Genomic DNA, 72,089 nt, shown 5'->3' on the forward strand with positions numbered 1-72,089 from the left:
GTCTGAAAAGCACGGTCAGGCCTGCCCGAAGATCAAGTACGTTCCCACACAGCATCTCTGCCTGCAGGCCACTTGACTGCCTTCTCCGCCACCACCAGCAGGGTCCAGGACTCCAGGTGAATTCCTGAATTTTTAAAGAGACTCTGTAACAAATTTTTCAGCCTTAGTTCTTCTATCCTATAAGTTCCTATGCCTGTTCTAATGTGCTCTGGCTTACTGCAGCCTTTCCTAATTGCACTGTCTCTAATAAATCTTATCTCCTTTCCTCTGTCGTGTCTGTCGGGCTAAGGCTTGAATGTGTGGAATGTGCAGGGCTGCTTGTGATTGGATAGAAGCGATACACACCCTCTGCAGCCCCCCTGCACACTCTGTATGACTCACACACTCTGTTTATGTGAGCCTATCACAAGCTGGTTAGTTTGTTTGTAAACACTGCCTAAAAATGTTAATTACAAGCCAGGATTGCAGCAGAGAGTGGCAGAAACAGCACAGAGGGGCACATGAGAAAATAAGGAATAGGAATATGGTATGCTTTTTAGTGTAAGAATATTAGAGTACAGATTCTCTTTAAGGCCGCTGCTAGCAGCAGCTGCTAACAAAAACAATAACATTTTTTCTGCTGCGTGTACATGCCTGCCTAATTTTTTGGGCTGCACTGCGGCTGCAACAACAAAACAAAAGGCATGTACATGTGTCAATTCCCTTTTGTAATCGTTAGCTTGCCACGGTGAAGGGGCTTGTGTATCACAATGAAGCAACGACCGGTATATGGGTGTGTTGAGGGGCACACCTGACCCAAGATAATAAGGTTGTTGCGCCATTGTGGACGGATCAAATTCGATCAGCTGGACAGTCACTGTTGTTCTGTCATTGAGCTACCTCAGCCTGGCGACCATATGGGCTTGAAAACTGCCATGGCCTGCACTCTCGCCATGGTGCGCACCAGTCCAGCACGGCCGTCACTACGCAAACATCGTTTGCAGTGCATTACACAGTGAGTTTGGTGTGTCAGTGTGAAACAGTACACTAATTACACTACCTGATTGATGTATACACATGCAAGATGTTTTAAAGCACTTTATGCCTCCAATTTAGCAATGCAATGTGATTTCTGCCCTTAAAACCCTGCTGTGCATCAAACCGTAATTTTCCCCGGGACTTTTGGCGTGTATCCTACTCCGCCATGCCCCCTCCAGGTGTTAGACCCCTCGAAACATCTTTCCCATCACTTTTGTGGCCAGAATTAATGTTTGAAGTTTTGAAAGTTCATCTGCCCATTGAAGTCTATTGCGATTTGCAAAGTTCACATGAAGCCGAACTTTTGCGGAAGTTTGTGTTCGAGGTTCACCAACCTAAAATCGGAGGTTCAAGCCATCTCTACCAATCATTATTTAACTATCTAAAAACCCAAAATAATACAAAGGAAGGCTGTAATTGACTGTCCTTTGTAGGCTGTACTACCATGTGTGGTGCCTCCCTGCAAAAGAGACTCTTAGGTCCACAGTACCCCCCAGGACCAGGCAGGCAGCTAGTAAGCATTTCCACCACCCCCTCCCACCATGTAGCGTAGCACAGGGAACATTACATTTACCTGCTTTCAGCACCATTGGTCTCCATGCATCACAGCAGCAGCATTCTCTGCTGCCCTTTTCTAAGCTCCCGATCACATAATTCACTTTGGTCATGTGACAGGGTGCCGGTGAATAGCAGCAGAGAGAGTGTGCTGTGATGCATGGAGGAGACCCAAAGCTCTGAAAGCCGGCAGTAATATTACATGCGCTACCTGTTCCAGTGCTGCGGGTCTCCTCTAGGCATCTCAGCACACGCTCTCTGCTGCCATCCACTGGCTCCCAGTCACATGACCAATGTGAGTCATGTGATTGGGAGCTCGGCAAGGGGCATCACAGAGTGCTGCTGCTGGGATGCATGGTGATCCATGGCGCTGGATGCCAGTAAATATAACGTTCCCTGTGCTACTCTGCATGTTTCGGGGGGTGTTGTTATGCTCATGATCCTGTGTGCAGCCCGTGACGGGAGAGGATGAGGAGTGATTCACAGAGTGATAGACACAAGCCTCAGCTCCAGAGTCAAGACTGTAGTAGCTTTGTAAGGGAAAACAATGTTTTGTAGACAGGAGGAATTTTGGCATTGCTTCGCTTTGCTGTTGCTATTAGAGCACAAAGGACATTGATTCACTAAACCGTGCCCATGAAAATTCATGATTGCGCGCAAAACGCCAGCGCGGACATGCTATGAGTTATCACGGTTTAGTGAATCAAGCCCATCAGGTGATAAGGTGATTGCCTTGTCACAGTCACAGACCAGTGCACCAACCAATCAGGATATGGCAAAGTTTTGCCATACAATTTTTCCCCCCTATGTTTACCTGTTATCTTTAGTTAGTTGTGCCCCTCCTCCCCCCGTAGTACTAAAACACATTTTAATAACGTTGCACATTCCTATTACTTGTCATGTCATACCGAATTTTCCGGGCTATAAGACTCTCGTGAGAGTTGTGACCGAAGGATGCACCTAGGTATAGAGGACACAAACCGGGGGAAACACATATACAGTGGTGTGAAAAACGATTTGCCCCCTTCCTGATTTCTTATTCTTTTGCATGTTTGTCACACTTAAATGTTTCTGCTCATCAAAAACCGTTAACTATTAGTCAAAGATAACATAATTGAACACAAAATGCAGTTTTAAATTATGTTTTTTTATTATTTAGTGAGAAAAAAATCTCAAAACCTACATGGCCCTGTGTGAAAAAGAAATTGCCCCCTGAACCTAATAACTGGTTGGGCCACCCTTAGCAGCAATAACTGCAATCAAGCATTTGCTATAACTTGCAACGAGTCTTTTACAGCGCTCTGGAGGAATTTTGGCCCACTCATCTTTGCAGAATTGTTGTAATTCAGCTTTATTTGAGGGTTTTCTAGCATGAACCGCCTTTTTAAGGTCATGCCACAACATCTCAATAGAATTCAGGTCAAGACTTTGACTAGACCACTCCAAAGTCTTCATTTTGTTTTTCTTCAGCCATTCAGAGGTGGATTTGCTGGTGTGTTTTGGGTCATTGTCCTGCTGCAGCACCCAAGATCGCTTCAGCTTGAGTTGACGAACAGATGGCCGGACATTCTCCTTCAGGATTTTTTGGTAGAGAGTAGAATTCATGGTTCCATCTATCACAGCAAGCCTTCTGGGTCCTGAAGCAGCAAAACAACCCCAGACCATTACACTACCACCACCATATTTTACTGTTGGTATGATGTTATTTTGCTGAAATGCTGTGTTATTTCTATGCCAGATGTAACGGGACATGCACCTTCCAAAAAGTTCAACTTTTGTCTCGTCGGTCCACAAGGTATTTTCCCAAAAGTCTTGGCAATTATTGAGATGTTTTTTTTAGCAAAATTGAGACGAGCCTTAATGTTCTTTTTGCTTAAAAGTGGTTTGCACCTTGGATATCTTCCATGCAGGCCTTTTTTGCCCAGTCTCTTTCTTATGGTGGAGTCGTGAACACTGACCTTAATTGAGGCAAGTGAGGCCTGCAGTTCTTTAAATGTTGTCCTGGGGTATTTTGTGGCCTCTCGGATGAGTTTTCTCGGCGCTCTTGGGGTAATTTTGGTCGGCCGGCCACTCCTGGGAAGGTTCATCACTGTTCCATGTTTTTGCCATTTTTGTATAATGGCTCTCACTGTGGTTTGCTGGAGCCCCAAAGCTTTAGAAATGGCTTTATAACCTTTACCAGACTGATAGATCTCAATTACAGTACTTTTGTTCTCATTTGTTCCTGAATTTCTTTGGATCTTGGCATGTTGTCTAGCTTTTGAGGTGCTTTTGGTCTACTTATCTGTGTCAGATAGCTCCTATTTAAGGGATTTCTTGATTGAAACAGGTGTGGCAGTAATCAGGCCTGGGGGTGACTACAGAAATTGAACTCAGGTGTGATAAACCACAGTTAAATTATTTTTTTTAAGGGGGGCAATCACTTTTTCACACAGGGCCATGTAGATTTGGAGTTTTTTTTCTCACTAAATAATAAAAACCATCATTTAAAACTGCATTTTGTGTTCAATTATGTTATCTTTGACTAATAGTTAACGGTTTTTGATGAGCAGAAACATTTAAGTGTGATAAACATGCAAAAGAATAAGAAATCAGGAAGGGGGCAAAAAGTTTTTCATACCACTGTATACTAAACCTGGTGCATCCGTGGTGAAGGGGCATCTTGTGGATTATGCCAGCTTTGTGCCTCATGCCCCAGTGTACCTCTTGTGTCTCCCTGAGTCCTGCTCTGTCCCCCTTGTGTCCTCTTGTGTCTCTCGTTTTTGCCTCTCTTATAAGGAATCAGACATAAAACTTAACTATGGTCAGAAAAAAAAAACATTTACAGCTCTTTTCTACTCTGTTTTGCTTTTTGCATTTTGCGATCTAATTCCAATTGTTCCACCTCCCTCAATGTTAACACAAATTACATTCAACTGGTATAAACAAAGCTATTTTTTCCCACACGCTATGCTGAGAGACCTCTGAAAAGCATTTTATTGTTGCTGGGCATGTGGGGTTTACAGAAAAACAGTTTCTTTGATCATTGTTCTTTAAGGTACAGACAATACGGGTATATGAATGGGTTGGCGTGAGAGTTTGCTACTGTAGTGACCCAATTTTTAAAGAGACTCTGACCTCTACTGAAAATAAAAAGTTTCACTTACCTTGGGCCTCCTCCAGTGGCAAGGTCCTCCTGGCTCCTCTCCGTGTGCGTCTGCCGGGGTGTCGGGACGGCTCTTCCTGGCCCAAGGTAAGTGAAACTTTTTATTTTTAGTAGAGCTCAGAGTCCCTTTAAGTGTTTAGGGTCTATTTTTGGACAACCTGCACCATAGACACACCAGGTTTCATATTTTTTTCCCCAGGTTTTTGCCTTGTAAACCTAAATGTGTCTTATGGTCCGAAAAATACAGTGTCTAACTTTTTTGTTCCTTGTTTGCTTCTGGTTTGCTCATCAGCCATAACCTTAAGCTCTCAGTTCAAAGTTGTACTTTTCAATACTTATTGACATGTATGTTGCCATAAACTTTTGGGCCCTAGTTGTAATTAGTAATGACCAGTGACACTGCTCCTCCACATCAGTTATGAGAGAATATAACGTTAAACTCGAATTTAGAGCGAAAATGCCATTGGAAGTCAATTTGTAATAAGTTGTGATTTTTTTGCATTTTGTTTTGCAAATTTTTGTGCTAAAAATAAACATTTTATGCATTTTTGCGGTAAAAATAACAAAACAATTTCTCAAAAAGAAAATTCAATTTTCATGAAAGATTTGCGATCAACACTGCTACACATGAATGCACTAATGATATCCCACATGCAATTTAGGGAAGTCTCTTAAAATCACGGTTCAGTACATTACTCTCTCTACCTCCTTGCACAACCCAACCAGACACTCTAGCCAAATACAGTACTTCAGCTGTTTTGTTTAGTAAACCACTTAAGCCTATCTGGATGAACATTCTTGTCCAGATAGGATGAGCGCGCTCCTGCCGGCCGTTAGCCTAGCATCAATGAATGGGATTATAGATCCCATTCATTGATCAAAGTCCCCTGCAGAAAAGCCGACAGCCTCTTATTAGAGGTTGCAGTTTTTCTAAGTAAAAAAAAGTTTCTCGTCTTCATGCTTGTTCCAGGAAGTGAGATCAATTGCTCCCAGGACTTTTTGACTGTGGCCATTGTGTGGCCAAATAGTAAAACTACATCCATTTTTATTAAATAAATACAGTATTTTACATTTAAAATAAGCTGTTTACCTCCCACACCAAAAATGACCCAAATACATTTTGTAATATATTTTTTTTTTAAATTACAATAAAAAAAAAAAACATAAATAGTTACCTTAGGGTTTTAACTTTTTTAAATATGCATGTCAAAGGAGTATATTAATATAATTTTTTAAATTATAGATTTGTAAATAGTGATGGACGCAAATTGAAAAAATTCACCTTTATTTCCAAATAAAATATCGGCACCATACTGTAACGATCGGTGTAACACAGAGAGGATCTGATTACCGGTGATCTGCAGTATCACCGAGAATACAGATATATACCTGATTATTGATGATCTGCAGTATCACCGATAATCAGATATATCTCTAACCTCTGGACACCTGAGTAATATGAGTGTTTGGTGCAACAGTAATACTTTGAGGAGAGCACCCTATAGAGGGTGCTGGGCAGTACGAGATACTGCTCAGAGACAGGTTCCTTCCAAAGGCCTGAAGCTCCCCAATGGGAGGAGTCAAGCTGAGAGTGGGAAGGACCAGAGTGTGAGTGACACCAGTGGAGGGATGTCACAAACAGTCTGTGAACTATCTCTAGCTGGGGAGATAGTTCTCGAGGTCGGGCAGGCCAGGTCGTCAACACACAGACAGATAAAGTACAGAGACAGGAGACAGATGCGGAATCCTAAGACTAGCAGAGTTTGGCAACAGAGTATCAGAAATGGCGAAGTACCTAGTCAGAGATCAGAAGAGTAGTCAGAAAAGCAGAAGGTCATAACAAATAATCAACAATGCCTAGACTTGGGTGTGAGCTCCAAGATCCTCAACACCCCGGAACTGGTCTAGATGATACACAGATGTTAACAGGATTCCTAGACTAAGGTGTGAGCTCCTTGGTCATCAACACCTTGGAAACTAGTCTAGAGAATAACTCAGATAATAACACAGATAATAACACAGATAATAACAGGATTCCTAGACTAAGGTGTGAGCTCCTTGATCATCAACACCTTGGAAACTGTCTAAATAATAACACAGATAATAACAAAGATACTGACAGAAGGTCTGAGTGCTACCACATAGTGATCGCAACGCCAGACAGCAGAGAAATGACCAGCACCCAGTATATATACCTCAGCGCTCTCCAGCGCCACCCCTAAGTGCTGGACCAATGAAAACTGCTGGAATTGTCAGCTGACCGGCTTGGTCAGCTGACACCCTTCTGATTGTCATAAAGGCTCTGCCTCTCCGCGCGCGCGTCCTCCTGACCCTGTGTGGACTATCAGTCCCAGCCACACCAGACATGTGTTGTAATGTTTCTGCTGTGTTGGATGCGGAACCCGCCACCCCGCTGTCCAAGCAAGCCGCGGTTCCTCCGTGTTCAGCAGTACTGTCAGAAATATGCTTAAGCGTGCAAACATCCGCGTCTGACGCGGAATCCGCCGCCTTGTTCATAAGGCATGCGACGGTTTCATCACGCTCCGTCATGCCAGTGGATGCAGACCCACGATCGCAACCTGCCGCGTTGGAAGCGGAATCAGCCGCCTTGCTCTGAGTACCCGCGGCGGCTTTTCCGCGTTTTCTCACACATACATTGTGATAGGCACATAATTTAAATGGTGTAATAAGCAGGACAAATTGGCAAATAAGATACAAAGGTTTTAATTACGGTAGCATGTATTAAATAATGATTTTTTTTCCATTTCTTTCTTAATACTCCTGTTCAAATTGATTTAGAATAAAATAATTCTTAGCAAAATGTACCACCCAAAGAAAGCCTAATTGATGGTGGAAAAAACAAGATATAGATCAATTCATTTTGATGAGTAGTGATAAAGTTATTGGCAAATGAAGGGAGGTGAAAGTTGCTCAGATGCATAAAATGAACAACTCTGTGGGCTGAAGTGGTTAAAGTACCATTATTTGGCTAAATGTACAGTATTTAGCATTTAAGAAGCACGTTTAAGCTTAAACCCTTTTATAGCTTAAATGGTGATCAGATAAATATAAATTCAACAACCATTATGTCTTCATAATGAATTTCGATCTTCAGCTGGTCTACTCGAGATTTTTATAGATAACAGATAAGAAAATGTATTCCAACAATAACATTCTTTTTGCATGCATCATAGATCAGCTATGAAATCAGTCATCTTCTCTCAAGAGATAACAATGTTTATAAATCCTTTTTTAACACTGGGCCAAATATTCACTTACGATTGGAAGCCATTATTTTCTGCCTGAAACACTTTCATTGGAATTGGGTTGGAATCATTGTCACGTACGATGACCGCGCAGAATGGGAAATGGAAAAACTGACGAGAGTTGACCAGAAATGAAATCTGTATTGCATATACTTTTAGATTCTACTCTGACTTCAACTTAAGCAGATATGTAAATGAAATTCTCTATAACTTATATAAGTATAATTCTGATGTGGTCATAGTGTGTGGCAAATATGACCATGAGTTTGTTTTGTTTTCAAGATATAGACCTGGCAATAAAAACACGATATTCATCCTCCCTGAGTCATTTGTAGATGGCTCACGTGCCACCATGGAGCTGGAAGGTGTGATTAACTGTAGTTTGGTTTTTGTTAATGAGGAGAAAGAAATTCCAGGCCTAAAAGAGGTTTTTCGCAACGTTAACCAGTTTAATAACTCCGGAGATCCTTTACTCGAAGACATTTACTTTTTCTTTTTTCAATGTCATAATCAGGATTTCACCAGGAAAAAAAAGTGGTATCCATACGATACGATTGACTGCCCTGGCCTTATATCTCCACTCACTATTGCACAGTTTGATATTAATTATAGTTATGGAAGTTTCTACTCTATCTACTTTGCAGTGGCTTCTCTGGCATATGCCGTGCAGGAGATGCAGAGGGTGGATGGATCCAGAGGTCATGGCTACAGAGCAAAGGTAAGTAGCAGAGCTGTTATAGTTGTGAGGAAGAACGTCTATTTAGGGATGAGCAAAACTGGCCAAACAAATTTGGATGAAATTCCATCGATTTTCACAAAATTGTAACTATTTTGGTGTCCCCTGGTATAGGTAGTCAGGCATAGTTGCCCACATTATCGGTTAGCTAGGTAGGTGCCCCCAGTATAGGTTAGGTAGGTAGGTGCCCTCAGTATAGGTTATATAGATAGGTGCCTCCAATATAGGTAGTCAGTATGGTTGCCCCCAGTAAAGGTAGTTTGTATGGTTGCCCCAGTATAGGTTAGATAGGTAGGTGCCTCCAGTATAGGTTAGATAGGTAGTTGCCTCCTGTATGGGTTCGATAGGTAGGTTCCCTCAGTATAGGTTAGATAAGATAGGTAGGTGCCCATAATATAGGTTAGCTAGGTAGGTGCCCTGTGTATAGGTTAGATGGGTAGATGCCCCAAGTATAGGATAGATAGGTAGGTCCCCCAAGTATAGGTTAGATAGGTAGGTGCCACGAGTATAGGTCAGATAGGTAGGTGCCCCGAGTATAGGCACAGTGGCGGGGGGAGCGGGCATAGTGTATTTACAACTCAAATTCTGCTGGTGATCCCCTGCAGACTCTATCTCCTTTCTGTCCCAGCATCTGTCCCATTGGTAACAGCACCCCCTGAGATGACATGCAGTCACGTCATCACAGGGGGCGCCAATACCAACGTGACGAATGCCTGGGAGAGGAAGCAGATAGAGGCTGCGAATGATTGGCGGCAGAAGGTGAGTGGTAAATACACTATGCCTGCTCCCCTCGCTGCTGCGCCCCCCCTTCTGCCACTCAATCTGGTGCCCTGGGCGATTGCACTATTTGCACACCCATAGAAACGGGGCTAGAAAGATGATACATGATCTTCCAGGCACTGTGTGGTCTTGCCAATATAGGCAAGGCTACATGGGCACTTCCACATGCAAACTACATAAGATGAGTCACACGTATACAAAACCTACACCTGATAAATGATTCCCAAGGAGGGTTAGGTAAACCTGTCCCCTCTAATAACACTGTTGCACGTATGACAGCTGAAGCAGGGGTATATGCCTCTTCATGCACCCACTGCCTAAGACAATTTCTTACAAGAAACTTTCTCTCTAACTCTGGGGCCCTCCTAAAGGATGTAATGGGGGGCATAATGGAATCCCGGCACAGAAGAAAAAACATCACTCAAAATGCTTCAGTGCATGTGAATGATGTCAGCACTTTCATCACACACTATACGATTCATTCATAACAATTGGTTATGAAGAATCCTATGCTTATCACTAGCTGGATAAAAACTCCTATATTAGAGCATGGAGTTCCTGTCTGTTTCTTTGATACAATCCCATGGTCCTGTAGAGCTCTCTTTGACCTCCCTGGAGGTCAATTAAAACCACCAGGGGGCAGCGCAGCACTATTTTTAATTTATTTTTTTAAATCATGAAACGAGCCTAGGGCTCGCTACATGATAGCCGCTGTAGCCCGTCCAGAAATCCCGTTCTGAACAGGATTTCCATCAGGGCTTCCCCCGTCGCCATGGCGATGGGCGGGATGACATCACCGACGTCAGACGTCGTGATGTCAAGGGGAGTCCCGATCCACCCCTCAGCGCTGCCTGGCACTGATTGGCCAGGCAGCGCATGGGGTCTGGGGGGAGGCAGCGTGGCGCGGGGGGTAGCGGCAAATCAGTGCGGAGTGGCGGGGACCGGGAAGTACATGCAGTTAGCAAAGTGCTAGCTGCGTGTACAAAAAAAATATGCAAATCGGCCCAGCGGGGCCTGAGAAATCCCATAGCCCATGCTGAGCACGGGCTTACCGTCAGGGAGGTTAAGAACGTATCATTCTTTTTACTTTTTACAAGCACACTGTAAAGGATCCTGGACACTGATGCCGAATGACTCCTAATCGGCAGAAACCCAGAAAACACCAAGAGGTAGAAAGCTTTTTACTTTACTTACTGGTACAGGAGGTAACAAAGATAAAAATACCAGGAGCCCAAAAGTTCTGTACCCAAGGAATAAGTAAGTAACTCAGTCCCTGGTGGTTAACATTGCTTACTATGTACTTCCTGCTGATAAAACCAGGCTTCTCAACCTTGGCTTGTCATTTGCCCCACCAGTCTTCCTGATTTTTTCCTATTACCAGGAAATATATAGCTTTTTTTGTTCAGTCAAGCATACACATTCCTTCCTTAATCTGCTGTCCTCTCCAGCACCCCACATGGGGATGGGTTTTTATAGACTCAAGACCTGTGGCCTGCCTGAGTAACCCTAGCCCTTTTATTCCACCTAGTCAACCCACCATGGATGATGTTGTGTCTTGAATGCAGTCAGACTTCAAATAACTGGAAGAAAGTTTCAAGAAGGGTGATTTTTTTAACCCGTGCAGAGAGGGATGCTTTGAAGTTGTTACACCAGAATATTTCCAATACCATTTGCCCTGCTGATAAAGGACCGTGTATGAAGCAGAAATTGAATGGCAACTGTCTGATCAACAGGAGTATGAACTTGTGTCTCAGAATCCTTTACCATGTGTTTGTAAAAAAAAATGATACAGTCTTGGAGAGGGCCCTACAGGACCATATGGTTGATCAGGGTTTATTCAAAGACATACAGCCCTCCCAAGTTCCTTAAGACATTGAAAAGGCCTTTACGTAGACCTATTGTATCTGGTGTGGCGTCAATTTTGTTTCTTTAGCAATTTTCATTGATGAGGTTCTCCAACCTTTGGTTAAGGCTGTTTCTTCATGTATCTGTGATGCTAGCATGTTTTTGGAGAGCTTGCACTTTTTAAAAGTATCCTTTAAGGGTTGTCTTTTGATCACATTGGATATTATGAGTCTCTACATTTTCATTCCACATGATGGGGGTGCAGAGGTTGTAGACTGGTACTTGATGATATGTGCAGACTTGAAGATCAGAGGTTGATACTGTTGGACATTGTGGTTTATTGAAGTGCAATTACTTCTCCTATGGGGGCTTATTATGTGCAGTGCCATAGCACGGCAATAGGTCCTAATATTCTCCTGTGTAAATTTGTGCATAGGTATCTTTGAAGAGGTTTTCATTTATACTAATACTCTATTTCACCAGCTTGCTTTTTGCTAGGGGCATTTTTAGATGACATTTTTTTGCATACGGAAGGTGCCACAGGATTCCTCACGTAAGTTCATGTCCCAGTTGCATGCAACTTGTCCATACATCAAACTTACAGCTCACTGTGATACCACCAAGACTGCTCTGTTGAACACTATATTGGAGAGGAGAGGTGACTGTATGGTCACTGACTTGTATGTCAAAGAGACAGACAGGAACTCCAACCTTTAAAGAGGAACTCCAGTGAAAATAATGTAATAAAAAAGTGCTTCATTTTTACAATAATTGTGTATAAATGATTTAGTCAGTGTTTGCCCATTGTAAACTCTTTTAAATCCCTGATTTACATTCTGACATTTATGACATGGTGCCATTTTTACTGCTGGCAGGTGATGTAGATGCTGCTTGCTTTTTTTGGCAGTTGGAAACAGCTGTAAACAGCTATTTCCCACAATGCAACAAGGTTCACAGACAGGAAACTGTCAGGAGTATCACGGTCAGTGCTGCTCATCAGGATTCCAGATATCCGAACTTTTTAGGCCTATCCGACTGGATCCGGATCTGGATTCCGGATAGCTGGCCCAAATCCGGAATGCAATCTGCGGATAGTTGGTCGCATGCCCAGATATCCGCGGATATCATGATCCGGATACTGTTACCATGGAGATGACGGACGTAATTCAGCCAATCAGAGGGCTCCCAGACTAAGCCCAAGCAACCAATCACAGGGGAACCTTGGTCAGTCCCTCCTGTATATAAGGAGGGGGCCATGATGAGAGTTTTGTTCTTGCTGTGTGACAGCCACTGAGAGACAACTCCAGTGTGTTTGGCTGAAGCAAGTGCATTATCTGAGTGATAAACACCTTCTGTACACTATTGTTTTACTGTGTTGTAGTGTGCTAGTCTGTGTATAGTTTGTTAGCGTCAGTCTGTCAGTCAGTCTTTCGGCTGCAGCAGCTGCCTGTGCCTGCTAGTTAGGTCCTGTGTCTTTGTCTGTGTGCTGCTACTGTGTGTGCACACCGTCCAGGCTCCTTGTTGCTGGCTGGCCTGCTATTAGCCCTAGTAGTTAGGTAGTTAGTATTACTGTGTTATATATATTGTGTAGTGAGTGCAGTGCTATTAGTTGGTAGAGAGTGAGAGTAGTACTGTGTTAGCTGCTACTACAGATTATTGCAGTGCTGCTGTGCTGCTGGCTGAGCAGTGTCAGTGTGTCTTGTTGTACTCTGCTGTCTGTCACTCCGTGCTGATTCACAGTCCAAGCCCGCCGCCGCTAATAAAGTACAAGTACCCCGCACATCATCTGTGATGTCATCATCAACAGTCTTGTACTATGTCTGGCACTGGCAGCCGGTGGAGGGGCAGCAAGGCCAAGAGGAGAGTGAGCAACATTGCGACCTCCAGCAGTTCTGCCGCATCAGTCTCCATTCCTCCGCTACCCACTGGCCGTCCAGCTGGTAGGAGGAGTCACGCTGCAGAGACGCAGCAGCGTGTTGTGGACGTTTTCAAGCAGGGTCAGCGGCGCAAATTGGAGGAGAAAGACGCCACGCCTGTGATGCAGCTGATGGTGGATGACGAGCAGGCCAGTGAGGCCACCACCAGCCTTAGAGAAAACATTCTGAGCAAAATTGGCTTTGTGGAACAGTCTAAGATGCTGACAGTAATTGTTGGGGGGGGGGGGGGGGAGCCTGTCCATGATGTGTCAACACAAGAGGAGTTTGAGGCGGGCTCATCATCCCAGTAGTTGTTTGAGGAGGGGGAGTTTGATGTTGATGATGAGGTGAAGGACCCGGACTACCAGCGACCGGAGGGGGATGTCAGCTCTGACTCTGAGGAGGAGGAGGAGTCAGTGGGTCTGGCATGCAGGATCAATATTGCAGAGATTGGCAGGAGCAGCAGTGGGCATGGAATGCATGACCCACAGCCTGCTGCTCCATCTGCCAGTGGCACTAATACCACCAGCCCCAGGCCCCAACCACCACCGGGAGAAAATCAGCATCAACATCCCATTCTGAGCGACGTAAGGGCAAACTGCAATCCCTAATATGGCAGTTTTTCCATCTGCCCTCACTTGATAGCAAGTTTGTAACTTGCAAATTATGCCATGTGAAGCTGAGCAGAGGGTCTAACCCCTCCACTTATGGCACCTCCAGCTTCATCAACCATCTGGCCAATAAACACCAAACGGAGCATTTGGAGTTCAAGAGGCTGAAGGAAGCTGGCGCTGGCCCTTGCAGTCAGAGCACCATAACCCCCTTTGCCACTCCTGCTGACACTGAGGCCTGTTCAGGCATCCAGTCCTCCTCAGTGATCTCCTTTGCTCCCTCCTCAGCTTCCCATGCAAGCCTAAAATGCCACCACCACCAGACCCTGCTGAGTGAGTCGTTCATGGTCAGGGCTCAGCCTCCCGGCAGCCATCGCATACGCCATCTAAACGGCTTGCTTACACGGGCCATGTCCTCCCAGCTCCTCCCGTACTCGTTTGTGCAGGAGGGGAGCCAGGTGCGTGCGCTCCTGCAGTGCGCAGTGCGCAGTGCCGGATTGGCCAATCCCCAGCCGGCACGACTTCGCACGCACGGCCATCCCAGCACTGCACCGTTTTATGAAGGTCAACGTGGAGCGTGGGCTGGATCATGCGGTGGGTGCGCGTGTCCATGTGACCATGGACTCATGGTCAAGCCGGTTTGGGACAGGCTGGTACCTCTCTTTCACCGCGCACTGGGTCAGTTTGGTGGAAGGGGGTGAGGAGGGGACAGCAGCATCATCACCCCAGTAGGTGTTGCCACCCCGCAGCAGGGTCAGGGGAAGTGCAGCAGGTACCAGCTCTGATCCAGTTCCATCCGCCGCCAAACACCCCTGCCTCAGCAGCAGCGTGAAGGCCCACCACTGCCAAGCGCTGCTGCAGGTGGTCACCCTGGGGAAGAACAAGCTTATGGCAGACCACATCCTGGCCAAGCTCCGAGAGCAGGAGAGGAGTTTGCTGACCCCCAGAGGCCCCAGAGTCGGAGAGGTGGTGGCCGACAATGGGGCAAACCTAGTTGCCGCCATCCACCGGGGAAACCTCACCCACATCCCCTGTCTGGCCCAAGTCCTGAACCTGGTGGTGCAGAAATTCCTGCGCAACTACCAGGGGATGGACACTCTGTTGGGAGCGGCAAGGAAAACCGTGGGTCATTTTTGCCACTCGGGTGGTGCCACAGCATCCCTGGAAGCGGTGCAGCTGGAGCTGAACCTCCCACAGCACCGGCTCATTATAGACATTCCAACATGCTGGAATTCCACCCTGGCAATGTGTGAACGTCTGGTTGAACAGAGGCGGGCTGTCAACCTTTACCTGGTGGCCAAAGCCACCTTGGAGGCCAACTTGTCCGGGTCCGGCACCACTTACCTCACGGACATCATCCTCAGTGCTGATTGGGGAAAAATGCAGCTGGTGTGCTTGGTGCTGGCACCCTTCCTGGAGACCACCAACATGGTCAGCTGGGACCATGCGTCGCTGTGTAAGTGGGTGACCGTGGTGTGCATGCTGGAAAAGGCCCTCGATGCTCTGCTGGAAGTGGGAGAGGAAGCCTTGATCCAGCAGGAGCAGCAGCAGCCACCTGCACAGTCCACCTCTGTGCGGCAGGAGGAGGAGTTGGAGGATTTGGAGGAGTAGGAGGTCCCTGACCTTTAAGGGGGCACAGCGGAGTGCCCCCTTAAAATTAGGTTTTCAGTGGTGCGGGGGTGTAGAGAGCAGGAGGAGGTGCAGGAATCAGAGGAGGAGGACAGCACTGTCAGCAGGCCAGAAGATGATGGGTCAGCAGAGATGGCAGCCCTCTTCCCCATGGCAGCGCACATGCTGCAGTGGCTGCGCAAAGTTCCAAGGGTGAAGCAGATGCGTGCTCAGGACGACATCAGGATCACCCTGATGCTGGACCCACGGCTGAAGGGGAAGCTGGCTCAGCTCCTGCCTGTAGGAGACCCTGTGCACCAAATGAGAGACTTGCAGCGGATTCTGGTTCAGCGCTTGGAGGAAGCCTTCCCCTAGATTTCCCACCCCCTGCTGTCACAGTCCAGCCAGCACATCAGCAGGTGCCTGCATCCAGCAGCAGCAGGTGCCCAACAAACCTGCTGTCTCTGACAAAGGCGCTCTACGCCACGCCAGTACTGCTGCCTACAGAGGAGGTGCCTACAGCAGCATCCGCTCCTCAAATCCAGAACTAGCACCTGACCCGGATGGTGGCCGACTATAAGGGGTCCTACAGCGGGCTTGACACCGACACCCCTGTGGACCCCTTGGAGTACTGGGTCAAGCACCTGGATATCTGGAGCGTGCTGTCCTGCCCGCCTTCCAGCGTTATGTTGGAAAGGTGCTTCAATGCGGCCGGTGGCGTGGTCAGTGAGAAGCGCTCTTGTCTGTCCGGCCAGTCTGTGGACAGACTGACTTTTTTCAAAATGAACCAGGCTTGGGCAGTTGGTGAGTTTCTGGCCCCTGTTGTTGGCAAGAGGGGGAAATGAAGTGGCTGAGTGGGAATCACTATGCCTGCTTCACCACCCTTTACCACCACAACCTCCTGACTCCATCTTGATTAAAGAGACTCCGTAACAAAAATTGCATCCTGTTTTTTATCATCCTACAAGTTCCAAAAGCTATTCTAATGTGTTCTGGCTTACTGCAGCACTTTGTACTATCACAGTCACTGTAATAAATCAACTTATCTCTCTCTTGTCAGACTTGTCAGCCTGTGTCTGGAAGGCTGCCAAGTTCTTCAGTGTTGTGGTTCTGCTATGAACTCCCCCTTCCAGGCCCCTCTCTGCACACTGCCTGTGTGTTATTTAGATTAGAGCAGCTTCTCTCTTCTCTTTTACAAGCTGGATAAATCGTCCTCTGAGCTGGCTGGGCTTTCACATAGTGAGGAATTACAGACAAGGGCAAAGCTGTTTGCAGGAAGAAAAGAGCAGCCTGAAACTTCAGTGCATGAGAACTGCAGGGGGAAAGACACACACAAATGATCTCTTGAGATTCAAAAGGAAGGTTGTATACAGCCTGCTTGTGTATGGATGTATTTTCTATGTGTGGACATACTGTACATCAACCTACTTCCTGTTTTGGTGACCATTTTGTTTGTTTATAAACAAACTTTTTAAAACTGTTTTTAACCACTTTTAATGCGGCGGGGAGCGGCGAAATTGTGACAGAGGGTAATAGGAGATGTCCCCTAACGCACTGGTATGTTTACTTTTGTGCGATTTTAACAATACAGAATCTCTTTAAGCCAGGTTAAAAAATGTTCACAGCCGTGGTACCAACACACTAAGTGCCATGGTCAACTATGTAAACACAATAGCTGTGTAATTTTTTGGGAGGTGTCTGTGCTGTCCAAGTTGTGGGGAGGCCCGAACTGCGGCAGTACGACCGCTTCCTGGAACCTAGTCCTGATGTTAATTGACAGCCATTTTTTTTCTTTTTGGGGGGATTTTAAGTCCCCACATTATCAATTAGTGTTCTCCTTTACAAAATAATGAAGCTACATGCCTCATATACCTTTAAAAGCATTTTTAAAGCAATTTAAAGGCCACTTCCGGTTTCCCATCCGGATAGCCGAATCCGGACGCATACTGGGGTCGGATATCCGACCCGGATTCGTATCAGAAAATGTTTGATCCAGATATCCGACCCGGATCGGATAGAGGGGTATCCGGATCCGAATTAGTTCCAGATAGTGAAAACTGGTATCCAAGCAGCTCTAATCACGGTCCTCAGAGTTTCTTGTGGGAGGGGTTTCACCACAATATCAGTCATACAGCGCCCCCTGATGGTCTGTTTATGAAAAGGAATAGATTTCTCATGTAAAAGGGTGTATCAGCTACTGATTGGGATAAAGTTCAATTCTTGGCCGGAGTTTCTCTTTAAGTGTACCCGGGGCAATATGTGACATGATGAGATAAACACTTGTATGCACAGTGATAAACATATTAATAACCAGGCTGTTTATATTGCTGCTTAAAAAAGTTAATTTTTAGGCATGGAATTGACAACTTCTGTCTTGTAGGTACCTTGTCGGGAATATAGTAACCTCACCGATGAGAAAATTACAAACACAAAAGTTTTCCTGACGGAATGCAACTTCTCAGAGCAGAGGGAGATAGGAAAAGGTCAATAGTTCATGTATTTTTATTTAAGAACACTTAATAGAGGCAACAACACATTCAAACTACTTTGTAAATGTTTAAATATAAAATAAAACCATGGGATATTAAAAAAAAACGTTTTTAGGAGTAGGGTGATAAACACAATTGTTTATCTCATCTGTTTATTTTCACGCCGGGTTCACCCCCGGAATATGATAGTGAATGATGATAATGTACAGGTTACTACGGAGGGGTTGAGATCATTAAGTTTACAGCTTATGGGTAGCCAGAATTATGTTTTGAGCAGAAGAGAAGAGTAAGTAGGAGTGGTGTTGGCCCCAGGATTCCCTTCCTCTTAGCGCTCAGTGTCTGCGGTGATGCAGTTGCTCGCATCATTTTCAGGCACTGCCGTATTTTGAGTGATGGCTTCCCCTGAAGTCAGATATACAATATATACAATATTATAGAATACAATAACTTTTTTAAAGCGCTTTCCTAGCATAGAATTTAACCACTTCAGCCACCTTATGGACGAGAGGGATTTTCACATTTCAGCGCTCCTCCCTTTCATTCCTCAATAACTTTATCACTACGTATCACAACAAAATGATCTATACATTGTTTTTTTCAACACAAATTAGGTTTTCTTTGGGTGGTACCTTTTTCTAAGAATTATTTTATTCTAAATGCAGTATAATGGGAATAATTAGAAAAAAAATGGAAAAAATTCATTACAATTTAGTTTTTGCCCATTATAGTTTTAAAATAAAATGTTCTAGTGTGGATACAATCCACACATTTTATTTGCACATTTGTCATGGTTATTGCACCTTTAAATTATATCTGTAGTACAATCCATGGCGACAATATTTTATTTGGAAATAAAGGTGCATTTCTTCAATTTTACGTCCATCACTAACTACAAGCCCATAATTGAATTGTGTGGGTCTTTTTATTAAAATGAATGTATGTAGGTGTATGTATGTGGGTGCAATTTACTATTCATTTATTGTCAAAAAATATTTATCGAGTCATCTATCTACGAAAAACCTCATTGTGTATTCCCAGCGTTAAGGTACACTATTGTTTGTTGGATGATTTAATGATGTTTACCTAGCTAGAAATACACAATGGCTATCATTCATAAAGCATTCCCGCATTCGGAAATGCTGAAAACAGCCGACTTTACCGAACACATAGCAAGATCTCCATTCATAAAGGCTCTTTGCGCATGAAAATCTGACATTACCGAGCAGAGCGATAAATCATCGCCTTGTGCAGTGACTATCGTAACAAATGTAACAAAATGTTAATTCATAAAGATTTACGCAAGCGGTGTGAGGTCGGGAAGTACCGCTCCCTTGGATGTGGCGATAACCATGTTAAGTTAATGGAGACACAGACCTCCCAGGCATCTGCAGTAGAGCGGAACACAGAGAAATGTAGCAACTCGGCAGCTTCCTGTGTCTCAGCAAGCCTACCGCCTGCCTAGTTCGGGGAATCTCCGCACTGCTATCGGAACTGTGCACATTTTTTATGAATGACCACATAGAAGTGTAAAATACCTAAAGTGGTGTTTTCCCACACTGATTTGCATTACCGACCACACTTTTATGAATGATAGCCATTGCTGTTGAGACTCACTCCAGAAGATATTCTTTTTGTATAGACTATTAGTGTTCTTGTTGTATTTCCTCAGGGATGTAGCACGGATGTCGAACTCCAGTCCTCAAGGGCTGAGGCCCTCACATGTCTTCTGCAAAGCTTAAATTAATTGTTAGGCCTGAATCGGGGAAGGTGGGGCTCATCAAGTAGAGCGCAAACCCGTTTCTCAGTTCCTCTTAACCACTTCCGGATTCTCGGAGCGTATATACACGCCCCTGAATCCTGAAGTGTATACCATGGAAACGGCCGCTCGTACGAGCGGCCGTTCCATGTCAGCTCACGGAGGGTGTCTCCGTGAACACCCTGCGAGCCGATCGGCGGCTCGCAGGGTAAATGTAAACACACGGGGAAGACCTTCCCCGGTGTTTACATGTATACGGCGCTGCTGCGCAGCAGCGCCGTAGAGGAGATCGGCGATCCCCGGCCTCTGATTGGCCGGGGATCACCGTCATCTGATAGGCTAAAGCCTATCCCATCAGGCGCAGGACGGAAATCCGTCCTGCGCCGCTCACAGGGGGAGGGAGAGCGAGGGATGGGGAAGGAGGCCAGGAAGCGCTGCGGAGGGGGGCTTTGAAGAGCCCCCCCCCGCAAGCGCAAGCAGCCGGCGGCGATCAGACCCCCCCAGCAGGACATCCCCCTAGTGGGGAAAAAAGGGGGGAAGTCTGATCGGCCTGGCTGCTAGCTGATCGGTGCTGCGGGCTGGAGAGCCCACGCAGCACCGATCAGCACAAAATAGCGTGGTAGGGAAGTGGTTAAGCACTGGCATGGATGTGGCCCTCAAGAACTGGAGCTGGACACCTGTGGCTTAGAATTTCAAGGTTAAGCACTCAAGTATTGGTTATTTATGTTTTTCTTTATTTTTCTGGAAAGCTACAGAGATACATGAGAGAGACTCTTTACATGGAGCACATGAGAGAACACGTAACGTACAACCAGGAAGGCGGGTTGTCCTCTCCACTCATCTTATCCAGCTGGACCTTCCATGATACCCCAAATGGTAGTAGGAAACATGACAGAAAAACTGCTGGATTTTTCAGCAAATCTTCAACAGGAGAAAGGACTTTTTTCATTTATCCTAAAGAAATAACTTGGAAATCTGGGATGGTAAGTTACTGCCTAATCCTACTAATATTATAAACTAGCTGATTGCCCGGCGTTGCCCGGGAATGTATTTGGCTAGTGTTGGCTCCGCAGGCTTTTTCTAACCCTAACACACAATTACTCAATGACCAAGTTTGCGAGCTTTGCGGTCTTTGGAATCAATGATTTGCATTGAAATTGAAAATATCTGATTGGCTGTTTGTGGCTCCACCCCATGTCTGAATTTGAACCCCAGTCACCCAATGACCAACTGTAGCAGGTTTGAGGCCTGTGCCATTAACAGTGCAAGAATGGCAGCAATTAAATATTCGCCTTGAAAAGCAATAGGTGAAGTTTGATTCACTTTTGTAGGCTCCACCTACTTTTCTGAATATTAATCCCAGTCACCCAGTGACCAACTGTGCAAAGTTTGAGAACCCTACCATTAACAGTGTAAGAATGGCTGCAGTTTATATTTTCCCAGGGAAATTTGTATTTGTCTCCGCCCACTAATGACCTGGAACTGCCCCGCCGTGTATGTATTTGACTGGTTTTGGCTCCGCCCACTTTTTCTAACCCTAATACACAAACACTCAATGACCAATGTGGACAAAAAAAGAAAAAAAACCACAGAGACACTGGGAGCCCCTATAGTGTATTATCTTTGCAATCTGGTCGAGATATACAAATGATACTACTCACAAGTATAGGTTGCTTGGAGAGGCAACCACTCAAATAAGCATGTGGAGAAAGCCCGTCCCCACTCGGTCTTTAGGATGGATGGTCGCAGCTCCTTAGAAAAAAAACTTTCTTGCCACAAGTTTGTGGCAAAAAATAACAATCTTTGGCGCCCAGGATATCCACTATTAATATACAGCACTATATTGACCTGATGAAGCGGTTCATGCCGCGAAACGCGTTGTCCTAAGTGCTTATCATCAATAAACAATTACATCTATCCTACCGAGTGGAGTGTCCATTCTTAAGGTAGGCGATCTACAACATACTTTATTTGCTATATGTAAGCTTAATTACAGACTATACAACAAGGGCGCCTCCTATTGCTGTTTTATACTCAATGACCAAGTTTGTGAGCTTTGGGGTCTTTGGCATCAATAATTTGTATATTCCCATAGAAATTAAACAAATCAGATTGGCTGTTTGTGGCTGCGCCCCTCTCCAACACTTGAACCCCAGTCACCCAATGACCAACTATAGCAGGATTGAGGCATCTGCTATTACCAGTGTAAAAATGGCAGCAATTTAAATATTTCCCTTAAAAATCAACAGGTGAATTTTGATTGGCTATTATAGGCTCCACCCACTTCCCTGAATATTAATCTCAGTCACCCAGTGACCATTTTGGCAAAGTTTGAGATCCCTGCCATTAACAGTGAAGAAGGGCTGCAGTTTACATTTTCCCAGTGAAATGTGTTTGGCTCCGCCCACTTTTTATAACCTGGACACGCAGTCAGTAAATGACCATGTTTGTGAGTTTTGGGTCCTTGGCATCAATAATTTGTATTTTCCCAGTGAAATGAAACACATCTGTTTGGCGGTTTGTGGCTCTATCCCAGGCATGGGCAAACTTGGCCCTCCAGCTGTTAAGGAACTACAAATCTCACAATGCATTTGTGGGACTTGTAGTTCCTCAAAAGCTGGAGGGCCAAGTTTGCCCATGCCTGCTCCATCCCCTTTTCTAAATTTGAACCCCAGTGGCCCAATGACCAACTGTATCAGGTTTGAGGCTTGTGGCATTAACAGTGCAAGAATGGCAGCAATGTAAATATTCCCCTTGAAAATCAAAAGATGAATTTTGATTGACTGCTGTATGCTCCACCCACTTTCCTGAATATTAATCCCAGTCACCCAGTGGCCAACTGTGTCAAGTTTGAGAACCCTGCCAATAACAGAATGGCTGAAATCAATCTAACAAATCTGATTGTCTGTTTGTGGCTCCACCCCCTTTAGTGAATTTGGTCCCCAGTCACCCAATTACTGTCTGTATCAGCTTTGAGGCCTCTGCTATTAACAGTGTAAGAATGATAGCAATCACCATGAAAATCAATAGGTGAATTTTGATTGGCTAGTGTAGGCTCCACCCACATTTCTGAATAATAATTGCAGGCACCCAGTGGCCAATTATGTCAAGTTTGGGAACCCTGCCATGTAAAACATTAAGTTTCTGGCACCGCCCACTTTTTGTAACCTTGACATATAATCACTCAATTACCAAGTTTATCAGCTTTGGGGTCCTTGGTATCAATACTTTGTATATCTGATTGGCTGTGTGTGGCTCTGCCCCTTTCTGAATTTGAACCCCAGTCACCCAGTGATCAACTGTATCAGGTTTGAGGTATCTGTTATTAACAGTATAAGAATGGTAGCAGTTTAAATATTCCCTTTGAAAATCAAAAGTTGAATTTTGATTGGCTGTTGTAGGCTCCACCCACTTTCCAAAATCTTAATCTCATTCACCCAATGACTAACTGTGCAAAGTTTGACAACCCTGCCATTAACAGTGTAAGAATGGCTGCAGTTTATATTTTCCCAGTAAAAAAAAATTAGTTTTTGGCTCCGCCCACTTTGTGTAACCTTGTCACACAGTCACTCAATGACCAATTTTGTGAGCTTTCAGGTTCCTGGCATCAAAAATGTGGAAGCAGTTTATCCAGCAAAGAAATCTGATTGGCTGTTTGTGGCCCCGCCCCTTTAGTGAATTTGGACCCCAGTCACCCAATGACTGACTGCAGCAAGTCTGAAGCCTCTGCCATAAACAGTGTAAGAATGGCAGCAGTTTAAATATTCCACTTTAAACTCAATAGGTGCATTTTGACTGGCTGTTGTAGGCTCCACCCACTTTCCTAAATCTTAATCTTATTCACCCAGTCACCAAGTGTGGCACGTTTGAGAACCCTCCAATTAACAGTGTAAGAATGACTGCAGTTTACATTTTCCCATTTAAAATGAATGGCTGAATTTTGATTGGCTGTTTTATGCTCCGTCCGCTTTTCCTGGATTTGTAACCTCGGTCACCAAGTGACCAACTGTACCATGTGTGGAGACTCTGGCTTGATTACTGTGAGAATGGCAGTCTTTTACATTGTTTCCATTCACTTGAATGGGTGAAATCTGATTTGCTATTAGTAGCTCCGCCCAGGTGTGCAGGTGGGCCGCGAGACCCCCAGAACATATCGTCACAGGTAGTAAGGGATCTGTATACCAAGTTTCGTTCAAATCGGTCAAGGGGTTTTCGCGTGATCATGGCACATACACACACACATACATACATACATACATACATACATACATACATCCGATTTTATATATGTAGATGGGAAAGTTTGGATGTTTGGATGTTTGTTGCTTGATCACGCAAAAATGGCTGAACAGATTTGAATGAAATTTGGCACACACATAGTAAATTACCTGGAATAACATATAGGATACTTTTTATCCCCATAACCAAAAAGTGGGTGGAGACAACAGCCATTCTTACACTGTCAATGCCAGGATTATTAAACTTTGCACAGTTTGTCACTGGGTGACTGGGGATAGTATTCAGAGCTCACAAATTGAGCAATTGTGTGTTAGGTTTATAAAAAGTGAGTGCAGCCAACACCAGCCAGATACATAACCGGGCAATGCAGGGTCATAAGTGGGCGGAGAGGAATACAAATTTCACTGGGAAAATGTAAACTGCAGCCATTCTTACACTGTTAAGTTGCCTGGGTATGTGTTTAGCTGGTGTTGGCTCCACCCACTTTTTTCTAATCCTAATACACGATTACTCCATGACCAAGTTTGTGAGATTTGTGATCTTTGGCATCAATGATTTGCATTGAAATGAAATAAATATAATTGTCTGTGGCTCCACCTCCTTTTCTGAATTTGAACCCCAGTCACCAAAAGGCCAACTGTACCAGGTTCGAGACTTGTGCCATTAGCAGTGCAAGAATTGCAGCAATGAAATATTTCCCTTTGAAAATCAATATTTTGATTAGCTTTTGTAGGCTCCACCCACTTTTCTGAATATTAATCCCAGTCACCAAATGTGCAAAGATTGAGAACTCTACAATTGACAGTGTAAGTATGGCTGCAATTTACATTCTGCCAGTGAAATTTGTATTTATCTCTGCCCACTGATGTCCTGCCATTTCCCGGGTATGTATTTGGCTGGTGTTGGCTGTGGCCACTTTTTCTAACCCTAACACATAATTGCTCAATGACCAAGTTTGTAAGCTTTGCAGTCTTTGTCATCAATAATTTTCATTGAAATGAAACAAATCTGATTATCTGTTTGTGGCCCCACCCCCTTTTCCGAATTTGAACCCCAGTCACCCAAAGACCAACTGTACTAGGTTTGAGGCTTGTGCCATTAACAGTGCAAGAATGACAGCAATGAAATATTCCCCTTGAAAATCAATAGGTGAATTTTGGATTGGCTTATGTAGGCTTCACCCACTTTTCAGAATATTAATCCTAGTCACTAGAGATGTCCCGAACGGTTCGCCGGCGAACTTCGGTGGTTCGCGTTCGCCTACCAAACGCGAACTTTCCCGGAAGTTCGATTCACCGCATAATGCTCTATGGAGCAAAACTTTGACCCTCTACATCACAGTCAGCAGACACATTATTGCCAATCAGACTGCACTCACTGGTGGAGCCCCACTCACCCCCTTATACAAGGCAAGGTTCTTGAGTCTCCTCCCTCCTCCCTTCTACCCTCCTATCGGAGGGAGGAGGGTCTCATCTGCCAGAGAATTATATTATTTCAAAAGCCAGTTTAGATACCATAGCTGAAAATTGAACCCAGGTCTCACTGTGTGGTTTTACATACCATAGCTGAGAATTGAACCCAGGTCTCACTGTGTGGTGGGCAAGTACCTTAACCGCTGTACCATAACAGTACTAACTGAAGCTAGCCTAGCATTTACCATTTATGTTCAATCCAAGAGAAAAATTAGACAAGATAGCAGTGTTAGGAAGACTTGCCGAAGGTCTCCTACTGAATAGGTGCTGGCTTACTGAACAGACAGAGACGAGATTCGAACTCTAGCCTCCTTTGTCAGAGGCAGAGCCCTTAACCATTACACCATGCAGCCACTGCTTACAGATATGTAGCCAGACATGGCCTTGTCTTTTGTGTTCAACAGTTGTCAAGAGAAAAATTAGACAAGATAGCAGTGTTAGGAAGACTTGCCTAAGGTCTCCTACTGAATAGGTTCTGGCTTACTGAATAGACAGAGACGAGATTTGAACTCTGGTCTCCTGTGTCAGAGGCAGAGCCCTTAACCACTACACCATGCAGCCACTGCTTACAGATATGTAGCCAGACATGGCCTTGTCTTTTGTGTTCAACAGTTGTCCAAAGAGAACCCCAGATAGCCAGGTAGATTCATCTCTCTCTCTCTCTCTCTCTCTCTCTCTCTCTCACCAACACTACATGCTGAAGCCAGCCTAGCATGTACCATTTATGCTCAATCCATTTATGCTCAAAAATACAATTCCGCGGAAAGCGGTGACCATCCCCCCTACTAGAGAGAGAGAGAGAGAGAGCTGTCAGCTAGGAGTGTTGCATAAAGAACAAATACAGTTCCTGGTTCCTAAAATGTCCACCTCCACTGTAATTCTTGGTATGCCATGGTTAAGAAACACTCCCCTCAGATCAACTGGAGTTCCAGACAACTGTTGAGTTGGTCCTCCTACTGTCGTCATCATTGTTTGGAGAAAGTCATTATAGACGCTACCGAGATTCAAGTGGAGGGAGGGTCACCACAGTCCTCTGACGCCCCTGACATTGAGACCTGGGAAAATTGGGCATCTGTTTTGAATCCTTTTCAGCAGGAGGTTCCTGAAGGGAAACCAGATGGGATTCTGTTTGTATCACTCCATTTCAGATTTCAAATTCTACATGTTTTTCACGCCCATAAGAATGCAGGTCACCCAGGTGTTGCCCGCACGCAGGAGTTGCTGGACAGATGTGTCTGTGTGAGAGATCGCGGAAAAGCCGCCGCGAGTACTACTGAGCAGGTGGCTGATTCCGCGTCCAGTGTGTGGTTTGCAGGCGGAAGCATGTGTCTGGCGGCAGAGCGGAACGCGGAAAAGCCGCTGCATGCAACAACAGTCAGGTGGCTGATTCTGCGTCCAGTGCGGCGGTTTGCACGCAGCAGCGTGCAGCTGGTGTGGCTGAGCCTGTTAGTTCACACAGGTTTAGGGCTATGCGCGCGCGTGCCAGAAGTCAGGACCTTTATGCCAGCAGGAGATGTGTCAGCTGATCAGGATGATCAGCCTAGGCATTGTTTGATACCTGTTATGACTTATTGCTTTTCTGACTACTCCTCTGTCTTCTGATTCGGTACCTCGCATATCTGATATACCGTTGCCAGACCCTGCTTGCCTTGGATACCGAATCAGCTTTCTGTCTTTGTACTTTATCTGTCATCTCTGTTGCTGAACCTTTGCTTGTCTGACCTTTCTCCCTTCAGTGGAACGTCTCCCACTGGAGGGTTATCTCTGAGGCTTGCCTCTCCGAGACGCCTGCCCCAAGCAGACGATTACTGCTAGGGGGTCGAGATTCCTCACTCTGCCTGGTTAGAGGATCTCACGCACGGGGTTCCCATTCAGAGGTAACAACACCTCTGAGGAATTGCCGTGTGGTGGATATTTCCACACTTCTGTGATATTACTGTCTTTATTGTGTTATTTTGCTGGTGCCCAGAGGTTAGCAATATATTGAATTATCGGTGATACTGCAAATCATCAATAATCGGGTATATATCTGCATTCTTGGTGATACTTCAGATCGCCAATAATCAGATTCTCTCTGCGTGCTGATACCGATCGTTACAGTCTGGTGGCCCTCTATTGTCTCTGACTGTAAAGACTTTGTTGGAACCTGTTCTGTTTGTGCCAGGAGTAAGTCGTCTAGACGGGCTCCTTTGGGTAGACTACAGTCGTTACCGGTGCCTGAGCAGCCATGGACTCACCTGTCCATGGACTTTGTGGGTGAATTGCCCAGATATGATGGGAAAACAGTCATATGGGAGGTAGTCGATAGGTTCAGTAAGATGGCCCATTTTGTTCCCTTAGACGGACTCCCCTCTGCACAGGAACTGGCAGAGCTCTTCATTCACCACATTTTTAGATTGCATGGTATCCCAGAGAGTGTGGTGTCAGATAGGGGAGTCCAGTTTGTTTCCAAGTTCTGGAGAGCCTTTTGTCATCATTTGGGTATGAATCTATCGTTTTCCTCCGGCTACCACCCACAAACTAATGGGAAGACCGAAAGGGTTAACCAGTCCTTAGAACAGTTCCTTAGGTGCTATGTGGTGGATGCCCAGATGGATTGGGTCAAGTTCTTACCCTTTGCAGAATTTGCCCATAATAATTTGAAGTGTGCTTCCTCGGGGTTGTCCCCATTTCAGGTTGTAACAGGGAGATCGCCTAAGTTTTCCCCACTGCCCGTGGTGTCATCTCCTTTCCCGACTCTGGAGGAGTGGCAGGGAACTTTAAAGGAGATCTGGGGTATGGTCGGAAGAAATCTTAAGAACGCCTTTGCGACCCAAAAAAAGCAGGCAGATAAGAGACGATCTGTAGAGTGGGTCTTTTCACCAGGTGATATGGTGTGGGTGTCTACTCGACATTTAGCTTTGAAGCAGCACTCTGCAAAACTGGGTCCCAGATTTATAGGGCCATACCCAGTGTCCAAAAGGATCAATGATGTTACCTATGTCATTTCACTTCCGCCCTCTATGAGAGGTGTCAAATCGTTCCATGTGTCTCTCTTGAAGCCTGCTGTGCATGTGGATTCCTCTCCCCCCTCCCCCTGTGGTGATTGATGGGGAGCCAGAGTATGAGATAGAGCAGATATTGGATTCTCGGGTAGTGCGCAACTCCCTACAGTACCTGGTACACTGGAGAGGGTATGGCCCAGAGGAGAGATCTTGGGTGCCGGCTTGTCGCATGCATACAGAGGAACTTAGGGAAGAGTTTCATAAGTTGCATCCTGACAGACCAGGTGGATCGTGTCCGGAGTCCACGCCTCGGGGGGAGGGGGGTACTGTAACATCCACAGTAATGGCGGCTGCAGGCACGCAGGGTGTCTCCGCAGCCGCATTGCCTTCCTGTTCAGTGACTTTGCCCGTGCCTCTGGCGTCTAGTATGCCGAGGACGGGTTTGTCTTTTGCACATAGGGTTGCCATATCACGCGGGCGCGCGCGGAGACAGGACCTTTGTGCGGGGAGGAGGCGTGTCAGCTGACCAGACGGTCGGCTGACGTCAGAGGAGACTCACAGCGCTCCAGATTGGCTGATTGTTGTGGGTGCGGCCGTGGGGTCTCCTCAGCTTCATAAGCCTTCACTGTTCACTCGCAACTTGTCTGCTGTTGCGAATACTCACGTGTTAGCGCTCAGACCTTAGATAGTATCCGGTGTGCTTTGATCTGGGAGGAAACCAGGGATTTCACACAAGACTAGGATTATTGTATTACTGTATTTTGATATTCTGTGTATGACTCTGGCTACCCTCTGACTCTGCTCTTGCTTATCGTTTCTGTACTTCTGCCCATCTGACTCTGTTGCTGAACCCTGCCTGATATCTTACTACTCTCTTGCCTGCCGATTCTGTACTGTACCTGCCCGCCTGTTACTGATCCTAGCCTGTCTGACCTTTCTACTCACCAGTGAGCCCTTGTCACTGGTGAGGTGCTCTTCTAATAGTACTCACCAGCTCCTCTGGTGAGGTTTTGTCAAACTATCAGTTACTGTGTTCTAATAGTACCCACCAGCTCCTCTGGTGAGGTTAAGCCAAACTATTCAGTTACTGTGTACCAATAGTGCCCACCAGTTCCTCTGGTGAGGTCTAGATAAACTATTCTGTTACTGTTGCACCAAGCACTACATACTTTGTATTCTGCTAGCTATACTTGTATTATTGGTGATTCTGCAGATCACCATATAATCAGGTATAGCGTCTGTATTATTGGTGATTCTGCAGATCACACATAATCAGACATCTGTTTTGCTACACCAATCGTTACAGACAGCTTCTGTATTGTCAGTACCTTGTCTGGAATGTAGTAGACATCCCTGATAAGCAAATTAGAGCCATAAAAAGATTTCCTGGGAGAATACAACTTTTCAGGGCAGGAGAGAGATACAAAAAAGGTCAATAGTTCATGTATTTTATGTGAGGAAACGAGGAAAAGCCGCGGCTAGTACTCAAAGTAAGGCGGCTGATTCCGCGTTCAACAAGACAGCTAGCGCGCAGTCGGAACGCGGAGAAACCGCCGCATGCCCAGACCACAGGGCGGCGGATTCCGCATCCGGCGCAGCAGGTAGCACGCATAGGCCTACTCCTGTCAGTAATGCTGAATGCGGAGAAAACGCCGCACGCGCGGACAGCGGTGCGGCGGATTCCGCATTCAACACAGCAGAAACATTACAACACATGTCTGGTGTGGCTGGGACTGATAGTCCACACTGGTTCAGGAGGACGCGGGCGCGCGTGGAGAGGCAGGGCCTTTATGACAGTCAGAAGGGAGTCAGCTGACCAGGCCGGTCAGCTGACAATTTCAGCAGCTTTCATTGGTCCAGCACTTAGGGGAGGCGCTAGAGAGCGCTGGTGTATATATACTGGGTGCTGGTCATTTCTCTGGTGTCTGGCGTTGCGATCACTACGTGGTAGCACTCAAACCTTGTCAGTATCTGTGTTTATTAGACAGTTTCGTAGGTGTTGATGATCACGGAGCTCACACCTTAGCCTAGGAATTCTGTTATTATCTGCGTTATTATCTAGACCAGTTTCCAAGGTGTTGATGATCAAGGAACTCACACCTTAGTCTAGGAATTCTGTACCATCTGTATTATAATTTGTTATCTAGTCTAGTTCCAGGAGTGTTGAGAATCTTGGAGCTCACACTCAAGTCTAGGCATTGTTGATTATCTGTTATGACCCTCCGCTTTCCTGACCATTCTTCTGATCTCTGATTGTGTACCTTTGTCATTCTGTTACTCTGTTGCTGAACTCGGCTAGTCTCTGAAATCTGCATCTGCCTCCTGTCTCTGTACCTGATCTGTCTGTCTGTTGCCGACCTGGCCTGTCCGACCTCGAGAACTATCTTCCCTGTCTGGAGATAGTTCACAGACCTGCCAGTGACACTTCGCCATTGGTGTCACTCACGTTCTGTCCTTCCCACTCTCAGCCTTGCTCCGCCCCTTGGGGAGCTTCAGACCTGTGGAAGGAACCTGATCTCTAGCAGTATCTTCCACTGCTTAGCATCCTTCACGGGTGCTCTCCTCAAAGTATACTGTTGCACCAAACACTCTCATCACTCAGGTGTCCAGAGGTTAGAAATATATCTGATTATCAGTGATACTGCAGATCATCAATAATCGGGTATATATCTGCATTCTCGGTGATACTGCAGATCACCGATAATCAGATCCTCTCTGTGTTACACCAATCGTTACATTTTAGCTCTGGGACACTTAATAGGCTATTTTTTCAGCAGAGACAAAAAAAACATGAAATCTACTTTGTAAATGTTTAAACATAAAACAAGACCATGGGATGTCTAAAAAAAAGTAATTTTTAGGAGTAGGAGGATAAATATAATTGTTTATCTCTTCAGTTTATTTTCACCCCAGATTCAATTTACGGCCTTTGACTATTAATCCATTACAGTACGTTTGTATAGACTGCTTTTTATTAAATCAATAATAACATAGTTAGATATACAAAAATAAATGATCATTTTTTATATAAAATGCTATAGTTGCGATCAGTATGTGATATCTGGTCCGAGCTGTCCCTTGTAGACAGAAATAGCACAGTATAGCGCAGTGACAGGTCTTGACTTGTTGAGCATACAGACTTGTTGGCCATACTGACAAGGTCATTCAAATCCAGCGGTGCATATTTGTTTGGCATGCCTGAGTTTTGATTGTAAAAATTATTTTGTTAATCAAATAACACTTGCAAAGCATTCAGAAATTCAGTGAAGTTGAAAGACTCTAAGGCTACTTTCCCACCAAGACGTTGCGTTTTAGGGGACGTTATGGTCGCATAAAGTGCCCCTTACGCAACGTATGGTGGTGTTGAAGTTGGACGTCAGATTGAGCTGCGTTATGCAGCTCTCAAAGCAGCCGCTCCAGGTTAGTGATAGGAGGTTCGGATCTTTTTAAGGATTCGGATCATTTGAATTGTATCATTGAAAAGATCCGGATCTTTAAACCGAATCATTTGAATCATTTTACTAGGGAAGCAGACTGGGTGAAATGACTAGCAGGACAGGACTTTCCCTGCACTGTACATTCTGTATGTTCCTGTTTCTTCCAGACAGACATCCACTGTGAACCGAATCTTTCATTGTGATGATCCGGATGATTCGACTCACAAAAAAGATCCGGATGAAATAAACGGATCATCATGATCCAGACAACACTACAGTCCCACCATGAGTCACCACAGTGCAGTGAATATTAATTAGCCATGTGGCTGGCCGGAGGAGGGGGGGAGACCTCCTCCTCCAACATTACTGAGCATGTGCAAACAGTCTAACGTGGCTTAGCCCAGTATAACGTACAGCATGCAGCACTTTGTTTAATCATGCTGTGTTACAATGTAACGCAACGTGGGCACTGTGAACAGCCCATTGATTTTACAGTGCTGTGAGTTAGGCTGCGTTACTGGCTGCTGTAACGTGGGACTTTAAAGTCTCACTGTGAAACCAGCCTAAGGGTAATGAACATGTTTGTGAACGCAAAAAAATATATCAACAGTGCAAATTAGTGCAACTTATTTCACATTTTTTCTCCACCTGAATCCATTGTATTAAATTACAAATCTTGATCCAGTTGAAGCACTTCACCATTTTTTTCCCCTGATGCTTTTATTGAGGGAGAAAGCCAGGGGCGTAGCAATAGGGGTTGCAGAGTTAGCGACCGCATCGGGGCCCTTGGGCCAGAGGGGCCCCGAAGGGCCCTCCCTTAACTACAGTATTAGCTCTCTATTGGTCCTGTGCTCATAATAATCACTTCTATAGATACTTTGAATAGTGGTAATCATTAACAAACTGTTCCCCATCCCCTTCTTGCACCACTGACACTGTAGCTGCCATTGGCAGGGATTGCTATGTATAGAGTGCTTGGGGGTAATCAGTAACAAGCTGCTCCCCATCCCCCTCTTGCACCTCTGACACTGTAGTTGACGTTGGCAGGGATTGCGATGTATAGAGTGCTTGGGGGTAATCAGTAACAAGCTGCTCCCCATCCCCTTCTTGCTCCTCTGACACTGTAGTTGCCATTGGCAGGGATTGCTATGTATAGAGTGCTTGGGGGTAATCAGTAACTAGCTGTTCCCCATCCCCTTCTTGCACCTCTGACACTGTAGTTGCCATTGGCAGGGATTGCTATGTATAGAGTGCTTGGGGGTAATCAGTAACAAGCTGCTCCCCATCCCCTTCCTGCACCTCTGACACTGTAGTTGCCATTGGCAGGGATTGCTATGTATAGAGTACTTGGGGGTAATCAGTAACAAGCTTTTCCCCATCCCCCTCTTGCACCTCTGACACTGTAGTTGCCATTGGCAGGGATTGCTATGTATAGAGTGCTTGGGGGTAATCAGTAGTGTTGGGCGAACAGTGTTCGCCACTGTTCGGGTTCTGCAGAACATCACCCTGTTCGGGTGATGTTCGAGTTCGGCCGAACACCTGACGGTGCTCGGCCAAACCGTTCGGCCATATGGCCGAACTAAGAGCGCATGGCCGAACGTTCCCCGAACGTTCGGCTAGCGCTGTGATTGGCCGAACGGGTCACGTGGTTCGGACCCGAACGCGCTCTGATTGGCCGAACGGTCACGTGGTTCGGGTAAATAAATACCCGAACCACGTCATATCTCCGCCATTTGTCTGTGGGTTTAGCTTTGGGTAGGCAGGCAGGTTAGTTCGCTCTCCAGCCACGCTAGCCAGGGTCCCCCCTGTCATTGTGTCACTGCTGGGAACAGTAGTACACCGCTTGCTCAGCCACACTATATAGCATTCTGTTTACTGCCACTCTGTGTACCTCGCTCAGCCACACTATATAGCATTCTGTTTACTGCCACTCTGTGTCTGCTGGGAATAGTAGTACACCGCTTGCTCAGCCACACTATATAGCATTCTGTTTACTGCCACTCTGTGTACCTCGCTCAGCCACACTATATAGCATTCTGTTTACTGCCACTCTGTGTCTGCTGGGAATAGTGGTACACCGCTCGCTCAGCCACACTATATAGCATTCTGTTCACTGTTCTGTGTCTGCTTGGAATAGTGGTACACCGCTCGCTCAGCCACACTATATAGCATTCTGTTTACTGTTCTGTGTCTGCTGGGAATAGTGGTACACCGCTCGCTCAGCCACACTATATAGCATTCTGTTTACTGTTCTGTGTCTGCTGGGAATAGTGGTACACCGCTCGCTCAGCCACACTATATAGCATTCTGTGCACTGTTCTGTGTCTGCTGGGAATAGTGGTACACCGCTCGCTCAGCCACACTATATAGCATTCTGTTCACTGTTCTGTGTCTGCTGGGAATAGTGGTACACCGCTCGCTCAGCCACACTATATAGCATTCTGTTTACTGTTCTGTGTCTGCTGGGAATAGTGGTACACCGCTCGCTCATCCACACTATATAGCATTCTGTTCACTGTTCTGTGTCTGCTGGGAATAGTGGTACACCGCCCGCTCAGCCACACTATATAGCATTCTGTTCACTGTTCTGTGTCTGCTGGGAATAGTGGTACACCGCTCGCTCAGCCACACTACATAGCATTCTGTTCACTGTTCTGTGTCTGCTGGGAACAGTAGTACACCGCTCGCTCAGCCAGAGTATATAGCATTGTGTTTACTGCCACTCTGTGTACACCGCTCAGCCAGACTATATACCATTGTTTACTGACACTCTGTGTACACCGCTCAGCCAGACTATATACCATTGTTTACTGACACTCTGTGTACACCGCTCAGCCAGACTATATACCATTGTTTACTGCCACTCTGATTCTGCTGGGAACAGTAGTACACCGCTCGCTCAGCCAGACTATATAGCATTGTGTTTACTGCCACTCTGTGTACACCGCTCAGCCAGACTATATACCATTGTTTACTGACACTCTGTGTACACCGCTCAGCCAGACTATATACCATTGTTTACTGAAACTCTGTGTACACCGCTCAGCCAGACTATATACCATTGTTTACTGCCACTCTGATTCTGCTGGGAACAGTAGTACACCGCTCGCTCAGCCAGACTATATACCATTGTTTACTGACACTATATAGCAGACTATATAGCATTGTGTGTACACCGCTCAGCCAGACTATATACCATTGTTTACTGACACTCTGTGTACACCGCTCAGCCAGACTATATACCATTGTTTACTGCCACTCTGATTCTGCTGGGAACAGTAGTACACCGCTCGCTCAGCCAGACTATATACCATTGTTTACTGACACTCTGTGTACACCGCTCAGCCAGACTATATACCATTGTTTACTGCCACTCTGATTCTGCTGGGAACAGTAGTACACCGCTCGCTCAGCCAGACTATATACCATTGTTTACTGACACTATATAGCAGACTATATAGCATTGTGTGTACACCGCTCAGCCAGACTATATACCATTGTTTACTGACACTCTGTGTACACCGCTCAGCCAGACTATATACCATTGTTTACTGCCACTCTGATTCTGCTGGGAACAGTAGTACACCGCTCGCTCAGCCAGACTATATACCATTGTTTACTGACACTCTGTGTACACCGCTCAGCCAGACTATATACCATTGTTTACTGCCACTCTGATTCTGCTGGGAACAGTAGTACACCGCTCGCTCAGCCAGACTATATAGCATTGTGTTTACTGCCACTCTGTGTACACCGCTCAGCCACACTATATAGCATTGCGTACTCTGCCAGTCAGTGTGTATATTGCTGGGATCAGTAATACTCCACTCACCGTCAACCACTATATGAGCTCAACATGAGTTCCCCAGAGACCTCCGCTGTGAGCAGCACTCCCAACAACAGCAACAGCCAACGCCCCACGCAAGCTATAACATCCACCCCAGCAGCCAGTGGTCAGCAGCAGCCCTCCCCGGAGGAGAACGTTGTGTCCATCAGTCCGTCGCCAGAGCGATTAATGAGGGCTGCCATTGAGGAGATGATGGGGCCTGATGTGGAGGAGGAGGTCTGGCTCAGGCCAGCATCCCAAGTTAATGTTGAGGACGATGAGGGGTCTGTGTCTGGGGATGTTGGGGTGGCAGAGGTGGTGGGTGGGTCAGACTCAGGAGAAGAGTTGTATGATGAGGATGATGATCGGGACCATCTGTATGTGCCTCAGAGTCCGACCCCGGAAAACATGTTGTATCGTGTGTTTAGGTACTAAAATCTGCGTTCCCTCCCAGTAGTGTTGGGCGAACAGTGTTTGCCACTGTTCGGGTTCTGCAGAACATCACCCTGTTCGGGGTGACTATATAGCAGACTATATAGCATTGTGTTTAATGCCACTCTGTGTACACGGCTCAGCCACACTATATAGCATTGTGTTTACTTCCACTCTGTGTCTGCTGGGAACAGTAGTACACCGCTCACCCGCCACTGTATAGCATTGTGCTCTGTGTCACTGCTGACAATAGTGGTACACCGCTCACCCACCACTGTATAGCATTTCTGTACTGCCACTGTACTGCTGCCAGTCAGCGTGTACTTTAAGGATAAGTGAAATGAGGAAGAAATCCGGTGAAAGAGGGAGGGGCAAGGGAAGAGGTGTTTCCCCTGACGGTTCACGTACAGGCCACAGGGGAGCACCCAAGAAAACCCACTCAATACTGCCCATGTTGTCCAGGACAACAACCCTCACAGATCCAAAAGAACAGGACCAGATAATTACTTGGATGACCTCTCAAGCGTCCAGCAGTGGGTTAAGCAGCACCAGCACATCACGCACGAGGTCCGAGTCCTCAGCCAGTTAAAGTCTGGGCTTTCTTTGAAGACTGCACTGAGGATGTTACCATGGCGATTTGCAAGGTGTGCAAGACCCGCCTGAGCAGGGGGAAAAGTATTAACAACCTCTCCACCACCAGCATGAGCCGCCACATTCTATCCAAACATCCCACTCTGTGGGCAAACGCGGCAGGACAGGGTACCACCAGCAACACTGCCTCCCTTGGGTTCACCAGACTCACCACCAGACCCGCCTCAGCAGCAGCAGTAGCCCAGCCATTGCGTGGTTCACAACATTCACAAACATCAGACGATGCTGACACTGTCACTTTCCGGACTAGTGCTCTTGAGGTCTCCCAGTGTTCATCAAACACAACAACCAACAGCCCTTCGGTGTGCAGCGCTACGGTTGAGTTGTCTGTCTCTGAGATGTTTGAGCACAAGAGGAAATTGCCAGCAAATGACCCCCGGGCCGTGGCAGTAACAGCCAGCCAGCATAGCCAAGCTTCTGGCCTGCGAAATGCTGCCATATCGAGTGGTGGAGACAAACAGCTTCAAGGGCATGATGTCAGTGGCCATCCCACGTTACGTTGTTCCCAGCCGCTACCACTTTGCGCGCTCTGCAGTGCCTGAGTTGCATGAGCACGTGGTCAGCTAAATAACCCGAAGCTTGAAGAATGCCGTTGCCTGCAAGGTTCACCTCACCACTGACACCTGGACGAGTGCGTTCGGCCAGGGTCGATACATCTCCCTTACCGCGCACTGGGTGAACCTTGTGGAGCCTGGCAGCGATTCCTCACCTGCTACGGCGCGGGTGTTGCCCACGCCGCAAACAGCTGGATAACAACAGCAGCACCTACCTCTCTGACTCCTTCTCCTCCAACGCATCTCAAAGCTGTACCTCATCCGGAAATGCTAACCCAGCACCAGCAGCAGTAGGATCGTGGAAGCAGTGCAGCACAGCTGTTGGCATGCGTCAGCAAGCGTTGCTGAAGCTGATCTGCCTTGGGGATAAGCAGCACACAGGGGAGGAAATTTGGAGGGGAATAAAGGAACAGACGGATTTGTGGCTGGCACCGCTGGACCTGAAACCGGGCATGAAGCTAGACACCTGGCACGAACTGGCAATGTACGCAATAGAGGTGCTGGCTTGCCCGGCAGCCAGCGTTATGTCGGAACGCTGTTTCAGTGCTGCCGGAGGCATCATCACAGATCGGCGTATCCGCCTCTCCACAGAAAATGCAGACCGTCTGACTCAAATTAAAATGAATCAATCCTGGATTGGAAACGACTACGCAACACTCCTGGACCCCAACCAAGTAACATGACCGATGAACATCTGGGATGGTTTAGCGTTTCCGGTCCCTGTTTATTGAACCTCTCATCTGTATTACATTTATGACTGCATGGCGGCAAAAAGCATTGCTGCTATATCCGCACGCTTTTTGTCCTCATGCAAGGCCTGGGTTGTTGTGTCTCACAAAGCGTGGCCTTCTCCTCCTGCGCCTCCTCCTGTTCCATCACGTGTGCTGCTGCTGCTGCTGCTGCTGCTGCTGCTGGGTTACCGTTGCCGGTCCCTGTTTATGGAACCTCTTATCTTTATTACATTTATGACTACATGGCGGTACAAAGCATGCTATCCGCACGCTTTTTGTCCTCATGCAAGGCCTGGGTTGTTGTGTCTCACAAAGCGTGGCCTTCTCCTCCTGCGCCTCCTCCTGTTCCATCACGTGTGCTGCTGCTGCTGCTGCTGCTGCTGGGTTACCGTTGCCGGTCCCTGTTTATGGAACCTCTTATCTTTATTACATTTATGACTACATGGCGGTACAAAGCATGCTATCCGCACGCTTTTTGTCCTCATGCAAGGCCTGGGTTGTTGTGTCTCACAAAGCGTGGCCTTCTCCTCCTGCGCCTCCTCCTGTTCCATCACGTGTGCTGCTGCTGCTGCTGCTGCTGGGTTAGCGTTGCCGCGTGGTCCCTGTTTATTGAACCTCTTATCTTTATTACATTTATGACTACATGGCGGTACAAAGCATGCTATCCGCACGCTTTTTGTCCTCATGCAAGGCCTGGGTTGTTGTGTCTCACAAAGCGTGGCCTTCTCCTCCTGCGCCTCCTCCTGTTCCATCACGTGTGCTGCTGCTGGGTTAGCGTTGCCGCGTGGTCCCTGTTTATTGAACCACTTATCTTTATTACATTTATGACTGCATGGTGGTACAAAGCATGCTATCCGCACGCTTCTTGTCCTCATGCAAGGCCTGGGTTGTTGTGTCTCAAAGCGTGGCCTTCTCCTCCTGCGCCACCCTCCTCCTGTTCCATCACGTGTGCTGCTGCTGGGTTAGCATTACCGGTCCCTTTTCCTGGAACCTCTTATATGTATTACATTTATGACTGCATGCCGACAAAAAGCATGTTACCTGTGCAAAGAAAACAGACATTTCCCGCATTTAAAAGACAGTTTTCCCTTTGAAACTTTAAAATCGATTTTCTCAAAAACTATAAGCTCTTTTTGCTAAATTTTTTTTCCTCTTGTACCCACTCCCAAGGTGCACATACCCTGTAAATTTGGGGTATGTAGCATGTAAGGAGGCTTTACAAACCACAAAAGTTCGGGTCCCCATTGACTTCCATTATGTTCGGAGTTCGGGTCGAACACCCGAACATCGCGGCCATGTTCGGCCTGTTCGGCCCGAACCCGAACATCTAGATGTTCGCCCAACACTAGTAATCAGTAACTAGCTGTTCCCAATCCCCTTCTTGCACCTCTGACACTGTAGTTGCCATTGGCAGGGATTGCTATGTATAGAGTGCTTGGGGGTGATCAGTAACAAGCTGTTCCCCATCCCCTTCTTGCTCCTCTGACACTGTAGTTGCCATTGGCAGGGATTGCTATGTATAGAGTGCTTGGGGGTAATCAGTAACAAGCTGCTCCCCATCCCCTTCTTGCACCTCTGACACTGTAGTTGCCATTGGCAGGGATTGCTATGTATAGAGTGCTTGGGGGTAATCAGTAACTAGCTGCTCCTCATCCCCTTCTTGCATCTCTGACACTGTAGTTGCCATTGGCAGGGATTGCTATGTATAGAGTGCTTGGGGGTGATCAGTAACAAGCTGTTCCCCATCCCCTTCTTGCTCCTCTGACACTGTAGTTGCCATTGGCAGGGATTGCTATGTATAGAGGGCTTGGGGGTAATCAGTAACAAGCTGTTCCCCATCCCCTCCCTGCACCTCTGACACTGTAGTTGCCATTGGCAGGGATTGCTATGTATAGAGTGCTTGGGGGTAATCAGTAACAAGCTGCTCCCCATTCCCTCCCTGCACCTCTGACACTGTAGTTGCCATTGGCAGGGATTGCTATGTATAGAGTGCTTGGGGGTAATCAGTAACAAGCTGCTCCCCATCCCCTCCCTGCACCTCTGACACTGTAGTTGCCATTGGCAGGGATTGCTATGTATACAGTGCTTGGGGGTAATCAGTAACAAGCTGCTCCCCATCCCCTTCTTGCTCCTCTGACACTGTAGTTGCCATTGGCAGGGATTGCTATGTATAGAGTGCTTGGGGGTAATCAGTAACAAGCTGTTCCCCATCCCCTTCTTGCACCTCTGACACTGTAGTTGCCATTGGCAGGGATTGCTATGTATAGAGTGCTTGGGGGTAATCAGTAACAAGCTGCTCCCCATCCCCTTCTTGCCCTTCTGACACTGTAGTTGCCATTGTCAGGTTTTGGTGCATCATATCAATTGTTATTTATAAAATGCATAGGGGGCCCCATTGTAAAACTTGCATCGGGGCCCACAGCTCCTTAGCTACGCCACTGGAGAAAGCCTTTTATTACCTTGACATGAAGCCCGTTACAAATGGGCCCTAGCCGGTGCTATATGTATTTGCTGCCTGGGGCAAACTTGTGAGAATGTCTCAGTTGGGGATGGCAGAAAAAGGTTATACAGTAGAGCCTTAGATTGAGAGTAACTTGGTTTAAGAGCACTTTGCAATACAAGCAACATTTTTTTGTGAAATTTTGACTTGATATACAAGCAAAAAAAGTATACGTCATGTCCTCACTACTGAGCTGATACCTTAGTTCTTCTCCCTTTGTTCTGCAGGACTGTACTTAATCTGAGTGTAGAAACTGTGTAAAGTCACAATTCCATGAAATCCTCAAAAGTAACCTTCACTGTTCCTTGTTAAAGCCACACACAATAAAAGCTTGGGCAGCCAACAGATTACGATGTTTCTGTTACTTATAGTGAAAGTCTTGTTTACGTTTTTTATTTGATACTATTTTACAATAACTGGTTTTGGATTGTGGAACGGATCGCCTGGGTTTCCATTAATTCTTATAGGGAAATTTGCTTTGATATAAGAGTGCTTTGAATTACAATCATGCTTCAGGGACGATTCATGCCCCCAAACCAAAGTTCCTTAGTATTTTTGATTGTTGCTACATGTTCAGTTAGTTATCTCAAAAGTTTATTTTCGACTCAGGTTTGCTTTAAAAAATAAAAATAAACGTAACCTTTTGATGTATCTCCCCTCTAAGGTTCCAACGGCTCGATGCTCTGAGAGATGTCCTCCTGGGCTCAGAGTAGCTCCTGGCAAGAGTCACCATGTCTGCTGCTATGAGTGTTTACCGTGTGCAGAGGGAGAAATATCCAATGTCACCGGTGAGAGGTTCCTATTCCCAGAATGTTTTATATATATATATATATATATATAGAGAGAGAGAGAGAGAGAGAGAGAGAGAGAGAGAGAGAGAGAGAGAGAGAGAGAGAGAGAGAGAGAGAGAGAGAAAGAATGCCAACACAAAATGAAATGAACCAATTCAATATATACCTAACAGGTAGGAAATGACATATTAATGTGGGACGATGCCCAATAGCAAGGAAATAACATATGTTGATGTGGGACCATGCCCAGTAACAAGCAAAAAGTGTTTGATCCACACTTAGCTTAAAAGTGATAAAGTCCATAGTCCAATCCATCATCTGTATCCAATCGTTCCTGGTCCAAGTATAAAGTAACATCACACAATCTGAAATTTACAAGAACAAATGAAGGTCAGAATCTTTATTTAGACCCTCAGGGTGTAAACATCTTAATTTATGAATCCACATAGCCTCCCTCTTTCTCAGGAGGAGAACCCTGTCTCCCCCACGTCTCGGTTTGGGTTGATGGTCAATGACCATAAATTTGAACTCAGTGTCGCGATGACCTGCATTGCGCCAATGTTTGGCTACTGGCAAGTAAGAGGTCTTGCTCCGGACAGAGCTCCTATGTTGTGAGATGCGATCTCACACCTTCTGTGTGGTTTCACCCACATATAAAAAGCCACATGGGCAAGTCAATAAGTACACAACATAGGAGCTCTGGCAGGTCAAGAAGTGTCTTATCCTAAAATCTCCACCAAAAGTGGTGCCCTTAACCGCCTGAGCGGTATGGACGAGCTCAGCTCGTCCATCACTGCCGGAGGCTGCCGCTCAGGCCCTGCTGGGCCGATTTTTATCAAATAAAGTGCAGCACACGCAGCCGGCACTTTGCCAGCCGCGTGTGCTGCCTGATCGCCGCCGCTCTGCGGCGATTCGCCGCGAGCAGCGGCGAAAGAGGGCCCCCCTAGCCGCCTGAGCCCTGCGCAGCCGGAACAAAAAGTTCCGGCCAGCGCTAAGGGCTGGATCGGAGGCGGCTGACGTCAGGACGTCGGCTGACGTCCATGACGTCACTCCGCTCGTCGCCATGGCGACGATCTAAGCAAAACAAGGAAGGCCGCTCATTGCGGCCTTCCTTGTTTATTATGGGCGCCGGAGGCGATCGGAAGAACGCCTCCGGAGCGCCCTCTAGTGGGCTTTCATGCAGCCAACTTTCAGTTGGCTGCATGAAATAGTTTTTTTTTAATTTAAAAAAAACCCTCCCGCAGCCTCCCTGGCGATCTTATCAGAACGCCAGGGTGGTTAATAAGATAAGTACATTCACTGCATGATAAGCAAGGATAACAACCCACACGTTTAATGCCAGTGAGTGAAGTGGCGTTTTTAGGAGAAAAAGACCAATCCGCTCTGACCAATTGGCCGCCTACAGTCGCATTGCGTCTATAGGCAGGAATCGGTGGAGAGCGGAATTCAGGAATCTCTGGATAGGCACTGCTTAGAATGTTACATAGTTACATAGTTATTTTGGTTGAAAAAAGACATACGTCCATCGAGTTCAACGAGTATAAAGTACAACACCAGCCTGCTCCCTCACATATCCCTGTTGATCCAGAGGAAGGCGAAAAAACCCTTACAAGGCATGGTCCAATTAGCCCCTAAAGGGAAAAATTCCTTCCCGACTCCAGATGGCAATCAGATAAAATCCCTGGATCAACATCATTAGGCATTACCTAGTAATTGTAGCCATGGATGTCTTTCAATCAGTGGTGCTCAGCAGAGCTCGAATATTCGAGTAGCTCGAATATTCGAGCTCTTTTTCAGCTATCCGAGCTCGGTATTCGAGCTCCGAATAGCTGTAGCTATTCGAATGGGCTATCCGAGTACACTCGAATAGCCCATTCACTATTCGAGCTATTCGAGCAAACGGCGCTATTCGAGCTCGGTACCGAGCTCGAATGGCGTCATAGCCCAGATTGATGTCCTTAGAGCCAATCAGAGGGCTCCCAGGCCCTCTGACGGCAGCCAATCACAGAGGGGGACCCTGGCCAGCCCCTACCCTATAAATAGCGGCCGCCATGTTCCGTTTCTCCATGCTTGCCTGAGACTTGTACAGAGAGAGAGTTGCTCCTTTGTGCTTTGGCTTAGCAAGTGCTCTATTGTGATCATTTACCTAGCGTTTTTGCTCACCTACACCTGCCATATACACCTATATTGTTGTTAGTTAGATAGACATTGTATTTTAGTTAGTAGCTTGTGTGTTACATTAGAGACAGGCAGCTGCTGCAAGCTTACAGGTTTAGGCCTCAGGGGGGCCTTGCCTCTGTGGGCAGCTGTCCTCTGTTTATTTCTCTCATCTATACCAGTATTTCTGCTGTCCTTTACTAATAGTATTGTAGTTATACTGTACTAGGAGTAGGACACTCACTGACTGTCACTGTTTATAGGCTACTAGCTAGCTCCTGCGTGTGTGCACTCACTCACTGTCTGTGTGTACACACACTCTATTTCCTTCTGATTACTGATAGATTATTGTTAGTTAGTTGTACTTACTGTTACTACTTACTCTTACTGTACTAGGAGTCTAGGACACTCAGTCAGACAGTCACTGTGTTCATAGGCTACTAGCTCCTGCGTGCGGTCACTCACTGTCTGAGTGTACACACACCACCCACACTCCATTTCCTTCTGATCGCTGATTGATTATTGTAATTAGTTAGTTCTACTTACTGTTACTACTTACTCTTACTGTACTAGGAGTCTAGGACACTCAGTCACTGTGTTCATAGGCTACTAGCTCCTGCGTGCGGTCACTCACTGTCTGAGTGTACACACACCACCTACACTCCATTTCCTTCTGATCGCTGATTGATTATTGTAATTAGTTAGTTCTACTTACTGTTACTACTTACTCTTACTGTACTAGGAGTCTAGGACACTCAGTCACTGTGTGTTCATAGGCTACTAGCTCCTGCGTGCGGTCACTCACTGTCTGAGTGTACACACACCACCCACACTCCATTTCCTTCTGATCGCTGATTGATTATTGTAATTAGTTAGTTCTACTTACTGTTACTACTTACTCTTACTGTACTAGGAGTCTAGGACACTCAGTCACTGTGTTCATAGGCTACTAGCTCCTGCGTGCGTGCACTCACTGTCTGAGTGTACACACACCCACACTCCATTTCCTTCTGATCGCTGATTGATTATCGTAATTAGTTAGTTCTACTTACTGTTACTACTTACTCTTACTGTACTAGGAGTCTAGGACACTCAGTCACTGTGTTCATAGGCTACTAGCTCCTGCGTGCGTGCACTCACTGTCTGAGTGTACACACACCCACACTCCATTTCCTTCTGATCGCTGATTGATTATTGTAATTAGTTAGTTCTACTTACTGTTACTACTTACTCTTACTGTACTAGGAGTCTAGGACACTCAGTCACTGTGTTCATAGGCTACTAGCTCCTGCGTGCGTGCACTCACTGTCTGAGTGTACACACACCCACACTCCATTTCCTTCTGATCGCTGATTGATTATTGTAATTAGTTAGTTCTACTTACTGTTACTACTTACTCTTACTGTACTAGGAGTCTAGGACACTCAGTCACTGTGTTCATAGGCTACTGGCTCCTGCGTGCGTGCACTCACTGTCTGAGTGTACACACACCCACACTCCATTTCCTTCTGATCGCTGATTGATTATTGTAATTAGTTAGTTCTACTTACTGTTACTACTTACTCTTACTGTACTAGGAGTCTAGGACACTCAGTCACTGTGTTCATAGGCTACTAGCTCCTGCGTGCGTGCACTCACTGTCTGAGTGTACACACACCCACACTCCATTTCCTTCTGATCGCTGATTGATTATTGTAATTAGTTAGTTCTACTTACTGTTACTACTTACTCTTACTGTACTAGGAGTCTAGGACACTCAGTCACTGTGTTCATAGGCTACTAGCTCCTGCGTGCGGTCACTCACTGTCTGAGTGTACACACACCACCCACACTCCATTTCCTTCTGATCGCTGATTGATTATTGTAATTAGTTAGTTCTACTTACTGTTACTACTTACTCTTACTGTACTAGGAGTCTAGGACACTCAGTCACTGTGTGTTCATAGGCTACTAGCTCCTGTGTGCGGTCACTCACTGTCTGAGTGTACACACACCACCCACACTCCATTTCCTTCTGATCGCTGATTGATTATTGTAATTAGTTAGTTCTACTTACTGTTACTACTTACTCTTACTGTACTAGGAGTCTAGGACACTCAGTCACTGTGTTCATAGGCTACTAGCTCCTGCGTGCGTGCACTCACTGTCTGAGTGTACACACACCCACACTCCATTTCCTTCTGATCGCTGATTGATTATCGTAATTAGTTAGTTCTACTTACTGTTACTACTTACTCTTACTGTACTAGGAGTCTAGGACACTCAGTCACTGTGTTCATAGGCTACTAGCTCCTGCGTGCGTGCACTCACTGTCTGAGTGTACACACACCCACACTCCATTTCCTTCTGATCGCTGATTGATTATTGTAATTAGTTAGTTCTACTTACTGTTACTACTTACTCTTACTGTACTAGGAGTCTAGGACACTCAGTCACTGTGTTCATAGGCTACTAGCTCCTGCGTGCGTGCACTCACTGTCTGAGTGTACACACACCCACACTCCATTTCCTTCTGATCGCTGATTGATTATTGTAATTAGTTAGTTCTACTTACTGTTACTACTTACTCTTACTGTACTAGGAGTCTAGGACACTCAGTCACTGTGTTCATAGGCTACTAGCTCCTGCGTGCGTGCACTCACTGTCTGAGTGTACACACACTAAATTTACTTGTGATTACTACTGATTATTGTAACTGCTAGTTGTACTTCCTGACTGTTACTACTTACTTACTGTACTAGGGGACACTCACTCAGTCACCTCACCAACCAACCCACTCCATTAAAGTACCCCACTTTTCACCCGCCCTTTTACAAAACTTTTGTCTATACGCCCAAAACATTTAAGATGTCTGGAAGTGGCAGCCAGCGCGGTTTGGGCAAGGGGAAGGGCAGCAAGGGAATCAGGAGGAGAGGGAGCAGCATTGTGGCAAGCCGCGGCCACGGGCGCGCCACCATGCACAGTTCCGCAGCAGCAGCAGCGTCAGTGGCTAACATTCCTCCCATAGCCACTGGCCGTGGACGCCTTGGGCGCCGCCCAGCAGGAGCATCTGCAACTCACGCTGCAGAGACACAGCAGCAGCAGCGTGTAGCACCTGCTCCCATTTTCCTCCAGCCGGGTCGGAAACGTCCCATTGAGGAAAAGGATGCAGACACTGTGGTGCAACTCATGACGGAGGATGAGCAGCCCGCCATCAGCTCTGCATCCGAGGCCTCCACCCTCACCACCACCACCACCCCTGTTCGCAGCAGCCGCCCAGCAGGGTCTGGGGAGGAGGCCAGTTCACCGTCACTCGCCGACCTGTCATTCAGCAGTCTTTTGACCCCAGGCATCATGAGTAAATTGTCTGCTGTTGTTGGCGATCTTGAGGAGGAGATGCTGATGGGCACTTTGGGGGATGAGGGATTGGACAGCAAGACTGTGGCGACAGTCAAGCAGCCCATCCATGCATCAGGAGAGGAGTTTGGGGGGTCCTCATCCCAGCAGGACATGTTTCAGGAGGGGGAGGATGATGATGACCCGGTGACAGACAAAGACTGGGTGCCACCACCTCCAGGGGATGTCGTCCTCAGCAGCTCTGAGATGGAGGAGGAGGATGCTCTTGTGGGCCTTGCAAGGAGGCGCATCATTGCAAGCATTGGCAGCAGCAGTAGGCAGGTCCCACAGCCTGCTGGTGTCTCAGGCTCAGCAGCAGCAGCAGCAGCATCTGCCAGTACCACCACCAGCCGCACCCAAGCCCCCCAAGCCCCCCCCCCCAACCACCACAGGGAGACAGGCAGCAGCGCTTCCATGCCGTAGGGGGATGTTTAAGTCACCAATCTGGCGATATTTCACCATGCCCACTGTGTACAACAAGTACGCCACTTGCAACCACTGTCAGCGGAAGTTGAGCAGACCCCTTAAAGTTCTGCACCAGCTCGCTCATCAACCACCTTGTGGCTAAACATTTCCACCAGCATGAGGAGTTCCAGAGGCTGAAGGCATCTGGTGCTGGCAGTGGCACCACACCCATCACTGCACAGCCTTCAGCAGCAGCAGCAGCAACAGCAGCCACCCGCCCTCCTGCTCCTCCAGCAGCACCAGCAGGAGTGCGGAAACGCACTGCTCCTCCCCCCTCTGCAACTCCTGCCGCCAACACTGAGGCCTGTTCTGGCAGCCAGTCCTCAGTGGCCTCCTCTGCTGTGTCTGCTGATTCCCGTGTCAGCAAAAGGCCACGCCAGAGCCTTTTGAGCGAGTCCTTCCAGGGGGTGGTTAGGGCTCTGCCTCCCAGCAGCCGTCGCGTGCGGCAGCTGAACGGCTTGCTGGCACGGGCCATGTGCTCCCAACTCCTGCCGTACACGCTCGTGCAGGAGGGGAGCGACATTCGTGCGCTGCTTGCTTGCGCAGCCCCAGACTGGCAGCTCCCCAGCAGACACTTCTTTGCCCGCAAGGCCATTCCTGCACTGCACCGCTTTGTGATGGCCAATGTGGAGCGAGGGCTGGAGCACGCGGTTGGTGAAAGGGTCCACGTCACCATGGACTCCTGGAGCAGCCGCTTCGGGACAGGCCGCTACCTGTCCTTCACTGTCCACTGGGTCAGCTTGGTGGAAGGGGGTGAGGATGGGAGAGCAGCAGCGGGCACAGCAGCAGCAGCAACACAGTGGGTGGTGCCACCCCGCAGGCTCAGGGGAACTGCAGCAGGTTCCTCCGATCCTCTGCCATCCTCCGGCACACCTGGCCAAATCCCCCGCCTCAGCAGCAGCGTGAAGGCCCGCCACTGCCAAGCGCTGCTGCACTTGGTCAGCCTTGGGAAGACCAAGCTGACGGCAACCCATGTGTTGGCCAAACTCCAGGAGCAGGAGAGGATTTGGCTGACCCCCAGAGGCCTCAGAGTCGGAGAGGTGGTGGCCGACAATGGGGCCAATCTGGTTGCCGCAATAGACAGGGGAAACCTGACCCACATCCCCTGTCTTGCCCACGTGCTGAACCTGGTGGTGCAGAAGTTCCTGCGCACCTACCAGGGGATGGGCGAACTGCTGGAAACGGCAAGGAATGTTGTGCGTCACTTCCGGCGCTCGGCTGCAGCCTGTGCGAGCCTGGAAGACGTGCAAAAGGAGCTGGATCTGCCACGCCATCGGCTGATCCTTGACGTTCCGACTCGCTGGAACTCCACCCTGGCGATGTTGGAGTGTCTGGTTGAACAGAGGCGCGCTGTCAAACAGTACCTTGCCCTGGCCACTGTTTCCGCAGCTCAGAGAAGGGACAAGACCAGCAACTTCCCGTCCATCGTCCCCGATGATGACTGGAGGCACATGCAGCAGGTGTGCTTAGTGCTGGCTCCCTTCCTGCAGGCCACAAACATGGTGAGCAGGGACCATGCTATGGTCTGCGAGTGGGTGCCCCTGGTTTCTCTGCTGAACAGGGCCCTCGATGCTTTGCTGGAACAGGGAGCGGCAGCCTTGGACCAGCAGGAGCGGCAACCAGCTGCGCAGTCCACCTCTGAGGGGGAGGAGGAGGAGGACTTGGTGGAGGTCCCTGACCTGGCAGCTGATGAGGGGGATCAGCACAGCGCAGCTGAGTTGGTGCGGGGGTGGAGAGAGGATGAGGCGGCAGAGGAGGAGGATGAGGACAGCACTGACGTCGATGTGCCAGCAGACGTGGCCTGCCTCTTCCCAATGGCAGCGCACATGCTGACGTGCCTGCGCAGGGACCCCAGGGTGATCCAAATGAAGCAGAGGGAGGACATCTGGATCAGCATGATGTTGGACCCACGCCTCAAGGGGAAGTTGAGCCAGTTCCTGCCGCCTGCAGGAGGAGACCCAGCGCAACAAATAAGGAGCTTGCAGCAGGCCCTTGTTGAGCGCTTGGAGGAAGCCTTCCCCCAGCCTTCCACCCCCACTGTCCAGCAGCCAGCACAGAGGCAGCAGCAGGTGCCTGCATCCAGCAGCAGCAAGCGCCCCACAGACCTGCTGTCTCTCAGCCACGAGCTCTACAGGACTGTAGAGGCTCCGGCAGCAGTGACTAGAGAGGAGATGCATGCAGCAGCATCCTCCTCCGGTCACAGCCAGCGCCTGACCCGCATGGTGGCTGACTACATGGGGTCGTACAGCGGGCTTGACAGCGATGCCCCTGTTGATCCCATGGAGTATTGGGTCAAGCGCATGGAGATCTGGAGCGAGCTGGCGCAGTACGCCCTGGAAGTGCTGTCCTGCCCCCCTTCCAGCGTGCTGTCCGAGCGCTGCTTCAGTGCAGCTGGTGGCGTGGTCACCGAGAAACGCTCACGTCTGTCTCACAAGTCTGTGGACAGACTGACGTTTCTCAAGATGAACCAGGCATGGGTGGAAGGCGAGTTCCTGGCCCCTGTTGTCGGCGAGAGGGGGACATGAACTGGCTGCCGGAACCATCGTTAATGTGCCTTACCACCCTTTACCACCTCCTGGCTCCTGCTCACTAAGCCAGCCTGGTTCACTTTGACTATTACGTCACCTGCAGCCACACATTTTACACCTACAGTGGGCTGTAGCCCTTCTGCTGTCTGTCTGTGTTTCCCACTGCCAGGGTACACAGAATTACCTTCTTCTGCTGCCACTCTGCCACCAGCTATTACGTCAAACAATAGCTATATTGGTTGCAAAACCAAAAACCAAAAAACCATAAAAAAAAAAAAAAGGTTTAATTTTTCTGAGGTGCCCGGGTTGAAAACTGTGTTGTCCCAGTTGTGTATTGGACACAATGTGGGCTGCACGACCGCTGTCTGGGACCTCCTGTTGTGTTTATTTACAGCCCTGGTATCACCGCTAGGTACCAGGGCTATTATGTCACGCTGCCTACCTGCTGCCACACTCACACTGCTCCTCCATACCTCCTCCTGCTGCTGCTGCTGCTGTCTGTCTGTGTTTCCCACTGCCAGGGTACACAGATGATTTACCTTCTGCTGCCACTCTGCCACCAGCTATTACGTCAAACAATAGCTGCTCGCCTACTCCTCCATTCCTCCTCCTGCTGCTGCTGTCTGTCTGTGTTTCCCACTGCCAGGGTACACAGATGATTTACCTTCTGCTGCCACTCTGCCACCAGCTATTACGTCAAACAATAGCTATATTGGTTGCAAAACCAAAAACCAAAAAACCATAAAAAAAAAAAAAAGGTTTAATTTTTCTGAGGTGCCCGGGTTGAAAACTGTGTTGTCCCAGTTGTGTATTGGACACAATGTGGGCTGCACGACCGCTGTCTGGGACCTCCTGTTGTGTTTATTTACAGCCCTGGTATCACCGCTAGGTACCAGGGCTATTATGTCACGCTGCCTACCTGCTGCCACACTCACACTGCTCCTCCATACCTCCTCCTGCTGCTGCTGCTGCTGTCTGTCTGTGTTTCCCACTGCCAGGGTACACAGATGATTTACCTTCTGCTGCCACTCTGCCACCAGCTATTACGTCAAACAATAGCTGCTCGCCTACTCCTCCATTCCTCCTCCTGCTGCTGCTGTCTGTCTGTGTTTCCCACTGCCAGGGTACACAGATGATTTACCTTCTGCTGCCACTCTGCCACCAGCTATTACGTCAAACAATAGCTATATTGGTTGCAAAACCAAAAACCAAAAAACCATAAAAAAAAAAAAAGGTTTAATTTTTCTGAGGTGCCCGGGTTGAAAACTGTGTTGTCCCAGTTGTGTATTGGACACAATGTGGGCTGCACGACCGCTGTCTGGGACCTCCTGTTGTGTTTATTTACAGCCCTGGTATCACCGCTAGGTACCAGGGCTATTATGTCACGCTGCCTACCTGCTGCCACACTCACACTGCTCCTCCATACCTCCTCCTGCTGCTGCTGCTGCTGTCTGTCTGTGTTTCCCACTGCCAGGGTACACAGATGATTTACCTTCTGCTGCCACTCTGCCACCAGCTATTACGTCAAACAATAGCTGCTCGCCTAATCCTCCATTCCTCCTCCTGCTGCTGCTGTCTGTCTGTGTTTCCCACTGCCAGGGTACACAGAATTACCTTCTGCTGCCACTCTGCCACCAGCTATTACGTCAAACAATAGCTATATTGGTTGCAAAACCAAAACCAAACAAACCATTAAAAAAAAAAAAAAGGTTTAATTTTTCTGAGGTGCCCGGGTTGAAAACTGTGTTGTCCCAGTTGTGTATTGGACACAATGTGGGCTGCACGACCGCTGTCTGGGACCTCCTGTTGTGTTTATTTACAGCCCTGGTATCACCGCTAGGTACCAGGGCTATTATGTCACGGCGAGCTGCCTGCCTCATTGACTGCCTGCTGCCACACACTCATCCTCCTCCTCCTGCTGCTGAATTTACCTCCTGCTGTCTTTGTGTTTCCACTGCCAGGGAGCACATACAATGGCGCTTCCAACATGCGTGCGCCCACCAGCTATTTGTTACGCTCAAAAATAGCTGCATTCCTTTAAAAAAAAAAATTGAAAAGAGAAATACGTGAAGAAGAAGAAGACGATATTGAAAAGGAAGGAGAAGATGAAGATGAAGAAGAAGAAGAAGAAGAAGAAGAAGAAGAAGAAGAAGAAGAAGAAGAAGAAGAAGAAGAAGAAGAAGAAGAAGAAGAAGAAGAAGAAGAAGAAGAAGAAGAAGAAGAAGAAGAAGAAGAAGAAGAAGAAGAAGAAGATCGAGAAGAAGAAGAAGAAAGATAAAGAAGAAGAAGAACAAGTATATACAGTAACACTACTGAACAAAATTAAGGACACAACTTCTCTTTCCACATTTTTTTTTAAAGGAACATCCCCACATAATCACTTGCTGTTGTTACTTGGAAAAAAAGAGGTTTCTTGCATCATTCACCCTCAAAACAAGTGTTGGAAGCTATTTAAGGCCAATTCGAATAGTCAGCTCGAATAGTTAGCTCGAATACCGACTCGAATAGTGAGCTCGAAGTCCGAGGTCGAATCGAATAGTAAAAATTATTCGACTCGAATATTCGACTGACCTCGAATAATTTACTATTCGAATTCGACCAAACTCGAATTTTAAAAAGGGGTATTTGAGCATCACTACTTTCAATGCAAGGAAAGCATCTAAGCCCCCTTTAAATGCAGGTATAGAGTTTGCCATAACGACTTCCTGTGGCAATGCATTCCACTTCTTAATCACTCTAACTGTAAAGAACCCTTTCCTAAATAAATGGCTAAAACGTTTTTCCTCCATGCGCAGATCATGTCCTCTAGTCCTTTGAGAAGGCCTAGGGACAAAAAGCTCATCCGCCAAGCTATTATATTGCCCTCTGATGTATTTATATATAATGTGCCAATGTCTTTTGATGCATGAAAGCACTTTATTGGACAATCCGTGGTATTGGCATCACAAAAGGTAACCGAGGACCCAAATCACGCATTTGGTCAGTCACAGATTCTGTAGGATGCAAAATCCTTTGCAATTCATTCTGTATCAGTGTGGTAGGATACCCCGGCTGTGAGAGTTTTCCCACCATCTGCTGTCTTCTGTGCTGCTCAATAATGTTAGCATCTGACACAATGCGGTTAACCCTCAGTAATTGACTCCTGGTGACCGAGCGGAAAACAGCAGGTGGGAGGAAGCTCTCATTGCGGAGAAGTTGGTTACGATCAGTGGGCTTTTGGTAAGAGACCAAGGCATTATTTTGCACTATATATATATATATATATATATATATATATATATATATAAATATATATATAACTGTGTGTGCGTGTGCATTAGAGTTGGCCCGAATGGTTTGCCGGCGAACGGTTCCAGGCGAACTTTGGGTGGTTCGCGATCGCCGGTGAAGGCGAACTTTCGCAGAAGTTCGATTCGCCCCATAATGCTCCAATAGGGTCAACTTTGACCCTCTACATCACAGTCAGCAGGCACATTTTAGCCAATCAGACTACACTCAGTCCTGGAGCCACTCCCCCCATTATATAAGGCTGGCTCCGCCGGCCATTACACTCACTCGTGTGCCTGCAATAGTGAGAGAAGGGACAGTTGCTGGCAGACTCTCATAGGGAATGATTAGTTAGGCTGTTATAGGCTTGTTAGCTTGCTCCTGGCTGATTCTTATTGCTAAAATAGCACCCCACAACAGCTCTTTTGAGAGCTAATGTTCTCCCTGATGTGTTTTGTGTGTGTATGTTGTTCACTGACACTGACATTATACAGCCCTATCTGTTGCAGCTGGACCTTGGTAATTGTTATTACTGTGCCAGCCAGGTCTGGCCTAACTATCTATACTGGGACACCTACCTATGCCTACCTAACTACTGGGGCACTTACTTACCTATACGGGGACACCTACCTACCTATACTAGGGGACCTACCTATGCCTACCTACCTATACTGGGTCTCCTACCTATCCCTAGCTAACTACTGAGGCACCTACTTATGCCTACCTACCTCTACTGGAACACCTACCTATGCTTACCTACCTATACTGGGACTCCTACCTATGCCTAGCTAACTACTGAGGCACCTATCTATGCCTACCTACCTATACTGGGACACCTACCTATGCCTACCTACCTACACTGGGACTCCTACCTATGCCAACCTACATACAAGAAGATAATAAGGTTGTTGCTTCATTGTGGACAGAGTAAATTTAAGCAGCTGGACAGTCACTGTTGTTCTATCATTGAGCTACCACAGCCCGGCGACCATATGGGCTGGAAAACCGCCATGGCTTGCACTCTGGCCATGTTGCGCACCAGTCCAGCACGGCCGTCACTACGCAAAAACAGCTGTTTGGGGTGCGTTACACAGTGAGTTTGGTGTGTCAGTGTGAAGCAGTACTCTAATTACACTCCCTGCTTGATGTATACACATGCAAGATGTTTGAAAGCACTTCAGGTCTGTAATTTAGCATTCAATGTGATTTCTACCCTTAAAACGCTGCTTTGCGTTAGGTGTTAGACCCCTTGAAACATGTTTTCCATCACTTTTCTGGCCAGCATAAGTGTTCCTAGTTTTCAAAGTTCGCCCCCCATTGAAGTCTATTGCGGTTCGCGAACCGAACCTTGCGCGGAAGTTCATGAACCGAAAACAGTTTGCAACATCTCTAGTGTGTATGTGTACAGTGTGTGTGTACAGAGTGTCTGTGTGTGTGTGTGTGTGTGTGTGTGTGTGTGTGTGTGTGTGTGTGTGTGTGTGTGTGTGTGTGTGTGTGTGTGTGTGTGTGTGCAGTGTGTATGTATGTGTGTGTGTGTGTGTGTGTGTGTGCAGTGTGTATGTATGTGTGTGTGTGTGTGCGTAGTGTGTGTGTGTGTGTGTGTGCATGTGTACAGTGTGTGTGTGTGTGTGTGTGTGTTTGTGTGTGTGTGTGCGCAGTGTGTGTAGTGTGTATGTATGTGTGTGTGTGTGTGTGCGTAGTGTGTGTGTGTGTGTGTGTGTGCGTAGTGTGTGTATGTGTGTGTATGTGTGTGTATGTGTGTGTGTGTGTGTGTGTGTGTGTGTGTGTGTTCGTGTGTGCGCGTGTCTGTGTTTATGTGTGTCAGTGTGTGTGTGCGTGTGTCTGCTTAAGAGTGTGCATGTGTGTGTGTGTGTGTGTTGTGTGTGTGTTGTCTGTGTGTGTGTGTGTGTGTGTGTGTGTGTGTGTGTGTGTGTGTGTGTGTGTGTGTGTGTGTGTGTGTGGTGTACGTAGGTGTGTGTACAGTGTGTGAGTGTATGTACAGTACAGGCCAAATGTTTGGACACACCTTCTCATTCAAAGAATTTTCTTTATTTTCATGACTATGAACATTGTAAATTCACACAGAAGGCATCCAAACTATGAATTAACACATGTAGACATATAGTACATAACCAAAAAGTGTGAAACAACTGAAAACATGTCATATTCTAGGTTCTTCAAAGTTGCCACCTTTTGCTTTGATTACTGCTTTGCACGCTCTTGGCATTCTCTTGATGAGCTTCATGAGGTAGTCCCCTGAAATAGTCTTCCAACAGTCTTGAAGGAGTTCCCAGAGATGCTTAGCACTTGTTGGCCCTTTTGCCTTCACTCTGCGGTCCAGCTCACCCCAAACCATCTCGATTGGGTTCAGGTCTGGTGACTGTGGAAGCCAGGTCATCTGGCGCAGCACCCCATCACTCTCCATCCTGGTCAAATAGCCCTTACATGACCTTCAGGTGTGTTTGGGGTCATTGTCCTGTTGAAAAATAAATGATGGTCCAACTAAATGCAAACCGGATGGAATAGCATGCCACTGCAAGATGCTGTGGTAGCCATGCTGGTTCAGTATGCCTTCAATTTTGAATAAATCCCCAACAGTGTCACCAGCAAAGCACCCCCACACCATCACACCTTCTCCTCCATGCTGCACGGTGGGAAGCAGGCATGTAAAGTCCATCCATTCATCTTTTCTGCGTCGCACAAAGACACGGTGGTTGGAACCAAAAATCTCAGATTTGGACTCATCAGACCAAAGCACAGATTTCCACTGGTCTAATGTCCATTCCTTGTGTTCTTTAGCCCAAACAAGTCTCTTCTGCTTGTTGCCTGTCCTTAGCAGTGGTTTCCTAGCAGATATTCTACCATGAAGGCCTGATTCACACAGTCTCCTCTTAACAGTTGTTCTAGAGATGTGTTTGCTGCTAGAACTCTGTGTGACATTGACCTGGTCTCTAATCTAAGCTGCTGTTAACCTGCGATTTCTGAGGCTGGTGACTCGGATGAATTTATCCTCCGCAGCAGAGGTGACTCTTGGTCTTCCTTTCCTGGGGCGGTCCGCACGTGAGCCAGTTTCTTTGTAGCGTTTGATGGTTTTTAAGAATGCACTTGGGGACACTTTCAAAGTTTTCCCAATTTTTCAGACTGAGTGACCTTCATTTCTTAAAGTAATGATGGCCACTCGTTTTTCTTTACTTAGCTGCTTTTTTCTTGCCATAATACTAATTCTAACAGTCTATTCTGTAGGACTATCAGCTGTGTATCCACCTACCTTCTCCACAACGCAACTGATGGTCCCAGCCCCATTTATAAGGCAAGAAATCCCACTTATTAAACCTGACAGGGCACACCTGCTGAAGTTCATCAAGAGAATGCCAAGAGTGTGCAAAGCAGTAATCAAAGCAAAAGGTGGCTACTTTGAAGAAAGAAAATTGTTCACTGGGAAAATTTAAATTGCAGCCATTCTTACACTTTTAATGTCAGGGTTCTCAAACTTCACACAGTTGGTTACTGGAATTAATATTCAGGAAAGTGGGTGGAGCCTACAACAGCTAATCAAAATTCACCTACCACTTACGGATTCTGCAGACGCTTATCTATGCCCCTGCAGTAAATAAGCGTCTGCAGTATGTTTGTTTTTTGTCGCCGCCCTGATCGCCGCACTTCTCCCGTCCGCAATCGCCGCTGTCCTGTCCCTTCGTGATCGGGGAATGCTTCCATCCCCGATCACTAAGTCTGCGATGACTCACAGAGTTGTTTAACAAAAATCCCCCCCCAGAAACAAAATGTATACATTTTGTTCCGTGTTAGATTTACAGAACAAAGAACTCCATAGCGCCATCTTGTGGCCAAAAAGTAAAAATACATCCAAAAACAGTCTAATACACTAACCCATAGGGTAATTAAATAGTGTTTTTTTTTTTATATATATATTTTTAACCTCTTCCTCCCCACCCCATAGTTACCAAAATAAAACACTTGTAAATAAAAAAAAATGCACCATTAAAAAAAAAAATATATATATAAATGGTTACCTTAGGGAATTTGTTAATATGTGTTATTACTGTGGATTTTGTAATTAAAGTCTTGGAATAATTATTATAATATAAAAAACACCTTTATTTCCAAATAAAATATTATCGCCACACTTTTTACTAGGGACACAATTTAAACGTTGTAATAACCTGTGGACATATGAGCAAATAAAATGTGTCTGTTTCATCATCAATAGCACATTTTATGTTAAAATTACAGTGGCTGAAAGCTGAGAATGGTGATTTTTTATTCATTTTTTTTCTACTTCTTCCTTGCAAAATACATATAAATAAAATAATGGTTAGCAAAAAGTACTGCCCAGAGAAAGCCTACTTTGTCCTGCAAAAAAATAATATATAGATCATGTCAGTGTGATGAGTAGCAATAAAGTTATTGGCGAATGAAATTGCTCTGGTCCTGAAGTCGAAAAACCTGTGATCCTGAAGTGGTTAAGGGGAATATTTAAATTGCTGCCATTCTTACACTATTAATGACAGAGGCCTCAAACCTGCTACAGTCGGTCATTGGGTGACTGGTGTTCAAATGCAGAAAAGGGGGTGGGGCCACAAACAGCCAATCAGATTTGTTTCATGGGTTCAAGTAATAAATTGTTTTATGCAATGTACAGTATATAATTTAATATTTGTTCTCTGTCCACGTTTCGCATGAAGCTGCGAGTGGTGAAGTTTCTACACCGCAAAGAACCTGTGCTCCTAAACTGACCAAACCATGTCAACGATTGGGGTTTGACATACTAAATTTGAGTCATGATTCCTCCCAATGTGGTTCACCATGGAAGGCTATCCAAGGGCCTAGAAGGGCTTTAGGCGTTACATTGTCATCTATTTGTAGTTTCCACATTTCCCAGTTCCTACCTATTATTTCTTTAATTCTCTCTGACATCAGGGAGAAATCAAAGGTGAAAATGAATTTTTCCAACTAATTTTGTTCTTATTTATAGACAGCGAACATTGCCAGAGATGCCCTGACGTAGAATGGCCAAATCAGAAGAAAACAACCTGTATTCCCAAAACATTAGAGTATTTGTCATATAAAGAAGATAGTTTGACTCTTATCTTCTCCATCACGTCTCTGTTAGGTGCAATCACCACTGCAGTTTTATTGAAAGTGTTTATTTCCTATCGGGATACACCGGTAGTTAAAGCAAATAACCGGGCTGTGAGCATCATTCTCCTGGCCTCCATCTTGCTGAGCTTCCTCTCTGTGTTCTTGTTCCTCGGACGTCCTGTAGATGTAACCTGTATGTTAAGGCAAACATCATTTGGAATCATCTTCTCCGTTTCTGTCTCCTGTGTTCTTGCCAAGACTATCATTGTCTACATTGCTTTCAAAGCCACCAAACCTGGAACCCGCTGGAAAAAGTGGGTTGGGCAAACACTGTCTAATTATATTGTATTAACATGTTCATCTGTCCAAGTTCTGATTTGTGGTATCTGGCTGTCAGTGTCTCCTCCCTATCAGGAGTATGACATGTTCTCTTCACCTGGGAAGATCATCATTCAGTGTAATGAGGGGTCAGTGATTGGCTTCTACTCTGTGTTGGGCTATATGGGGTTTCTGGCAGCTGTGAGTTTTCTCCTGGCTTTCATGGTGAGGACATTACCGGACAGCTTTAATGAGGCCAAGTACATCACGTTCAGCATGCTGGTGTTCTGCAGTGTCTGGATTGCCATGATCCCGGCCTATCTGAGCACCAGAGGGAAATACATGGTGGCTGTGGAGGTATTTGCCATACTGACCTCCAGTGCTGGATTATTAGGCTGCATATTTGTCCCTAAATTATACATTATTCTCCTGAAGCCAGAGCTAAACATTAGACTAGTCTTGTTAAAACCAAAAAATTAACATAGTAAACTGAGCTAGGGAAATTCTAGCCTAGGTTTATGTATTAGAGATTGTTGGGGGTTTTTACCTGTTTTGTCATCTAAAATTAGCATGTGTAAAGTAGACAAGACTGAAATAAAAATTGTTAATTGCAATTACTCTCAAATTGTGTTTGCTTGAAAAAAAAAAAAAACACAGAAGAGATATTATTTAGGTATTCTACTTCTACTTCAGCTAGTGGAACTCCCCCCTCCCCCTCCCCAAAAAGTTTTTGTAGTAGCATGTTGCTTGAGTTGTATTAGCTGATTAAATTACACAAAAAACTTTCAAGGCAAAGAATGTTAATTTGTAATTAGTTTTGTCCATGTTTATTTTCAGGAACCTAGCGGACATCCAGGAGGAGATGGCTGATAGGCAGGAGGAGACCTTGTCCATGATAGTGGTGGATAGGTCAGGGGTGTGGAGTTAGTATGTCATCTGCATACAGGTGATAGTTTAAACCCATGGAGGCGATAACCTTGCCAATGTAGGATGTGTATTGGGAGAACAGTAGGGAGCCAAGGACCGAGCTTTGGTGGAATCCCACTGAGACTTATTGAATGAAGTTGTGATGGGGCAGTTAGAGAGGTAGGAGGAGAGTCAGGCCAGGGTGAGGTCATGAATGCCAATGGACTGGAGGAGTAGCAGATGGTCCACTGTGTCAAAAGCTGCTGAAAGGTCAAGGAGTAGAAGAATGGAGCATTTGCCTTCAGCTTTAGCTGTGGTGAGGTCATTGACCACTTTGGTGAGAGCTGTTTCAGTTGAGTGGGCAGGCTGAAATCCAGATTGCAGTGGGTTCAATAGGGAGTTGGCATTGAGGTACTTGGTCTGGCTTTTGTGAACCAGACGCTCAAGGAGTTTTGAGGCAAAGGGGAGGAGGGAGATAGGGCGGTAGTTGGAGGGTTGCGAGGGGTCGAGGGAGGGTTTCTTCTTGAGCAGGGGTAGTACACTGGCCTGCTTGAAGTCTGAGGAGTAGGTGCCCGTGGATAGGCCGAGGTTAAACAGGGCAGTGAGGACTGAGGCCAAAGCCAGGAAGTGAGGATGGAGTAAGTCAAAAGGGACGGGTTCAAGGGGGAGGCAGTGGTATGGGAAGTTTGCAGTAGGTGGTTGACTTCCTCAATGATAGTAGGAGTGAAGGAGGTGAGGGGAAGATAGGGTGGAGGAGGAGCTGTATGGGGGGGGGGGGGGTACGAGAGGATTGAAGGCAGGTTATTTATGATTGTACATATATTTTTATTTTCATTGTTATAGACAATATTTTCAGATTTGATTACATGAAGGAACAATACAATATGGTTATAGACAATATTATAACATTTCGGCTATACTCCGCGCCCTTTTTTACAGGCGCCTTTATTTCATGTATGCCTCTTTAATGCTTGTTAGCATTTTGGCATCTATGCATAACCATGATTGTGCATTCTAGCAAAAATAAATCTGATTCATATTTTGGTAATTCAAATACAACGTTAAACTAAATAAAATGTTGGATGACACTTGATGATAGTTTGTGGAATTTCCAGATCACCACCAGTATGTGAAATTCTCATTTCTGCCATCTGGCCGATCAGAAAGCCCTATGTCCACAGCAAAAAGCTCCAAGCAAGCAATCAGTGGTTAGCCAACCATCCTCGTATACAAAGAGCTTTCCTTCACTGGGCTAGGAAGGAGGTACAGAGATAAAGGGAGATCAGTGGGTGTTAGGAATATGGTGACCATTGAACTTCCCAGAGGTGAGGGCACTCTCACGGCACAGGGTCTTGTTGACCATGAGTCTTCACCTGAGAATTCGACAAGGGTCAATTGTCATTGCTACCTAGTGCCCACTAGGTCACACCCAATGAGATACCCCAAACAATCATAGGAAGAAAGCATGAAAAAGTTGGAAGTTTGTAAGCAGAAAAAATCTGAATGGAAGACAGTAGACATAGTCATAAACAAGCCAGAATCCAGGCTGCTAAGGTTCATAGTCAAGGTCTGAGTCGGTCAAGTAGGAGTACTTTCAGAGTCCAGTAAACAGGTCAACGTCAGGGTAGGTGGCACATGGGAAATTCAGGAGACAGGACAGAGGTCAAACCAAGGAATCAGATCTAAGAGCCAGGTCAATGTAGGTAACAAGCAAGAAGCAGGAGAGTCAGGCAAGATGAGTTGGCAACAGCTGATCTGGATCAGGAGCAAGCATAGAACAATGCGGAGAGGCTAGAACAGCAAGTGGTCAGGCTTACCAATGCTGACAGAACAATCAGCATGATAAACCTGGCAAGACTGGCTTTTATAGCCAGGTGGGCTGCCATAGGCATCCCAGAGCACCCTGCACTCGCGCAGACATGAATCCATGGCATTGCGCAATCCCAGAAGTCACACCACGTGTGCCCGCATGCGCCAACCCAACAAGGAAGTGAAACCTCACAGAGTATCATGACTGTGAGTGGCAAGAGGAATGCCCACAAGACACAGCAGGTACAAGTGAGTATAACAGTGGGCTGCTTGATAGTATTTGTGATATGCTGAATCAGAAAAATAAAAAAGGGAAACCCGGGAGCCAAATCTGTTGTAGCATTTAAGGTGAAGGTAAGCAAATACATGCGTAATCACACTTTTCTGGTTGTCCACCTGCAATCAGTATAATAATGTGGGGAAAAAAGTCCCCACTCAGCCTCTAGGGTTCAGGAATGGTTACTCCAAATGAAAGGAAAATTCTATGAATTTTGAAACACAAGTAGCCAGTAACTGGAGGTACTCAAACGGATGTCAATTAATTTAAAATGGTAAAAAAAAAGTAGATGTTGGTGTACCTTCAATGATGACAAGAGTTTGATATTTTTAGCTAAAAACTCAGAGCAATCTGTAGCTACTGGCAAGGATTATTTACCCGAGGAAGTGGCTTCAGGCCACAAAGCGCATTGTTGTTGTACTTGCTAATAACTGTAACTATAAAATTATCGGAAAGCTGTCATCATTAAAGGTAAGTGCTCCACTCTTGGCTCTAGATACATCTCTGGCACCGTATTTGGCCTGAAGAAGTGGGCGTTACACCCATGTAACGTGTTGTCTGTACATGATTGAACTTCATATGTGTATGAATGTGTCGGTATTGAGGTAAGCCAGCTCTTCCTTTCTGAATCAGAATCATTTATTTCACCAAGTACAAAAGAGGGAGGTTGTACAAAGAATAACTTTTGGCTCATACAGGTTCTGGAAGGAGGGGGGAGGATAACGTCCAAAAGCCAAAAGCCGAGGCTGCCATACTACAGCGCCACCAGTCGCACTTCTCAATCATCTCTTATCCCTAAAGTGACATCAGGGTGGGGGGAGGGTGAGTCAGAGAGAGGTCAAGGCTCAGAAGGCTTCCTTTATTATTTTAGGTGTTTTTAACATAGTTTTATTTATCATTGGGCGCCTTAGTGGCTAGATAGTGTAATGGTTAAGGGCTTGAACAGGGTTCAAATCTCTGCTATGCCTGTTCAGTAAGCCAGCACCTATTCAGTAGGAGACCTTAGGCAAGTCTTCCTAACACTGCTACTGCCTATAGAGCGCGTCCTAGTGGCTGCAGCTCTGGTGCTTTGAGTCCGCCAGGAGAAAAGCGTGATATAAATGTTATTTGTCTTGTCTAATTTTTCTCTCGACAACTGTTGAACACAAAAGGCAAGGCCATGCCTGCCTACAAATCATTAAGCAGTGGCTGGATGGTGTAATGGTTAAGGGCTCTGCCACTGACACAGGAGACCAGGGTTCGAATCTTGGCTCTGTCTGTTCAGTAAGCCAGCACCTATTCAGTAGGAGACCTTACGCAAGTCTCCCTAACACTGCTACTGCCTATAGAGCGTATCCTAGTGGCTGCAGCTCTGGTGCTTTGAGTCCGCCAGGAGGAAAGTGCAATATAAGTGTTTGTCATTGTCTCTCCCCCTTTGTGCTTTTCACCCTCCTTTGGCTCTGCCACTGTGATACGTCCTTTGTTGTTTTGCCAAGAGTGAGACTGCATCCAGTTACAGCTGGTCCCCTGAGTGGAAAATCTTCACCTACCTTCAGTGGTTGGCTGCCCCCTGTGCAAACTTCCTTTGTGAGTACCACAACCTTTTTGTAAATTTGCCATTGAACTAGTGACGTAATGCACCATTTGGGCTCCCATTGTTTCTGTGTTCTTCTTTTATTTGATCAGCCCCTTCCACAGTTCAAGGTAAGGCAACACCTACCTTTTTTTAAACAATTTTTAATTATTTTATATACTTTTGGGTGCCTCCAGTTACTACCTACATGTCACAATTGTAGGGGCCCAACTCCAGTACTGGGGACCTCGTATTATGTTTGGCGTCTTGAGGTTGGAAGTGCAAGTGCTTGCTAAGACCTGGGGATACCAAACATCCAGTTTGCCAGCAGGGGCGCTACTGATTCTTGAATGGTGGTGAAAGGTGGAGCTGGGAAGCCTGGTAAAGGTACTCCATTCTTAGAGCAGTGTCCATGAAAGGGTTCCTCCTAGCTCCTGTGATGTGAAGTGTGTTTGGGCCAGGGAGCTTGGTGGTTCGAAATTGGGCTTCCATTAGGGTCGTTGACCCATGTGGGGGCTGTCTCTGCGTTAAGAGGCACAGGAGTAGAGTAGAGATGGCCCGAACGGTTCACCCGTGAACTTATTTGCGCAAAATTCAGTGGTTCGCGTTCGTGGTGAACCACAAACTTTATGGCGGTTCGACCTGCCCCTATACTACATTTTTAGGGTCAACTTTGACCTTCTACATCACAGTCAGCAGGCACAGGGTAGCCAATCATTCTACACTCCCTCCTGGAGCCCCAGCCCCCTCTTATAAAAGGCAGGCAGCGTCAGGCATTTCACTCACTCGTGTGGCTGCAGTAATTAGAGAAGGGAGAGGTGCTGCAGAGACATTAGGGAACGCTTAGTTAGGCTACCGTTAGGCTCGTTAGGTTGCTCCTTCTTGCTGATACTTATTGATAAAAAGCTCTCCTCATCCTCAACAGCTCTTTTGAGAACTAATGTTGTTCTTGTGATTTTTTTTTTGTGTGTGTTCTACAGACACTTGTGTTGCATATACAGCCCTGTCAGTCAGTCGCAGCTGCTGCTGGGACCTTGGCCCATTGATAATCCCTACTGTGCCACTGCCAGGCCCAGCACATTCAGTGACTACCTGTGTGTGTGACAGCTGTACATTTGTAATACCCATCACTGCATATACCTACCTGTTGTTCACAGTGCACCCATCTACCTATGTGTAGAGTGGGGCCGAACCTCCGATTTTCATTCGCGAACCGGGTTCGCGAACTTCCGCGGAAGGTTCAGTTCGCGTAAACGTTCGCGACCCGCAGAAGACTTCAATGGGGATGCGAACTTTGAAAAAAAAAATTATGCTGGCCACAAAAGTGATGGAAAAGATGTTTCAAGGGGTCTAACACCTGGACCCCCAGGTGGAGGAGTGGGATACATGCCAAAAGTCCCCGGGAAAAATCTGGATTTGACGCAAAGCAGTGTTTTAAGGGCAGAAATCACATTGAATGCTAAATGACAGGCCTAAAGTGCTTTAAAACATCTTGCATGTGTATACATCAATCAGGTAGTGTAATTAAGGTACTGCTTCACATTGACACACCAAACTCACCGTGTAACGCACCGCAAACAGCTGTTTGTGTAGTGACGGCCGTGCTGGACTGGTGCGCACCATGGCGAGAGTGCAGGTTTTGGTGGTTTTACAGCCCATATGGTCGCCTGGCTGATGTAGCTGAATGACAGAACAGTGACTGTCCAGCTGATCAAATTTGGTCTGACCACAATGAGGCAACGACCTTATTATAGTGGGTGTGCCCCCCGAGACACTCATCTAGGCGCCGGTCATTGCTTCATTGTGATACGCAAGCCCCTTCACCACGGCAAGGTAATGATCACGAAGTGGAATGGGCGCATGTACATGCCTTTTCTTTTGTTGTTGCAGCTGCCCGCAGTGCAGCCAGAAAAATTAGGCAGTCATGTACACGCACCAGAAAAATTATTACAGCGGCCGCTGCTAGCAGCGGCCTAAAAAATTCAGCAATCCGCCTGGAGTCCCGGACCCTGTTGGTGGTGGCGGAGAAGGTAGTCAAGCGGCCTGCAGGCAGACATGCTGTGTGGAGGGACTGGGAGCGACTTAGTCTTCTTGGGGCAGGCCAGGCAGCCAGTCACATGGCGTGCAGGCAGAGATGCTGTGTGTGCGGGGACTGACTTAGTCTTGGGGCGGGCAGCAGCCCTCCGGGATCCATGCCTCATTCATTTTGATAAAGGTGAGGTACTTAACACTTTTGTGACTTAGGCGACTTCTCTTCTCAGTGACAATGCCTCCAGCTGCGCTGAAGGTCCTTTCTGACAGGACGCTTGCGGCAGGGCAGGAGAGAAGTTGGATGGCAAATTGGGACAGCTCTGGCCACAGGTCAAGCCTGCGCACCCAGTAGTTCAAGGGTTCCTCATCGCTGTTCACAGCAGTGTCTACATCCACACTTAAGGCCAGGTAGTCGGCTACGTGCCGTTCCAGGCGTTGGTGGAGGGTGGATCCGGAAGGGCTACGGCGAGGCGTTGGACTAAAGAACGTCCGCATGTCCGACATCACCATGAGAACGCTGGAGCGTCCTGTCTTTGACTGCGTGGACACGGGAGGAGGATAAGTGGCAGTGGTACCTTGCTGGCGTTGTGCTGTCACATCACCCTTAAAGGCATTGTAAAGCATAGTTGACAGCTGGTTCTGCATGTGCTGCATCCTTTCCACCTTCCGGTGAGTTGGTAACAGGTCTGCCACTTTGTGCCTGTACCGAGGGTCTAGTAGTGTGGCCACCCAGTACAGCTCATTCCCCTTGAGGTTTTTTATACGGGGGTCCCTCAACAGGCAGGACAGCATAAAAGACGACATCTGCACAAAGTCGGATCCAGTACCCTCCATCTCCTCTTGCTCTTCCTCAGTGACGTCACGTAAGTCAACCTCCTCCCCCCAGCCGCGAACAATACCACGGGAAGGTTGAGCAGCACCAGCCTCAAAAATATGATAAAATACCCGCACACCTATCTTTTAAGTAAGCAATTATTTGTATTATGAAAAAAGGGGAATATCACAAATCACATTAATGGTAGCAATCAACAAACTTCGTAAGCTAACATCATGAGCTAAAAAATGTACATTGGACAATACAACATCAGTGAATAACATTAACAGGTTCACATAGATATTTTGGCTGGATCAGAAAAAGTCCATACACTCTGCCAAAGCATGAGTGTTTTGTGCAAAAGTGAGCAACTAAGCATAGCCAAAAATACAGATTGTGAAGACAAATGAACCTCTGAGCAGATAATTCCAGAGTCCCTTCTGCTCAGAGGTTCATTTGCCTTCACAATCTGTATTGTATTGTCCAATGTACATTTTTTAGCTCATGATGTTAGCTTACGAAGTTTGTTGATTGCTACCATTAATGTGATTTGTGATATTCCCCTTTTTTCATAATACAAATAATTGCTTACTTAAAAGCTTGGTGTGCGGGTATTTTATCATATTTTTGAGGCCTTTGTAGGACTATGGTCCGGTTTACTAGCCCAGCACCCACGTTGCTCAGCTCATGATTGTTCTTATCTTTTGTGCATATTATGCACTAGGTGTGCAGACCTTTCTAATCTGCTGAGAAGCACAAGCCCCCTGCGACGCCTGCTGCGGTTGTTCTCCTGCCGCCGTCCCCTCCTCCTCCTCCCCCAAAGAAACACCTTGCTCATCATCCTCTGAGTCTGACTCGTCTTCTGCACACGACTTCTCTTCTTCCTCCTCCTCCCCCCTCTCTTCCTCCTCCTCCCCCCTCTGTGCTGCCGCAGGTGTTGAGGAAACAGCTGGGTCTGATGAAAATTGGTCCCATGCCTGTTCCTGCCGTAACGGTTCCTGGTCACGCTCATTCACAGCTTCATCCGCCACTCTACGCACAGCACGCTCCAAGAAGTAAGCGTAGGGAATCAAGTCGCTGATGGTGCCTTCACTGCGGCTCACCAGGTTGGTCACCTCCTCAAACGGCCGCATGAGCCTGCATGCATTTCTCATCAGTGTCCAGTTGTCGGGCCAGAACATCCCCATCTTCCCAGACTGTTTCATTCTACTGTAGTTGTAGAGGTACTGGGTGACGGCTTTCTTCTGTTCTAGCAGGCGGGAGAACATGAGCAGGGTCGAATTCCAGCGAGTCGGGCTATCGCAAATCAGGCGTCTCACCGGCAAGTTGTTTTTCCGCTGAATTTCCGCAAAGCGTGCCATGGCTGTGTAAGACCGCCTCAAATGCCCACAGAACTTCCTGGCCTGCTTAAGGACATCCGCTAAGCCAGGGTACTTTGACACAAATCTTTGAACCACTAGATTCATGACATGTGCCATGCAGGGTATGTGTGTCAGCTTCCCCATAAGCAAAGCGGCAAGCAGATTGCTGCAGTTGTCGCACACCACGTTGCCTATCTCCAGGTGGTGCGGGGTCAGCCACTCATCCACCTGTTTCTTAAGAGCAGCCAGGAGAGCTGCTCCAGTGTGACTCTCCGCTTTGAGGCAAGACATGTCTAAGATGGCGTGACACCGTCGTGCCTGGCATGCAGCATAAGCCCTGGTTGACCCAATGGGCTGTGTAGGTAATGTAGCGGCCCTGCCCGTGCTTGGCAGACCAGGCATCCGTGGTCAGGTGTACCCTTGACCCAACGCTCTTCACAAGAGATGATACCACTTGCCTCTCAACTTCACGTTGCAGTTGGGGTATGGCCTTTCTAGAAAAATAAGTGCGGCCTGGCATCTTCCACTGCGGTGTCCCGATGGCCACAAATTTATGGAAGGCCTCAGAGTCCACCAGCTGGTATGGTAACAGCTGGCGAGCTAACAGTTCCGCCACGCCAGCTGTCAGACGCCGGGCAAGGGGGTGACTGGCCGAAATTGGCTTCTTCCGCTCAAACATTTCCTTCACAGACACCTGACAGCTGCTGTGGGTAGAGTTGGGCCAAACGGTTCGCCTGCGAACGGTTCCATGCGAACTTCCGTGGTTCGCGTTCGCGTCCCGCAGGCGAACCTTTGCGGAAGTTCGGTTCGCCCCATAATGCACATGGAGGGTCAACTTTGACCCTCTACATCACAGTCAGCAGGCCCAGTGTAGCCAATTAGGCTACACTAGCCCCTGGAGCCCCACCCCCCTTATATAAGGCAGGCAGCGGCGGCCATTACGGTCACTCATGTGCCTGCATTAGTGAGAGTAGGGCGAGCTGCTGCAGACTGTCTCTCATAGGGAAAGATTAGTTAGGCTTAGCTTGTTCCTGGCTGCATACCTGTTCTGTGAACCCACCACTGCATACCTGTACTGTGAACCCACCACTGCATACCTGTTCAGTGAACCCACCACTGCATACCTGTTCAGTGAACCTGCCACTGTATACCTGTTCTGTGAACCCACCACTGCATACCTGTTCTGTGAACCCACCACTGCATACCTGTTCAGTGAAACCACCACTGCATACGTGTTGTGTTCAGTGAACCTGCCACTGCATACCTGTTCTGTTCAGTGGACCCGCCACTGTATACCGGTTCAGTGAACCCGCCACTGCATACCTGTTGTGTTCAGTGAACCTGCCACTGCATACCTGTTCTGTGAACCCGCCACTGCATACCTGTTCTGTTCAGTGGACCAGCTACTGTATACCTGTTCTGTTCAGTGAACCCGCCACTGTATACCTGTACTGTTCAGTGGACCCGCTACTGTATACCTGTTCTGTTCAGTGAACCCACCACTGCATACCTGTTCTGTTCAGTGAACCTGCCACTGTATACCTGTTCTGTTCAGTGAACCCGCCACTGTATACCTGTTCTGTTCAGTGAACCCGCCACTGCATACCTGTTCTGTTCAGTGGACCCGCTACTGTATACCTGTTCTGTTCAGTGGACCCGCCACTGCATACCTGTTGTGTTCAGTGAACCCGCCACTGTATACCTGTACTGTTCAGTGAACCCGCCACTGCATACCTGTTCTGTGAACCCGCCACTGTATACCTGTACTGTTCAGTGGACCCGCTACTGTATACCTGTTCTGTTCAGTGAACCCGCCACTGTATACCTGTTCTGTTCAGTGAACCCGCCACTGCATACCTGTTGTGTTCAGTGAACCCGCCACTGTATACCTGTACTGTTCAGTGAACCCGCCACTGCATACCTGTTCTGTGAACCCGCGACTGTATACCTGTACTGTTCAGTGAACCCGCCACTGCATACCTGTTCTGTTCAGTGGACCCGCTACTGTATACCTGTTCTGTTCAGTGAATCCGCCACTGCATACCTGCTGTGTTCAGTGGACCCGCTACTGTATACCTGTTGTGTTCAGTGAACCCGCCACTGCATACCTGTTGTGTTCAGTGAACCCGCCACTGTATACCTGTACTGTTCAGTGAACCCGCCACTGCATACCTGTTCTGTTCAGTGAACCTGCCACTGCATACCTGTTCTGTGAACCCGCCACTGTATACCTGTTCTGTTCAGTGAACCCACCGCATCAGTGCGCATACCTGTGCAGTTAAGTGAACCCACCTACCTACGTGAGTGCATGCATTGTGATATACCACTCCGTGCATACCCGATATGGACAAAACAGGTAGAGGAAGAGGTAGTGCCAGAGCCAGAGGAAGGCCACCCGGCAGGTCTGCGCGAGGTCGTGTAAATGTAATTTCGTGTGGACCTGGCCCACAGTACAGTGCTCGGAAGAAGAGGCACGTCCCATCACCTCCCAAGATTGTCAGGACGTGGTTGAGTATTTAGCGACACAGAACACCTCATCTTGCTCAGCCACCAGCGCTACTACTAGCACCACTTCCGCTGCATTTGACACTTCGCAAGAATTATTTAGTGTTGAAATCACTGATGCACAGCCATTGTTGTTACAGCCAGATGAATTTTCACCAGCTCATATGTCTGAGTTACGCGGCAACACTATGGATGTAACGTGTAAGGAGGATGAAGGACCTACTGATGGTGCATGTTTGGATTTGTCTGAGGCAAGCGAAGCTGGGCAGGATGATTACGATGATGACGATGATAGGGATCCTCTGTATGTTCCCAATAGAGGAGATGAAGAGGGGGACAGTTCAGAGGGGGAGTCAGAGAGTAGTAGGAGGAGAGAAGTTGCTGAAAGATGCTGGGGCAGCTCTTCGTCAGAAACAGCTGGTGGCAGTGTCCGGCACCATGTATCGCCACCTATGTACAGCCAGCCAACTTGCCCTTCAGCATCAGCTGCTGAGGTCCCCATAGTGCCCACATCCCAGGGTGGCTCAGCGGTGTGGAAATGTTTTAATGTGTGTGCCTCAGATCGGAGCAAAGCCATCTGTTCGCTCTGCCAACAAAAATTGAGCCGTGGAAAGGCCAACACTCATGTAGGGACAAGTGCCTTACGAAGGCACCTGGAGAAAAGGCACAAACAGCAATGGGATGGCCACCTGAGCAAAAGCAGCAGCAGCACACAAAAGAAAAGTCACCCTCCTTCTCCTCTTCCTCCTTCAGGTGCATCATCTGCTTCTGCCGCTTTCTCCCTTCCACCTTCACAGGCACCCTCCTCCACTCCGCCTCTGCCCTTGAGCGCTTCCTGCTCCTCTGCCCACAGCAGCAGTCAGGTGTCCGTGAAGGAAATGTTTGAGCGGAAGAAGCCAATTTCGGCCAGTCACCCCCTTGCCCGGCGTCTGACAGCTGGTGTGGCGGAACTGTTAGCTCGCCAGCTGTTACCATACCGGCTGGTGGACTCTGAGGCCTTCCGTAAATTTGTGGCCATCGGAACACCGCAGTGGAAGATGCCAGGCCGCACTTATTTTTCTAGAAAGGCCATACCCCAACTGCAACGTGAAGTTGAGAGGCAAGTGGTGTCATCTCTTGCAAAGAGCGTTGGGTCAAGGGTACACCTGACCACGGATGCCTGGTCTGCCAAGCACGGGCAGGGCCGCTACATTACGTACACAGCCCATTGGGTCAACCTGGTGGTGAACGATGGCAAGCAGGGCTCAGCGGACCAAATTGTGACACCTCCACGGCTTGCAGGCAGGCCTCCTGCCACCTCCTCTCCTCCTGCTACATGCTCTTCGCTGTCCTCCTCCTCCTTGGCTGAGTGGCAGTTCTCCTCTCCAGCTACACAGCCCCAGCTCCGCAGGGCCTATGCTGCATGCCAGGTACGACGGTGTCACGCCATCTTAGACATGGCTTGTCTCAAAGCGGAGAGTCACACTGGAGCAGCTCTCCTGGCTGCTCTTAAGAAACAGGTGGATGAGTGGCTGACCCCGCACCACCTGGAGATAGGCAACGTGGTGTGCGACAACGGCAGCAATCTGCTTGCCGCTTTGCATATGGGGAAGCTGACACACATACCCTGCATGGCACATGTCATGAATCTAGTGGTTCAAAGATTTGTGGCAAAGTACCCTGGCTTAGCGGATGTCCTGAAGCAGGCCAGGAAGTTCTGTGGGCATTTGAGGCGGTCTTACACAGCCATGGCACGCTTTGCGGAAATTTAGCGGAAAAACAACATGCCGGTGAGACGCCTCATTTGCGATAGCCCGACTCGCTGGAATTCGACCCTGCTCATGTTCTCCCGCCTGCTAGAACAGAAGAAAGCCGTCACCCAGTACCTCTACAACTACAGTAGAATGAAACAGTCTGGGAAGATGGGGATGTTCTGGCCCGACAACTGGACACTGATGAAAAATGCATGCAGGCTCATGCGGCCGTTTGAGGAGGTGACCAACCTGGTGAGCCGCAGTGAGAGCACCATCAGCGACTTAATTCCCTACGCTTACTTCTTGGAGCGTGCTGTGCGTAGAGTGGCGGATGAAGCTGCGAATGAGCGTGACCAGGAACCGTTACGGCAGGAACAGGCATGGGACCAATTTTCATCAGACCCAGCTGTTTCCTCAACTCCTGCGGCAGCACAGAGGGGGGAGGAGGAGGAAGAAGAGAAGTCGTGTGCATAAGATGAGTCAGACTCAGAGGATGATGAGCAAGGTGTTTCTTTGGGGGAGGAGGAGGAGGAGGGGACGGCGGCAGGAG

At 47.2% G+C, this 72,089-nt stretch overlaps 1 protein-coding gene across 1 annotated transcript; it reads left to right on the forward strand.

Annotated features, from left to right (window-relative positions):
- Positions 1 to 17,877: 17,877 nt before the first annotated feature.
- On the forward strand, positions 17,878 to 59,421 carry LOC137545273 (vomeronasal type-2 receptor 26-like). Its single transcript, XM_068266776.1, has 5 exons — positions 17,878 to 17,962; positions 20,474 to 20,707; positions 41,215 to 41,338; positions 58,127 to 58,908; positions 59,389 to 59,421. Exons 2-5 carry the CDS (start codon positions 20,486 to 20,488, stop codon positions 59,419 to 59,421), a joined length of 1,161 nt encoding a protein of 386 aa, XP_068122877.1. The 5' UTR covers positions 17,878 to 17,962; positions 20,474 to 20,485.
- Positions 59,422 to 72,089: the final 12,668 nt, after the last annotated feature.

This window comes from Hyperolius riggenbachi, chromosome 1 (genome assembly GCF_040937935.1).
Source record: "Hyperolius riggenbachi isolate aHypRig1 chromosome 1, aHypRig1.pri, whole genome shotgun sequence".
In the NCBI taxonomy this organism is placed as follows: domain Eukaryota; kingdom Metazoa; phylum Chordata; class Amphibia; order Anura; family Hyperoliidae; genus Hyperolius; species Hyperolius riggenbachi.

What these genes read in the sequence shown, in the direction of transcription:
- LOC137545273 (XM_068266776.1), top strand. Translation starts at nt 20,486, where the DNA reads ATGAGAGAGACTCTTTACATGGAGCACATGAGAGAACACGTAACGTAC. An exon ending in AGAAATATCCAATGTCACCG is followed by an intron (nt 41,339 to 58,126) that starts GTGAGAGGTTCC and finishes TCTTATTTATAG; the next exon opens with ACAGCGAACATTGCCAGAGA. An exon ending in AATACATGGTGGCTGTGGAG is followed by an intron (nt 58,909 to 59,388) that starts GTATTTGCCATA and finishes GTTTATTTTCAG; the next exon opens with GAACCTAGCGGACATCCAGG.